At 45.2% G+C, this 72,089-nt stretch overlaps 1 protein-coding gene across 2 annotated transcripts; it reads left to right on the forward strand.

Moving 5' to 3' along the window:
* The first annotated feature begins 15,969 nt into the window (after positions 1-15,969).
* Positions 15,970-59,435, forward strand: LOC143006866 (RALY RNA binding protein like). 2 transcript variants are annotated; one of them, XM_076158199.1, is made up of 8 exons: positions 15,970-16,225; positions 48,272-48,347; positions 49,522-49,569; positions 50,134-50,309; positions 55,284-55,397; positions 56,159-56,328; positions 57,879-57,920; positions 59,165-59,435. In XM_076158199.1, exons 1-7 carry the CDS (start codon positions 15,970-15,972, stop codon positions 57,909-57,911), a joined length of 873 nt encoding a protein of 290 aa, XP_076014314.1. In that variant the 3' UTR covers positions 57,912-57,920; positions 59,165-59,435. The 2 variants fall into 2 exon arrangements, with proteins under 2 accessions (XP_076014314.1, XP_076014316.1); XM_076158201.1 differs by lacking the exon at positions 15,970-16,225 and adding an exon at positions 35,318-35,609 and having other exon boundaries at positions 55,281-55,397.
* Positions 59,436-72,089: the final 12,654 nt, after the last annotated feature.

The following is a 72,089-nucleotide window of genomic DNA, read 5'->3' on the forward strand; positions in this document are numbered from 1 at the left end:
TCAAAGAGAATTCTTTACAGCGGCAGCCAGAGATTTGTGTCGACTCTACGCACTGACTGCATAGTAAACACGACCCAGCGGCACAAACAAGCGCACTTCAGCACTCATATTGATTACCAGAAGAGGGATAAAGAGTGTGACATCTGGAGACGCTGCTGGGGTGCGATGAACAAACCTCCCTTTGGACATTCAGAATCACTTTAAATCCATAGAAGCTACAGAACAGTCGTATCTGTAAAATGTGTGTGAAATGCAAATCTGATATCAAACCATGAGGGGAGGAGGGGGAGAGAGGTTTCTTTATTTTCTTCACGTCGTATGAAAGTGACATTCAATTTCAACCAAAGCATCTTTTATCATTTTATCATTCATCTGCCGTCTATTACAACCAAGTACACTTTCATAAATAAGCTCCCAAGTGAGTCATTAATGGTAGAGAAGAGAGGAGAAGACAAAGTTGTTCCATGTCTTCTGCATACTGAGTAGTGCTGCTGGCAGAGGGGTCCGCCATGAATACGCTCATTACCGGGTGGACTGGGGAGAGAGGGCGGAGTATTCGCACCGACGACGCTTCCTCAGTCACCTCGGTGCCAAAACAAAGACAGACGACTTCATTAAAGTCACGTTAGTGCCGCCCGAGGTTTGGATTTGAGCTCACGCTGCGGAGCTTTTCAACGTTTCGGAATATTCATGTTTGAACGGGGAAACGGGAAGACACAGGGAAAAGATGATGTGCGTTTCTGTGCTGTACCTTTATCTGACAGTGTGAAGTGTGTGTGTGTGTGTGTGTGTGTGTGACAGAGAGAAAGAGAGAGAGAGAGATTCCAGGGTTTGACATTTGAGGAGGAGGCAGGTCTTTAAAATTATGTGAGATGAGAACAGAAGAGAAGAGAAATTGGAAGAACATTCAAATTTAACCCTTAAGACTCAATAAAAATGGCCGATCAATTCCCCCCAAAATCTGCACAAACCAAGCGTTAAGTCAACATAAATCAGTAAAAACCATGGCAACTGCAAATATTTAGCATTTTTTGTTTCTCCAGCTTTCTACTTTGCAAACGTTCGTACACACCTGTAGGTTTCCGTCTTTCCGTGATGTTTCCCAGTCAGGAACGTTTACAAGCTGCCGCGTCCGATCTTAACCACAAGAAAGGGGGGGGATCTAAAGTGGAACGCAGTCAGTCACAGTCGCCGACACGCTGCTGTCACGAAGGATAAACCTGGAAACGTTCTGCAGGACGACGGTGCGTGATGACAAACTGACAGCCGCTGAACTCAAAGCGTCCGAGATACACATACACACCGGCTCCATTTTAATTAAATCATGTTTTCCTTCTTCATGCTTCCAGCTTCCTGTTTTTTGCTCGGGTCTTGTTGCTTTTGTTTGTTCTTTTCACGCGCAGCGGTGTAAAATGCAGCTTCTGGTGTGACGCGTCTTACGTTCCGCGCTCTGCTTTACTCAAAGAAACGACACGAGCTGAACGTCTGGAGCATCCAGCGGGTGGTTTGACAGCACCTACTGCTGTTATGAAGACGTTCCCCGACTCCTACAGCGCTCCTCCGCCTGTCTGAGATGAAAACACTCCATCTGTTCAACGCTGGAGTTGATTTTTGATGCCCAACGGTGCTGGGATATTGCTTTTCACCCCCCCAATACAAATACAAGCATTTACCTGGAAATTCGACGTCTTGCATATCTCTCGTCTTGGGTGTTAACGTACAGTGACTTCATTACCGTGACCCCTGTTGTGACTCCAGACCTGGACTAATAACTGGATTTGGGCATGCATGAATATTTGAGAAATTAACTAACTAACTATTGCCCAATGTGATGGAAAGTGAAGAGACTGGATTTGGATCTGGAATTGCCTTAAAATGGATTCAACTTTAGCCCAAATCGCCTCGATTTACATAATTCCATCAGAATCGAAACAGACGGAGGCTGCTGCAGGACGGGCAGAAGGTTCAGGCCGAGAACGGATGCATAACTAACATCTGGACGTACTGACCCGAGCCAGGCTGCCATCTTTATCTCCTCAAAGAACAGAGTCGTAATTTGTGAAGAAGGTCACACACACACACACTCTGGGGGTCGGGCGGCGTGAGGTACTGCAGGTGACTTGCATTGAGGTGATGCAGAGGAAAACATATCCGCCTGTACGTGCGAGCTCCTCAGAGAGACATGAGGCAGTAAACACTAAGCCGCCCGCAGCTCTGCCACACATATTACTGAGTCTGAGTGTGAAGGGAGCTCGGCCTTAATCCTCCTCAGCTCTGTGAGGCAAAGTGGGGAACCGGCGCGTGGCGCACAAATCACGTGACAATGTTTACACTTAATGTGGATCCAGAGCTAGGTGATGGACGGAAATTCGATTATACTTCTTCAAGATTACGTGAAACAAGACGTCAAGTGAGCTGACGGAATCCGCCCGGCTTATTATTGTGTAAAATGTATTAGTTAGAAAACAAATAAATAGGATTCATCCCAGTGTGAAAAAGCTGTTTATCTACGTATTTCAAAGTCCCGGCAGGCTAAACGCTCCGTCTGTCAGCCGGATCCACACAGCGCTTTGATCATGGTGTGACCTCGGAGCCCTCCTCCGTCCCACCCGCCTACAGGCTTTAACTCGCCCCCCTCCCTCCTCCCGCGGCACACGATCAGCATTAATAATGCATGTGTGAAAGCGACTGTATGAGGCCGAGGACGCGGAGTCACTCAGAGAAACAAACAAGCAGGAGACGGATGATAAAAGACAGACAGAAGAAGAAGAGGATCAAAGGTTATTCAGGCGACGCACATTTCACACACACACGCCAAGCTTTAATCTTTGAGGATATACGATTTTTCATATTTACAAATGTTCCCTCAAAGTCGTCACTTTAATCTGACGCGGAGGCCGAGGGAAGTGGAGATGGATTTCCTCCTCCGAACAGGAAGTCGTTATCACGCCAACAGATGACAGCTGAGAAACAAACAAACTCTTCTGTTTGTCTGTTTCTGTTTGAGGAAGTCGAGACGCCGCCGACGTCTCCAGAACCTTTACTGTTATGTTCTGACTTCATATACGTCACATCTGAGGCGTGGATTACATCATCGCGGGCAGGCTCTTACATCAGCCTGTAATTCAAGAGTTTATTTCATGTCGAAGGGTAAAAATCTCAGTTATTCTACGTGTCTGAGAATAGAATCATCTCCCTGTCACTGCCGGTGCTTCTATCTAACAGGATAATAAGTGTACGAGTGTATAAAGGCTTTAAACTAATCGCTTTGTTATAGATCAGTATAAAGCTGACATTTAGGTTGCCAGGTTGTGTAGTTTCATGGAGTGACTATTGAGTTGTTATTCTGAATCCTTATTCATAGTTATTCATAAAAGGAATCACTGAATATTGGATGCTTGGGTTGAAGTTTGATTTCCCCTTAATAATGAGACATTTTATTATTAGGATTGTTTTAAAAAAAGGGATTTTAACCCAAAAATATATATATTTTGGGAGTAAGTCGACTCCACATCGCTGTCAGTGCTTTATTTTCACAGCAGCAACTCTTTCCTTCTTCGTCTGATGTCTTATTTTGAAAATCTTCATACATATGGTAATAACGCGTTCCAAACTCCTGGTACTGCACCACGTTGCTATTTTCACTGTCTGCTTTCATAGATATAGTGTTTGTTTTTGTTTCTTTTGCTCATGCGGCGGATTCTCTCAAGCCGCTGTGGTTTTTATGCGTAAAAGCCATATGGTGCGTTTGTTTTAGTACACTAAGAGGAAAGAGGGCTGTTGAGGTGGTGAGACTCAGTAAACTCCACCAAAGGCGGCTGGTGCTGTCAAACTGTCAAAACTTCCACTTCCAGGATTGTGATCGGTCCGCTGTGTAAGCTCCTCCAACGCTTTCATGTTTGCAGTGTTTGTGTACAAATGTGTGTATGACTCACTCCGCATGGGTGTGTGTGTGCGTGTGTGTGTGCGTGAGGCTGCATTAACACTACAGGTCTCGATAAAGAATTGCATATTTCTGCATTCATACAGTATTGTACACGGCACATGGAGTTTGGATCTGAAACGAGGGTTCAGGTGCCAAGTTGGAGGTAAACACAATGCAGCAAGGAGACGTGATGCTTTCAAGGTCCACTATGACGTAAAGAAATGGTTTAAAACGTTGTGAAGCAAAGTAGAATAGCTTCTTCGTCCCACCAGTAGGAGGTGCCAGAGAGAGCCATTGATTGATATATTCCCTCCAGGATTCAATGAGGAGTTCAGCAAATTAAATGTAACTGTGTTTGAAAAAAAGACACCAACTGTTGCTTTAATTGAATTTTAAGGCAGAGAAGAAGGATTAGAGGCCTGATTTATTAAGTCTCGCTCTCTACAGGAGCTGTACGATTCCTCGCCCTGCAAACACAACAGGCGCGCATTATGTCTCTGCCTCGGTCCCTTGAGCTGAGCCTTTGTCCTTCTGTTTGTATTGAGACCGCTCTCCAAATGGATTGTTTGTGTCGCTCCGTATCGAGGAGCAGGAGAGGGATAGTTTGAATAGCGGGAAGCAATTTAGTTTGAACTGGAATAGCAACATAACTCTCAAGTCTTGTGAGTGTAGCTGAGGTATCACATTTACTTCAAAATCCTAATATATTCCTATTTTCATTGCAGAATAAAACCAAATGTCTGTGTTTGGTGTGTGTGTGTGTGTGTGTGTGTGTGTGTGTGTGTGTGTGTGTCTCTGTGTGTGTGTATGTGTCCATTTGCTTCCACCTCTATTCTTCATCCTCCTGGCTCTCCATAAATACAATCACATACACGATGTTGACATTTAGGTGTATATATTCACACATTAATGCGTAAAATAGTCGGTCGGGATGTAGGATGTGTCAAAAACAAACAAAGTGGCCAACCAAATAATAAATCTCTGGGCCTGAATCAGTGCACAACTCACAGCATCATAAAAGAAACACATGATTCAGGCTGTGTAATGGCAGTAAAACACAATATTTTACGTGTGTATTAGTGTGTGTTGCAGCTTGTGCACTCACTATATCACCAGTCTTTTGCCAAATGCCAGAGACTGTGATGTCTATTTTACTCGGGTATGTGTGTGTGTGTGTGTGTGTGTGTGTGTGTGTGTGTGTGTGTGTGTGTGTGTGAGTGCAGTCCATATGCTGCACGCTCATAGCCCTGATAAATGGAAATATGCCAGGGTAGAGAGGGGGGAGGGGGGGGAGAGAGAAGAAGGAGAAAAAAACGGGGCGCTCCACTTCACGAAGCATGATGACGGCTTCATCGCCCGGGGAGACCCTGCAGGCTCCCCCTGGGCTGCAAACTGGCAAACGCTTTAAAACGCCGTAACTCTGCCTCGCAATTACTGCTGTGGCTAAGTGAGCTATACGCCGCGTGCAGTTCTGGTTGGAAAAAGGCAAGGAATTAACTGCAATTACGTGCATGGGTGTGTGTGTGTGAGAGAGAGTGAGACGTATCGTGGACCCAATCTGTGTTTGCCTCGTCCCTGAATTATTAAGACATCAAGTAAAGACAATAGTTAGGGAGCAAACATTGAGACGGCTTTAATTGCGCTTTAGCTACACAGCAAATGCCGCGCAATTAGATCAAAACGAAGAGAGAGAGGGGGCGTGATAAAGCGTCTGTTTGCAGAGAGAGCGAGAGGGACATAGAGGGAGAGAAGGAGAGAGAGGGAGAGAGAGAGAGACGTTTTTAATGAAGACGCAGCAAGCAGCCCACCAATTAAATGAAGCTTTTGATCAAACAGTTGTCCCCCATCTGGGACATGCCACTTCATTTGTACGTCTCTGTCTTCTTCATGTGTGCGCGGACAGGCAGATATTCAGCATAAACCAAACATCTTCTTCATCTACGTATTAAAACTACTGGGGCTCGTTTTGGTCCCGCTGAGTTATTGAGATTCAGCTGGCAGCCTAACTATGGCCTTCACACATAGACTCACACGCACACACACACACACACACACACACACACACACACACACACAAACGCACACGTACACACACACACGGCTGTTTGGATATGCACATATTGAATGGAGGAAAAAATCAATCTGCTACTTGTGAACAGTGACGCCGAGCGAGTGGAGCTTTTGTTTTGAATTCATTCACGCCTGACAAACGACTTACACCTATTTGATTATACACATTCCTATATCCCTCACATCGACAAAGCTCAAATATGAGCTCGTCAGGTCACGGCGACGTAACAGACTACACTAACACACACAAACAAATGCATGCATGTACTTTATATACTTTTTACTCCATTATGTACTTCTGATTGTTGTAGTCAGTGGATAGTTTGCATATTTTGAACATTCAACACCCTTTGAATATGATAACTTTCTGCTGTCAATACTACTTACAACAACGGTGTATTCTTCTACTTTGTTATTAGTAAGTCCCTCTTAGTTGTGTATAACCGGTGAGCATTCACTTGTGTTTCACTTGTGTACTTGTGTTGGCGCTGCACTGTTATTGATGTCACTGTAGAGGCTCTAATCAAGCTCCCTTTGGCTTCTGCTCTCCAATTGTTTTGCATTTTTAATGTCCTCTATACGTATAAAACCTCATTAGAGCCTGGAATCCATTAGGTCCATACATTACATCAGCAGCCTGAGAACTATTAACATGGCTCGGTCGGAGTTCTTTCTTCTTCTATCGGTCAACGCTCTGCACTTCGTTAAAGCCCTTCCAGATATCGGCGTGAAATGGCGAAGAGATTCCCTGCGCTTTACAAGCCAAAGACCTCCAGGATCACCAGTAATTCCCTAATTTTCCCTCAATGTCCGACTTCAACCTCTAATAGCGATTTCATTTGACTGATTGGTTCCCGGACAGTTGTAATTACCCAAACTCTCCAGCCAGGGGCTTTGGGTTCTACACAGGAAGGGGACAGAGTTTGTCTCAATTACCTCTCTCTCTCTCTCTCTCTCTTTCATCTCCATGCCGCTGACGGGGGTGTTTGTACCTGCGACGTTCAGCGGTTCTATCTATTCCATCCTTGGCGCGACTTTGAAGATTTTCGTCGCTGAACCATGAAGAAAGCTTTTGAAGTTTTCTTGGTGTGTGTGTGTGTGTGTGTGTGGTGGTGGTGGGGGGGCGGGGGATGGGATGAGGGGGGGTGTGTGATTCTTTTAAAGTTTTGCAGTGCAGGGTTTTTCTTGTCAAGCGTCACTCTGATTTCCTGATAGGTAGATATTACCTTTGAGCTGCGAGATAAGCAACACGAGGCGAGAACAGTCACAGGTGTCACCGTAAAATGTTGGAGATTTGTATCTTCAAAAAAATCCATCCCAGGTCTTTCAAACGTATGTCTTGGATCCCTTAGAACAGAATTTTCAACAATCTAACTTCTATTTGGAGAGTCGGAAAAATCTGCCGCACATAGATTCTTTCCCATAAACCTCATTTTCCATACAGCCAATATTTCTCTATCAAGTTGATTCTTTTGCCAACTGATCTTCTGCAACTGTGTTTTCTTCTTCTGTTCTTTTGAAGCTCATCACTGCCTCCAACTGCTCCTATGTGGAATGTTTAGTAGACGTAACGCATGAGGAAGTGTGATGCGATTTGTCCCAAATCACATAGAACAGGAGCCAAATGTTGCTTGACAGCACCTCTAGTGGACAAAAATAGCACAAGGTGACCTCTAAAGTAAATTTTACACTTCTAGGTTGTTGAACATTGTTTTAGTTCTATGTCACTGCTAAAAATCGTGTTGTTTGGGATCATGTGTCTACTTTGGAGCAGCTCACCAGGGAAGAAGTTGATAATTTCCTGATCTCTGACACTCATAAATGCAGTACATACAGGGGTTCATAGATGTCACATTGTTTGTTTATCAATCAGCTCGTCCAGTCGCATCTGTGGATGTACAGCAGTGGGCAGATACTTCCATATTAGCCATTTCCCCGCTGATGTAACTCCATAGGAAATTACCGTAATGAATTCCCTGTGAGTTGATTGATATGGTTGCTTGCAGCGTGAGCGTATGGTCAGGGCAGCTGCACTTCACAGCTGCGTGTAAGTGTGAAAACAGCAGAGGGGAGAGCAGCACTTTGCTCTCCGTGCATCTGAGCCATCTTGGCTTTTCCTGCGACGCCACCAGCACAAATATGCTGGCGCGCACAAACGGCGTCTCATCACGGAACGGCGTCGGCCTCAGAGGCAGCCGCACTACGGGAAACTACGGGTCATGGCAAAGCTATAGACGGCAATATGCATTCAAAAACAAGAATGCAAAGAATTAGTAAATGATCTCAAAGTTATTCCATTACACAAATAGTATTCCTTTTACACATCGTAATTCCGCCGATTAAACCCATGAAATTTCAGGTCATTTTAATTCCACTGACTGGATGCCAAGGCTTTGAAGCAGAGAAATGCCTGTCATCCTCATCATAACACACACGGCTGAGCACAGCACAGTTCCCTGGGGTGCACATTAATAAGAAATATCCTTCTGCAAACTTAATTGTGGACAGCTTTGGAACGAGATCAAATGTCCCGTTCCCTATGCAGACAGACAATGGCGTAGGCTGCAGCGTCCAGAACATTCCATGTGCCTGCAGGAGCCACTTGTTGCATTTTGAAAAGTGCAGATTCATCCTCCCTAATGAAGAGCGGGGGACTTTGCTGTACTTCTCCTGCAGAGCAGATGTTAACCAATGCTAATTTGCTCCTATTAAAAAATTGTCCCGGCTGCAGCTGTAAGTCGAAGTGCTAATGATGACACATCCAAGTTTAATGAGTGAAGCGGAGCAATCAGCCGCCTAATACGTCTGACCCATGGCATCGGAGCGCTGCCCCTTGCGATGTTACGGCATCTTTCAACCCCTCAACTCTGATCCTTCTTGGCTTTCATATGGAATTTAACATAGCTTAATATCTAAATTATGGTTAAACTGCATTCGTTCATAAATGTTTTTAAGCTGACTTTATTATAGGGTGTATCAGTATATGTGGACTGAATTGATGACATATGTTAAAGGAATTTGACACCTTAAACACTACATGTTAAGTATTTTATATGTGTCCAAATCTACAGCATTGGCATTAATATAATAATATAATTTATATGCTTTACATTCTCGCAAGTGTTTTTCATAACTCAGGAAATATCGGAGCCAAACTTGCTCTGCAGTGCCCCTAGTGGCCAGAATCAGAAGTGTATGTATGTAAATGTGTAGAAGTGAACTGATGTATATTTTAATATCTCTTTCCAAATGGTAGTATGTTATTTATGAAGAGACGCATAGGAATAATATAATTTTGTCAGAGTTTGTACTTTCACTGTGCTGTTACAGAGAGAATCATACATTATACATTTCTATAGTGTCCACCAGCAGCCTATAGTGCCTGGAGGATGTTTGCTGTATTGATGCTTTTACTTAAGTGCAGGAATTCAACATCGTCTCACGACTGCTTCTGCGTCTTTACATTGATTTTACCCGGAGCTCTGGTTGATGCGTTCATAAACACTCTAATTGTATTTGCTAACTCGTGAACAGATGTTGTTTGCCTTTGCTGCTCATTCCGAGGAGATGAGAATATCCTGCTGCACTACGGAGAGAAAACCTGTGAAAAATCCTTCAGAGCTGCGTTCTAAAGTTGCAAAGAAGCTTTCAAAACAGTCTCACGAGTCAGTTTTATATCAAAACACCCCTCGGTGCTGCCTTTGTCTTCATAGTGCAGTTAGAGAACGATCTATTCTGTGTTTGACCTGCTTAGCTTCTGCTCAGTTCAGCCGCATACAACAATATAAAGAAATTAAACCTTGGCAGTTGAAGTGTTCCCCTGTCCATCACAGACAATAGCTTCACCCTTGACAGTAACGAATTCTTCCCCAGCACACAGTGGGTTTGTCCCAACTCGCCTCCCTCATTTCCACACTGCAGGTGAATCGGCGTCAAATGAGAAATGGCTCCATTTGCATCTTAGCTAATTGCATAATTGCTCCAGGCGTTCTAACGGGCAATGAATTTTCCTGGAAAGACAAAAAAAAAGAAGGAAGAAATGAGAAGGAGGGAAGAGAAATGTTATGGGAGCTGCACAGCACCGGCACTATTTCTAGTGAAATGAGCTTTGCTCCAGGTAAGAGGGGAAGGCCCCGCTGAGAAAGACTGCACAGAGGTGATGGGAGATGTATGAGGCACTCAGACTGCTGCAGTGTCGACTCATGACAAACACTCTCCACCGGGCGAATACAGCACTGCCAGAAACATAAACCACAAGCAAAACAGACAATGTTTTTCATACTATGAGGAAATGATGGAACCGAATATATGAAGGTGGTTGATTGATGGCCAAAGCAGAATGAGCAGCATTGTGCCTTTTTGCACTGAGCTGGATTACTTAGATACAGGCAAGGGTACAAATAGGCACCAAAAGGTACAAATCTCATCTCATAAAAGCTGTAAACACAGCTGTTGAAGTACTTCTATGACAAAATGTACAAAATGTGCTGTTATTGCCTCTGTTTTCCTCACTAGAATGCTCAGAATAATGGGCAAATGGCTGGAGTAAATGAGGCACCCTGGCTAAATCTGGCAGCACTGTCAAATATGAAGACTTCAGCGCTTCTAATTTTGGAATAAGTTCCTTGCCAAATACTGAGCTTGTGTCTGCTTGTGTGTGTGTTAGCCCTGTGATAGACCAGCTGGTCCGTGGTGTGTACAGCATCTCACCCGATGAGGGGCAGGGATCGACTCAAAGCCACTGAGTAAAGACAGGATATAACCAGTGAATCCTTGTTTTGATCTTTACCTGATTATGACAGTTCCTCACAGAGTCAAAACTGCTGGGAATTAACCCCTAACTTCTGCATTTGTGACATTTTTACCGCATTGTTTTGTTTTTAGTGTCGCATTCTCTTCAGCTAGCCTGTTTCCACGACCGTAGCTTTGCAGGGAGCGTGCGGTTGTCGTAGCAACGGACACAGTTAATGACTGGCTTGTGAAAACCGGAGTGTCTAACGAGGCAAAGATGTGAATTGGAGTTTAGTCCCCATCAGAAATAGCTCAAAGGGGAGGAGACATTGGACAGGTGGCTGGAACCGGAATGGGTTGCTAATGACGCTCTGTGTTTGCTGCATATGTAAGCAGTTCGGACGCCAGCCAATGTCAGTGTCAACGTCTTAACTTTGACGTCTTCATGGTGTGATTATTGATTTAAATCACACTAAACTCAACGGATCGCAGGAGACGAAACCGTGTTCAGAGAATTGAAAGAAAATCCACAAATAATGGCCAGATGGGACATTTACAGGTCAACACTATTTGTCTTCTGACTTTAAGTCTCTTTTAGATTTACAGCACCATAACTGCTCACCTCTGGCAAAATTAAAGTTGTTCCTCTTTCTTTTATTGCCCCTCTTTGCTGTGTCCACCTGCTTACTATTTTGGCTTAGGATGCCGGTTTTTATGAGTCGGGTCTAGGCGCTGTGTGAGACTGCAAAGAGAGTTCAACCTCGGAGGTCAGCAACCTGAATGGCGATGCGGAGAAATGAGATTTAGCTCTTCCTGACAAAAATAATCTCCAGCAGGCAGGAAGGGAAAGCGGAATTGCTTTTATTGCCATTGTCTGTTCGGTATTAAATCAAATTTCCCAGTCTTGATTATTTACCTTCAAAACAGACAGTCGCGCCGGCTGTTTTTAGAGCTGCAGCCTGACCGCTTTTCACAAATTCAAGGGTAGTTGCACAGCACAAACCTACAATACAAATGGAGGCATTGAATTACAAAAAAAAAGAGTGTTTCCCCCACCTCCCTCCTCCCTCCCCTCCTCCTCTGCTTTCACCAGCACAGAGCACTCTGACACATTTTAAGACAAGATATAAATGGAAGGAATCTATGAAGCAATTATTCCGGCTCTGCGGTACATGGCAGCGACGGTGTTGGAGGGAGGTGTATCAGGCTATACCTCTGTGTGTTCTGTCTCGCTGAGAAGCTTCCCCCCTCAGCCGCTCTCCACAGTCTGTCAAGCTGCCTTGGCAACAATCAGAGCGGAGTGGCTGAGGCGCCCAGAGAATGTACAGTGGTGAAGAGGTAGGAAATTACAAAAGAAAATCAATTCAATGAGTTGTTCCCCCCATTCCCTCACACACACATACATACATACACACACCTTCACCCCCCCAAAATATGTCTATAAATCAGGCAGGTGGCCTCTTCACACCCAAACAACAACCTTTTAAGAGGCTGTCGCAGCGAGGCACAAAGCGTCACACAGCCCGCTGAAAGCCTGTTGTGCGGCCGCTGCTTTTAAATCTTTCCCGAGGTAAATTTCTTTCAGCCGTCCAGCACCAAAGTGCAGAAACGCTGTCAACAAAGGAGCCGGCGTGTCGAGCAGATGAATGTTAGACCGGCCTGGCGTAAGATGCGCGGCCACGGCTGCCAATGCATAAGTTAGTGTCAGCGTCAGTGTTGCTTGTGGAGGAGAGAAACCTACACGTGTCACCGAAAGACTTCTGTCCTTCGGATTCTATTGCTATTGGGCTCACATAATACATCTGAACACGCCACAGATTGAGGAATTACTTCACAATTTAACATTATTGTCCCACTGAAGATGTTATTTTCCTCTCTTTGCTCCCATTCAGCCCATAATTGTAACAACAAACTCTTAGCATTTATAGGATTTGTTCCCTTCTGGTATGTAGGTGATGTGATTGGATACGGACTGCCCCGCCTTCCTGTCAGAATATGGGTGGGGAAAATAAATGACACATGCTACTCAGTGTGCATAGCGATAACATCAATCAATAGCGGGTCTGACTGCTTTTTGGCAAAAAGCTACAACTGCTCACTTGCTTAAGAGAGTACGCGTGTGACCTTAAACGCATCATTTCGTCATTTTAATGAGACTGAGAGAGAGAATAATCATAATGGGATCAATATGTACACGTACAACAAAAGTGTGTCTTTCCAAGCAAACATCCATTTTTAGAAACATGTTCTGACAGACTGACTGCTGAGTGAAAGTGAAAATGAAGACTTATCTATATTTATATATTTATTCCCTGCCAGCTTGTCCTCCCCGCGTCTCGCCGCCGGCATTTTGGAGAGCAAAACTCTCTCCCGTGTCGTTTCCATAACGAATCTATAGTCACCCAAAAAACAAACTGTTATTTTGCTAGTTCTTCTCCCACCGGGCGCGCCCATCAATGCTATGCCTGCGTTCCCCCACGTTCCTCCCCACGATGCTCTCACCTGATAGGACGAGGACGCTTAATGGAGGCTGTAAATAAACTAAACAGCAAGGTCAGCGGGAAAATCAGCGGCGGAATAAATTAGTCTCCTGCTTCAAAGCAAACAACAGAGGAGACAAGATGAAATATAACAGTAAGGCGAGGAAGGGCTCGGTGACCGTTACCCACTCCTGATTTATTTGACCGGAGAGGCAATCTAATACTCCCCCGCTGATTTGTCATGTTCTCTGCGCCCTGTCCACTACCATCAATATGGGTGGGTGTCAGATTGTGAGCTTAAACCGCGGCGAGGTGGTCACCGCGGACCTCATTTGAGTCGGCGTGCATCTACGTGTGTGTCCGTCTTTCTCTGTGTGTGTGTGTGCCTGTGCCATATTTATGTTCAGCGTCTGCCTCTGATAAATGTCAGGGCCACTTGAGCGATGGCGAGCAGCAGTTTGTTCCCCGCGCGTATTCGCCCACGCCCCGCAAACAACAACTACAACGACGCGGCTGTAAACAAGGGAGCCTGCGGGGCCGCGGAGAAACGTCACGCCGCTCGCCCGTGGGTGTGTCGCGCGCCGCTGTCGGAATAGCGAAGAACCATTTGGGCTGTTAGGTGATGCAACGTTAAATGAAACATGTGCTACGGAGTGAGATAATGTGTGTTCATCCATGAGCGAGCAGATGAATGTGGAGCGTGATCTCAGTCTCAGGTGTAATGGATCCCCCACGGTGACGCACGCCGATTTCCTGGATGACTGGGCAGTTTCCCTCTTCATCTACATACAGAGCAGGTGACCTTTAGAGGCCATTTCCTCGCCACTCAATCATGAATGAGACACTTTCGCCGTATTTCTTTGACCCTAATCTCTATAAATATCCAGAACAAACCAATTACAAGTGATCACAACGCCATAAAAACGACATAATCTAGGCGTGACAGCGACGGCCGCCGCCGCGTTTGGATTGAGTCCCCTTCTAGCGGGAAGTCAATCTGGATGAAGGAGAACTAAGCAGCCTGTGAGGAAATGTGTGTGATAGTGTGTGTTTGTTAGATACTCCACAACATCAGCGTTACCTTGGTTACTAATCCTATTTACTGAGGATTGGATCCATATTCAGGTTCTTCGTCTTGGAGCTGCATAGTTGTTATCGCCATGTGTCAGGGACAGAGACAAAGAGGAGGCAAATATTGATGTTCGCTGTTCTTCTTTACGGTGTTAAATGCACTGGAGTGTTATCCATTTTAGAATACAAACTACAAACTAACCCTGGCTTTCTGTACGCATGGAAACATTGAATTACTGTATGTGTTTGAACAAAGTGCAGTATGAAAACACAAGAGTTTTCCTTGATAGAGTAAGACATTGATTTGTCTCGCTAAGAGTCAGGAAATATAAATCTCCACAGGTCAAAGCTTGTGTTGTTCTATTCAGACGTCTCCTCCTCAATCCTGCAGCCCATCGTGTTCCACAGCAGATAAGATTCAGATTATGAAAAGGCAAATCAAAGCTTAGGCTGATATCCTAAGCACACAAACCGGTGAAGCAGCCTACGTACACGCTCTGATCAGCCGGAGTGACACACAAAAGCAGTCGGCATGCGACAAAATGCGTATTGAGATAGCAGAGATTTTCCACTGACAGCTGCTGCCTTTGGTTTCTCGCAAAAAACCGGAGCAAAGTGCTGAGACGCACACATATTTTAGCTCCTTTCAACTTCTCCCACTCAGTCAGCCCGCGGTAGCATTTCAAGCGTGCCAAATAGTGGCTGAGGTAAGCATACGGATGCGCCGGCCACTGACCTTGGTAGATCCGCTAAACAATCAGCCTTAATGCATCAATAAAAAGCCATCTGCAGTGCAAAACAGCAAAGCAAAACAATCTGCCATAGAGTGGAATTTTCTTCAAAGTTAACATAAAATCCAGGCAGAAGCAGACAAACAATGACCTCAGAATGAGTTCACATCACGGATTTAAGTGTTTTTTTCACTTATATAAGCAATGAAAATGTATGAAATGTTAATCCAGTGCACAAACTCTGGAAAATAGTAATTAAAGGGAGATTCTCACACATTGCTCATTTTTGTGATCTGATCTTTAATTGAATTTTGCTTTTATTTGCTACATAAAATGCTGCACTGCCAACAGGAAACAATCAATAATTGAATGCGACATACATTATTGGAACCAAGATTCTTTCCTAGACTTTTGAGGTTAAAATTGAATTTATGTCAAAATTATTTTTCCAATTCATATTGTTGGGTTTCTTCAACTTTTATTTAGAATCAACTATTTCAGGGTTTTTTTTTTATATTTATGGTTTATATTTGTTAAGTATTTGTCTTGTTTAAGATTTAGAGTTGATTTAAGTTAAGGCAAAATTCATCAAAAACACCTGTCTAAAAATGAATTTGGTAGATTAATTACTTTTGACTCTACAGCATGAATACATCAGTCTATCATTTTGGCCCTTAAATAATCAGGTCACATCATGAAGTCTTGTAACTTAAGCCCCTCCCCCTCCCCTACACAGGTACACAGGTGACTTCAATGAACTGTCACAGGTGAAAGGACTGATTTGATTTAGTTCAGCCTTTATTTTGAAATCACATATAATACATGGGCTTATGGTGCCTATCCAGGAGTCACAGTCAGGTACTAACCCTGTCTTCTCTTCAGGGCCGGAATAAGCTGCATTTGGCCTCTAAAGCTCCTGTCCCTCCCTCTGTCTGTGTCCCAGGAGGGCAACCGGAGGAGAATGACTGGTAAAACCCAGACCAGCAACGTGACCAACAAGAATGACCCGCGGTCCCTCAACTCCAGAGTCTTTATCGGCAACCTCAACACAGCCATCGTCAAGAAGACCGACATAGAGGTCATCTTCGCCAAGTACGGCAAGATCGTGGGCTGCTCCGTCCACAAGGGTTACGCCTTCGTACAGTACCTGAACGAGAGGAACGCCCGGGCGGCTGTGGCGGGAGAAAACGCTCGCGTCATTGCCGGACAGCCTCTCGGTGAGTGATCTTCCTTTTCCGAAGAATTAGTTGTAGAAGTACTTGCAGAATTCACACACCAGCTGCAGGAACTTTCCTACTTGAATGTTGAGTTAAATCCCATTGTTTGCCTGAGGAATGGATTGTCTCTCTTAGGAGACACGTAACGCCTCAGGTTTCCTCGGCTCTTAATCGCTCCAGTGTCTCTGTTTGTTGTCATAATGTTTTGGAGAAAATCCCCCACTGACTGCATTAACTCCTTAATTCCACCGCTGAAAAGTTTGATTTTTAACATTCATCAGGGAGCAATTTGCAAAAGTATCTCAAAGTCTGTACGACTCTCGATGTTCCAGCAGCATGAGGTGCAGCTGTGATGTCTTTCTGCCCCACTCATGCTGTGCAAGCTTGATTTCTGCAGCCGTTCAGTGTGAAATGTTGTCGCCTTCGCTGTGGAGAACGAACTAAATGTGATTCATGAGGTTTCCTTTTTCTGGACCATTTCAGGAAATATCACGACATCATCAGCGTAAAGGGGGAGTGGGGGGAGCTGGTTGGGGGAGGAAGGAGAGCGTTTGTGTGTTTGTGCAGGGTCCGACTTCACCTGCAGCAATTTGCCTTTGCCTGTGACCTTTTCAGAGGGAGTGTAGGAGCGCTGGTGTGAATGGTACGTCGTTGCGTTGCTGCTGAGCCTTGAGATGAATTGTAAAGATGCAGCAGAGTGCCTTCACACACACACACACGCACACACACCTTCTGTTTCCTGCTGCTCGGTATACACAACAGACCTTGATTGAGAACAGACTTAGAAACTCATAACTGTGTGCAGTCGTCGAGGGTTCTTTTCTATCGTTTAACTTAGTAGAGAGAGAATATGCAAAGAACTTTTGTCAGGTTTGCAACTATAGAGATGCATCCTTTAAGGGAAACTCATGTCCTTCCTGCCCAAGAGACATAATGGCCTGTTTTTCGCTCAGTGTGTTCAATGACACAATAGCAACAGAGAGCTGAAATGGATTCCAATGTTTTCTATTCATCAACAGCATCAGAAACCAAAGTGGGGAAGTGATTTCAACAGATTAATCAATTTAAGAGTGATATAAGAGTCAAGTTCTGCAATTAAGTTCAGATTTGGATCGCAGATTATGGTCAACAATCATTACGACGCCTCACTCAGACCATCTGTGACCCTTTAATCTGGAACATGTAGTTCATCAGTTCTGTCTCCGGGGCTTTTGCATTGATCTGTGTTTTGCATTTGTTTGAAGTTGGAAAAACGTGGAGAAAAAAAGTGTTTCTATGATCGCTAGAGGTGGATCTTGTGGCGAGTCGATAAGGCGGCAATCGGCAAACCTGTAATGGAAGCAGACTTTTGCGAATAAGTGGTTATGTAGGGCAGCCAAGCAAAGATGTGTGTGTGTGTCTGAAGAAGGGGAGCTGTGATTATCAAATCCCTGAGGAGCTGTTAGATGGTGGAAAGGCTGCCCGTGTTGACTTATGATCTTAATATCCCGGAATGAGAAAAGGAATCCTGTTTGCCAAATTTATTCGTATTTAACGCAAACGCTGCCGGTTCACATTTGATCTTCGTGGTCTTTCTGCCTACGAGTTGCAGCAAAACCTGGATGAAGAAAAAGGACCTCTGGCATCTCATAATATTAGAAAATCCTTGTGGGGCCTGGTGGTCAAAGGGTGTCGGTGCATCATTAGTGCAAATCTAAGCGTGTTTTTTTCGAGTTTGGCCGGTTGCAGAGGCTGAGCGGCCCTGAATGCGGTGTCATCATGGTGGACGGTTAAGCAGGAATGAGTTTGGTCCTCGGGCAGAAAGGCGCCAGACGAGAGCTGATCTCTTTTACCCGCCCTCGCACGCCTCCACTCCATTATGCAGCATCCTCGGGGCTGCTCCTGGTCTGGTTTTGCGGTCACAGTTGGCGGTGACGGAGAGGAAATGTTTCTATATATATATATATATATATATATATATATATAAGATAACGAATCCAGTCAGGTAAACACACTCAGTTTCAAGGGCACGACGCAGTGGAAATAATATCCCCCACTAGACTGTTAACTCTGTTTTTTAATGAGCTTGAGCTGAGAGCATCATCGCTTATGTTTGGAGTGAAGAAGGAGGACGCAAAGACCAGCGACACGGGGACAATTTTAAGACTGTCCTGTCTCCTCTGCATCAACAGGACAGGTTATCAGTGTGCCTTTTTTTTTCCAGACGGCGTTTATCAGCCTGGTAGCATCAAACCGACCGTCTCGACCTCTTCTGAAATCCATCTATCTGCTGAGAGGCCTGAGTGGTATGGTGGAGTGATGTTTGGGGGGCGGGGGGGGGTGGGGGGGTTGCTGAGTACGACCGCAGCACCGTCGGACAGAAAGTGATCGTATATAAGTGAGAGCCGAGATGGAAACTGGACCGCAAATACGATTATAATGCTTTTTAGATTGAGCGACCGTTGATGCGTCTGCGTTCGTTTTACTTTCACCTCCTGAAACTTGTTAGGATGAATTAGAAACTCCGGGAAACGCCCTGTGAGGACCCGGGCACCTGTCCATGGTGCATCCTGCTGGGACAGGGAGAAGGATAAGAACATATATATATATATAGAGGATGGATGAGTGCTTATGGATCAGTGATACGCTGATTTGTTTTGCCTTTTCATTTCTTCTTCATTGTAACTTCTGAATGAGGGCTGTGTTTCAGTTTGTTTACCCTTATAGCCGCACACCAGTGGATGATTGTAGTGGATGAATGCTTTGTTACATTACATTACATTACGATCATTTGGCAGACGCTTTTATCCAAAGCGACTTACATTACATTACCACCCTTCGCAGAGGGGGGAGCAATTTAGGGTTCGGTGCCTTGCTCAGGGGCACCTCGGCAGGGACTCGAACTGGCAACCCTCCGGTTCCCAAGCGGAAGCTCTACCCACTGAGCTACTGCCTCCCTCCTTGTTAATGACTGAAATGGAACATGCCTCACTTTTTTGTTATGCTTCCTTATGTTTATAGTATAATGTAGCAGGGAGATCACATCTGTAGAAATGAGTCAGACAAATCCATACGTTCCGCTTCTGTAAGTACTTCGACTCGCCCACGCGCCTCGTTAAAGACATCATGGCCAACATCTGCTCCATCCCAGCCAATCAGAACGGAGTAAACCCGTAAAAAGCACAACTTAAAGGGACAGTACCTAAAATAGCTTGTTCTGACTCTGTGTGCACAGTGGTGCTGCAACAAGGGAGAGGAGAAGTAGATAAATATGTATTTTGCTAAAAGACTCAGTTGACCTATAGTGAATTAATAAATGATTTGTTAAATATCAATAAAGTAATAAATAATTCTAACAACTTCGACTTCCCCCTCAACCTTTCAGATTAAAACATTGCTTAAAGTAAAACGTTTTAGTTCTTGGTAGTCAAAGGTCATAATGTGGACCTTTCTGTGTGGCTGTTACTCTGGCGTGGCGATGAGAAGAAAAGCATTAACGCCGAGCGAGGATGAACTCTTCCTCGTTTTCGCAAATGTGTTTCTGCTCTGGGAGCTCTCCATTAGTTAGTTATTGAATCCTTTGCATATTTTAATAAGCACATAAACAGAAAAACACGTCAGTTATTAAAACCCTGACCTCCTCCAGTTAGAGGCAACAGCATCGCCGTGCGCTCTGCCGTATCCGCCGCAATAACACCAGTGATTTATTTACAAGTTCACTGCAAATCATTCCACTCTCTGCTCTTCACGCGTCACGTGTGATTGCTTGTTTTTGGTCGAGGAGGCATCATCGCAAATATTTTCATTACTCCGGAGCTCATTTCACGCCGACCCCTTCCACGAGGCAATCGCTCTCTCGTTGTTATCAGTCAAACCACAGGTCGCGTAGTGGGCGTATGGCTGGGAGATGCATCCTTAATTGACTATTAGGAGCGGCCTCAATCTCATCCTCCAGAGCTGATGTTTTCAATATCACCACGGCGATGAAATGAATCGGGCACGTGATGATTTAGAGATGAGGGATGACCCCTTAGGATCTGCCTTCCTGCTTCAAAAACCTCTCATTAAGCTGTTATTACCTGCAGGCTGATTGCACTTCCAATGTTGACATCTGTAACTCGAAAGATTCTGTGCTGCGCTGCGTTCAAATCTGTCCGTATTTTACACCGCCCACACAACAGAGGAGAGGAAAACGTTACGGACAGACGGATCAAACTTCACGCCGCTCATAACCGCCGGCGACGAACAGTCTGCGGTGACGTGTCAAAGATCATCAACCGTCTCCGAAGAGGCTGTCAGTCAGGCAGTCAGTCAGCGGGTGCGTTTGTGCACATGGATGAAACACGGCTGATGAACGAATGCACAAACTCTGTAATAGCACAGCTGGCACACACACACACACACACACACACACAACACAGATGCTTTCCTGCCTAGTCTGCTGAGTGAAAAATGGATGCTCCATTACCCTATCAAATATGAATAAGAGTGCGTAAGATCACATCTAGGCTTGTGAGCACAGCGGTGTGCTACTAAATAGCAGAACATTCAATGCAATTCTGCACAGACTGAGTGCTGCATCTTTACGCCATTCAGCGATATGAGCATAAAGACATTTTTGCTGAAAGCACTTCACATTATGAGGGCGCTGAGGTTTCAATAGGGGACATAATGAATTTGGTCTTTTTGTGTCTCGTTGTTGCTTGTGGATGTGGAGGATGCAAGGTCACTTGAATCTCCAAAGTGTGCTCATGTTGTCGCTCTTTGAGAGGAAAGCTAATAGTTCTATCACAAGGAAAGGTTTCATAAATACTCACAATAACAGATCAGATAATAAGTCATAAATTAAAGCATAAATCAATAGACTTAACTAACAAGTATATATTTGTATGTACATGAGAGCAAAAATAACAGTTTAAGGACTTGTATCATTATCAAAAATACTATTCTTTTAAACTTGTGATAAGAACAGTTTGAACTATATTTTTGATAATTGTTGGAAGAACTTCACCATTTGATTTAAAGGGTTACAGGCAAAGGCAACAGATTATGTTTTTTTAATTATTTCTCTGTAAGCAATTTGTCACTGCAATCAATGTCATTCCATCCATCTCAGTGAGTCTTTGATGTCTATAGGTGACCCTGAAAGCAGCACTCAGTCAGTCAGGGTGGAGAGAGGACACGTTGCATCTGAGGTCGTCTTCTCCTCGTCTTGGCATCAGTGCACATTAGGCGGTAAATGTTTGCATCTCGCTCGTGTTTGTGTGTGTGTGTGTGTGTGTGTGTTTCCCTTCCCCGCGGCTAAAAGCTGTCTGAGGGAATCCCGCACCCCCGCAGCCCCGCCCAACCCCCCCGCACCCCTGATGAGGTGACATGATGATTACTGGCATCCATGATACTTAAATGCATCTGCGCCATCTCCAGCCTCACCCACAGAGATCGATCTGCTGAGTGTCTGTGTGGTCTCACCCTTCACTGAGCTCAGTGTGCTGCCATGGAGACAAAGAGTGACAGACTTCACGCCCTCAGCCGTCCCAGCATGCACCGAGCCTCCAGATCGTGCCTGTGCTGAATCTAAACCACATATACATTTACTATGGAGGATATTGCAGCCAGAGTAAAAGTTTTGAAACATACTTCGCAGACTTTGGGGACATTTTTTTCTGTCCCGAGCAGCTAGCAGGAACATAATTGCTGCACGCTGGCCTAGTTTCTCCATGCTGTACATCTCACACACCCTTGGGTGCCATTGAAGTTACTGTAAACTTTGAGCTCAAATGTGCAACGGCGTAGAAGAAATCATATTACTCTCACAAAAATATTACCCCCAATTCCTCATGTGTCTGACTGAGAACTTATCATGCATACTTTATTAAACTACAAAACACTGCAGTTGAAGATAAATGCATGTTATGGCACAGACAGGCAGTATATCAGGAGTGTTTACATGCTGTTTGTTGTGACGAAATGACTGCAAATGCTCTCTAATGAAGCTCATTGCTCCTTTAGGTTATTCCACAACATATTTAATACATTTATAATTCTTCTGTAGCACTACCATGATTGTATTGGAATTTGTTTTGCTGTCCAAAGACCCCAAAATCATTGTTGCCTCACAGTTTCTAGAACCAAACCTGAACCACAAACGTATTTGCCCTGAATACATTGTGATGTGTAACACTTTTGCCTCTCTGTCAACACGGTGCTTCTGCTGTGTCCTGATGCGACACAGCGCTGCCGTGTGTCTGCCTGCAGGCGCGAGCTGTGCAATTGGCAGGTGGCGACTGAAGCGCTGATGGAAAGGACAACCAAAGAATAAAATCATTCATAGTTTTGAGAGAGAGGGAGACAGAGAGAGGCGGCTTATGAAGGCACAAGGCCCTGTGCTGAGAGAGAGAGAGAGAGAGAGAGAGAGAGAGAGAGAGAGAGAGAGAGAGAGAGAGAGAGAGAGAGAGAGAGAGAGAGAGAGAGAGAGAGAGAGAGAGAGAGAGAGAGAGAGAGAGAGAGAGAGAGAGAGAGAGAGAGAGAGAGAGAGAGAGAGAGAGAGAGAGAGAGAGAGAGAGAGAGAGAGAGAGAGAGAGAGAGAGAGAGAGAGACCATCTCTGGAGATCCGCCTGGTAGCAAACACACCTGATAATCTCCCGTCTGGTGTGTCGCGTCTGAGCCGCCGACCCTCCCAGCACAGATCTGCATTCCACCTGGAAGTTTCATGGTGAAGGTCCATCACATTACAATATTAATGACCACAGTGAAGGATAATGCGTGATGGATCACCAATCATACTGCCTCCAACTGGCATTGGCAAGAGTTAGGCACATAAATAACAAAGTGATTTAGATGCAAAATCCATCCTAAGCGGATTACAAAGGCAGCGGCACTGCAATCAATCGTCGTTTTGGGCCAACATGATGCATAGCAAACAGCACAGGACTCAGAAACTCACATATACCGGGAAGGAGAAGATTGGAGGCGAGACAGATGGAGAACAAGCAGGCAGGAGTGCTCAGAAGTGGGCTCATATTGCATTTAAGACATTGTTGACACAGTGGAATAACATTTCTAAGTTGTTATCCTGTGTCCCTGTGGCTATTGTGCTGCTGTATATGAGTACATCATTGGTATAAAAGTCATATCTACACATCCAAACCTCTGTCGTCTCTTACGGGAAGGGATTGTTATTGACTCATTTGGCACTCGAGGGAAATTTGTACAATTTGAAGCCAAACCGTTGTGATGTGGGTTTCTCAAACTGCGGCACACGCACAACGAGTGGTACTTGAAAAGTTACGACAGAGGCCCCTGTATTCATAAGGAATTCACTTTATGTAAAATAACCATTTCAAAATCAAATCTCAGCTGATTTTATTTGTTTATATTCCAGCAAGATAGAGGATTATTCAATAGAATATTTATTGTTTTCCCAAGACAACAGAATCATTTTCTCAAGATGAAGACACTGAGGCGATAAGACGAGCAGACGAGCATCAGTGAAGTTGAAGGAAAGTATTGATCATCGCATCGCATTTTTTGTTCAATCAAGGCCCGATGGGAGCCGAGCCGAGCCTGTTGTGCCTCAGCGCAGAGAATGCCGGCGTCAGTGAATGCGTCATCTAAGAGCAAGTAGACGCTTTCAGGAGGAGAAAACAATAAAAGGAGAAAAATACCGCATGTCCTTTTCAAGGAGACCAACTGTGGAGCGAGGCGCATTGTTTCTCATCTATATTAAGACTCGAGAGTAATGTCACGACGCGGTTGTTCTGGACTTATACGCAAGACGCTCAGAGTCGCAGAGGGAGGAATATACGCCGGGGACTGTCCCGCTAAAAATGAAGGGAAATGACTAACTGAAGCAGAAATAAAGACCAGACATGCCGAGGGAAAATTGGTACACAGGTAAGCAAGTAAATTGGAACAAGAAAATTGCGACAATCTCTGAGAAAATAACTCCTTGAATGCACCGAACATCACAGGCCGATGATGAATAACACGGCGAGTTAGTGACCGAGGGGATTTTCCTCTGATGTCTGTCCAACCCAATCTTCTCACCTGGCTGCCGTTCCTCTAATTCCCTCCGTCGCGTCCATCATTAGTATTCGCTGGTGGGCTTTATTTGCATGGATAATTCCAGCGATGTCTGCGATAACCGAACAGCTCAGTGGGTTTCTTCTGAGGATGGAGAGGGGGCGGGGGGGGGGAAAGGTTCAAAGGCACTCTGGGAGGCCCTCGCTGGCGCCCGCCGCGTGCAACTGGATGAGGCCGATCCGTTCCTGATCCAGCGCTCTGAGCTTTGCCAAGGCAAACCCCCATAAGCGCCCCTTTGTGTCTTTCATGTGGGTCCCTGCGAGTTTGAGACTGTTCAGTGTGTGTGAGCACGAGCGTGTGTTTGCACATGGGGATCTGTGGGATTGTTATGTCAATACATCATCTATTGCTCTTTCTTCCTCCCTCTGCGTGCGCCTGGCGTTGCCCCTCTTCTTCCTCTCCGTACCTCCCCGTGTCCTTGCGGGTGATTAGAATGCACCCCAGTTGTCTGTCTCGTTGCTCATTAATCACGCTGTGAGAGACTGGATGCTGAATCCACAGTCGGCCCGACCCGGCGTGCCACTAGAGCATTTGTAGCGTTAGGCGTAGGCGTGCGCGGCCTCGCTGTCGTACAGTAACGTGAAGAATGTACTCATCAGAACACATCCTGTACTGCTGGACGTGTTTCACTGTGCGCGCTGGGGGGGCGCGCTGGGGGGGACGTAGGGAATTGGCGGACCCTGGGCACAGACATGTACTGGGCCCTTTGCTCTGGAATCATGAATGCTCAAGGTCAAATCTGTGATCCAGAGGTGAACAAAATGCTTAAAGGTAGAACTAAAGATCCTTCTGAGTCATTTTGGTGCTATTATCTCCTACTATACAACAAAGGGTAGAGGTTAGAATGGGATAATGACTTTTCTCTATCATACCCGAGCAGATTTGTAGATTTATAGATATCGGGGCAGCAGGCAAACAGCTTCTTTACCTCCGTAGTAAAGTTCAGTCTTCTGGTTGTACGCACACAAAGCCACCCAGGTAATCACAGAGATGCATTTCCCCCCGGCTGCCAGGCTCTCCTTCAGCCTCTCTCTATATCATATGTTCTGACAAAGCTTCGGTGGGCCACGAGCCACAGTGTGGACAAAGTGAGATGGAAGACTGTGCGGGCTTTGGCAGGAAAGCCGGCCGCTAATTCTGTGATTAGAAACCCGGGTTCAGGAGGCAGAGAAACACCGAGCGGCGAGCTCAGGGCTGACTGAGCTGGACCGGGGACCAAGCTGTGTGTGTGTGGCGGTGTGTGTGTGTGTGTGTGTGTGTGTGAACATATGGGGGAATGGATGACTGGTTATGTGTGTGTGGGGGTGGGTGTGTTTGTAGCGGGTGGGGGGATACATGTGCTCCTAAATCAGAATACAACTTGTTCTAGTGTGTCTGCGTCCTTTAGCTGTAGGCGTCTGCGGTTGTGATTAATTACCTGTATCCTCATTAATACGACATGTAAGTATTTCATCTTTACGCGATGCAAACATGGCGCCCAGCAACAGTTTAGCGAGGAAAACAATGGATCCCTGCTCCCTCTGCGTCGGCGTAACGCCTCAAATGAGAAATGTCACGGTAATATCCAGTAAACAGTCATGAGTCAATCAAGCTTGCAGTCATCAGACGGTGAGAGAGGAAAACAGAGGCTCTTATTGTTCTTCAGAACGGGGGAGTGAGAGTGCGTGTGTGTGTGTGTGTATCATCCATTGATATTTCCTTCAAACTATGTCTGGGAACAACAATATCAAATCTCGTCGCCTCTTTGTTTCACCGGGTTCCGCGTTCCAGCCTTTGTTTTCTTTCCCCCTAGACGTCTTTTTCGCTGACATTGTCTCTTCCCTTTTGTTTGCTTTTGCTTTTACTCCCCCATTAACGTTTTGCAAATTCCAGTTTGCCCGCTCTGCACTCGGGGTCTGCCTGTCGGCCGGCGGAGTCTGGGAGCTCCGTCCAAAACATTGCCGCCTAATTTCCCCGCTGGTGCGTCGAGCCGGGTTGTAAAATAAAGAAATAAATAGCAAGAAAAATGCGGCTTAATTAAAACAGTTGTTGTTAGGGAGGTGAAATGTTGAAGATAATTAGATGTAACTCTAAAAAACGCAGTCATAGATGGAAACCAGCGTGTGTATAGTCTCACCATGTTTATGCATCTTTTACTAATCCGAGGCCCTAATTTGTCTCTGGAGCCCGTACGTACTCTAAATTACGACAGCATGAACGCACCATAGATATGCAGGCGGGCAGGCGGGCAGGCGGGCAGGCGTTGCTCGCTTCCCTCACAGCTCGTGCTCACAACTTATCAGTCGACCCTCACTGTACTGCAAAACGAGCGCGTTGAGTGAGGCGGCTTGTTTTCACCACGATAAGCATCTGTGTTGTAATGAGTTTATTTGCAGGATTAATGACGCCCTAAGCGGGTCCTGAGTGATAACCAGTCAATATGTGTGTGTGTGGCGGTTGGGTGTGTGTGTGTGTGTGTTCCTGACTGAGTATTATTGTACATGTTTATGCCAGGCATGTACCCGTGCTCGCCCAGAGGCCCACTGCAGCGTGACCTTTACACAAACAGACCTGCATGCAGACCCCCAGAATGGAAAACCTGCCCTTTTACACTCCATGATAATTGATCCAGCCAGTCGTGTCTGTCTGCTAATTCGCCGGCGTAATTGTCAATACGCACCTCGGGCTGCGCGACAAGAGAGAGACCCCGGGGCGGGAAAAAAGGTGACGTATCGTGCGAGTAATGGTTCGTGACTTTGCGATCACGCGTGCAGTGAGAATTGCTGCGCCCCCGCCTCCGAGGGTTCCTTGTGGTCCCGTTGGTCTCGTGCTCGCAGGCGCTCAGCGGCTCGACCCCGGCTGACTCGCCCACTTAGCGGCTGAATTAAGAATCACTTTGACAGACTCGCCGGGGAGTTGAGCCCCGGAATGAAGATGGACAGAATAAACAACACCGGCCCAGAACCTCATCCTTCCGGCAAACTGCTTTTACCTTCGCTCCCTCGTCGCCTTCTTTGCCTTTTCTTCACACACACACACACACACAGAGAGAGAAACCCTTTCTGTGTTAGGGCATCAACACTTCAATGTCAGACACGTTATTGTTCACATACTTGCCTTTGTAAGTAGGTACGTCCACTAGGGGGAAGAGACGGACGGAAGGATGCAAAATCACAATGCTGGAGGACGGAACTTTTTCAATTCTGATCGTCTACAAAACACAAAAAAACAGCAAAAATAATGGCAGTAAAACACACTCCAGTATCAGTACAGTAATAGTAATACATGTGTAGAAAGATTGCTGTAAATCGAGGACCTTTCATTCTTTGAGGCTCTGACGAAGGACACTGAGATCTTCTTCATCCAGCTCAGACAAAGGACAATAATTACTCTTGAGAAATAGTAGCTAGAGAATTGTGTTTTTTACTTTGCAGCACTTCAGTTTTCTCCCTCATTCTCTCATCCTCTTATTCACAAGGTTTCCTCACATAATTACTCTGCAGGTCTGAGAGGCGGTGAATCATTGCATATTGTTGTTAGCGTTGAATGCAGACTCAGACTCAGAAGGACGCCGTCCGGCCTTGGTTTCCTCTGCCGCCTGATAAAGGTCAGGGGAGAACGTGATGGTTAACGATGTTACGTTTATTGCAAGAGGAACAGTTTGCATAAGGAATAGCTGACGGTGAACTGTGCAACTCGGTTTGGGGGGGGGATGCGCCATCTGCCATCGCGAGGTTCTTCAGGCTCAGCTTCAGGCTTTAAGCAGAAGCAACGTGACCACCGGAGCGGCAGAGACCTCCAGCCTGACCTGCATATGTCGGGTCTGAGTGTGAATCACAAGAGATGGAAACGTGTCCGAGCAGATGGTTCAAGACCAAGACCAGGATAGATGTAGTTTGGTGGAAACATCGAAATGGCCCATAGGTGTGAGCGTGAGTGTGAGTGTGAGTGTGTGTGTGTGTGTGTGTGTGTGTGTGTGTGTGTGTGTGTGTGCGTGTGCAATTGCCCCTCTGACAGGCTGGTGATCAGATCAAACAGTAGCCTTCACATTTCCATGACTCCACAGAGGGGGCTGTGTGTGTGTGTGTGTGTGTGTGTGAACGCATCCACACACTCTGTAGTTGTGATGGCAACCTCGCTTGATATCTCCTTCCTAGGAAGACTTACCCCAAAGCGATTGCATTTGACTATTTAGGGATCGGAATTCTTTCATTTTCTTCTGGGATTCAATTCGATTTGATTATTTTGACTGACACTGAATCCAACACAACTTCATTGATCTCACAAAAAGGGGGATGGAAACTTACTTTTAGTGGATCAAAAAGAAAATGAAGCAGCATCTTTGAAGGAGGATTTGTTCAATGTTTCTCCCAAAAAATCTATTATTATCGATGAGCACACATCATAGAATTCCCGCCTTATAAATGTTTTCAGCCCTACATACATTCATACATAATCAAAACTCGTCTTCATCACCAAGCAGGAAACCTCTCTGAGATCCAATAGGGAGTAATAATAATACTACTATTAATACAAATTTTGGCCCTGAACTTGTGATCCAAGCCTCCATCATGCACATGCAACATGGTCACGCTGAGTGAAACAGGAAGTGCAGGCTGAGGTTTCTGGGTATTCTATGTGGGCCATCGCAGCTGATGAGTTGGGTCGCACAGTGCTCGAGTAGTAAAGTGTGTCACGCTTTCTCTCTTTCGTCCACCTGTGTGACAGAATTATTAATGAGCTGTGTCTGTATTTATGCAGCTGATCTAACAGGGGCGAGATGGCGCCGCCTGCGTCGCCCCGCACACACACGCTCAGTCCTCCTGACAGCTGAGAGATCTGAGCCTCGGCCAAGACGAGCGAATTCATCATCAAACCGTAATTTGGTTTGAAGTGATGAGTCAAGACACAGTCAGGTCCCACCTACTCATACATGAGGCCGATGAGCATGATGACATCAGGGGGAGACGTGTCAGCTCAAGGCTGCAAGTCCCTCTGTGGTCATCTGGCGCCACACTGTGGTAGAAAGGGCTAATTACAACTATCAATATGCTTCCATGTACAGGTTTCATACATTTATAGATACTAAGAGTCCTGGAAACTTCATATATTTGCAGTAATATTCATCTCATCACTTCATCACATTTCCTACCTTATTATGTTTGATTTGTTTTATTGATTTTGCTGTTTAGTTGATTTCTTCTCTCTATAATTTAGTCAATTGCTGCCAATAAAGCTCTTGACTTGATCATCATCATCATCATCGTCATCATCAACTTTACTGTACACTGTAAAAGATGTGATGTCACTGATGTTGAGTGTTTTCAGATTTGATTTTCCTGTATAAAAATGTAACTCATCAGCATGTGAACACAAATTGATAGCAGCTTTTGCTCAATTATTAAAACAAACTTTCTTCTTCTCATTACTTTACTACCACATCACATCTTACTATCACATTTACAAACCCTCCCCTGCAGCACAAATCATTTTTTATTGCTCTCAGAATGCTTTAAATAGCCTCCATTTAAATTTTATTTTATTGTTTCATTATTCATTCAAGGTCAACTACCTAAAACAGTTTAGAGGTCAAGCAGCAAATATAGACTGAATACTCACTATGAATATTTCATAATAGAGGGTTTGCAGCTCCTTTATTTAGGCTCTAAGCATGCAGCATATTGAACTACACAGAATCTTGGGACAAATTCCAAACTACCTCTCCTGATTTGTCTCTCTGGGTGTTGAAGGACATCCAGTCTCCTCCTCATCTATAAAAAGGAGACATCTTTGGAGTGACTTTGTCCCCCACCGGCCTCTTTAAGAACAGAGGGACACAGAGGGACACAGGGGGACAAAAGTAATGCGATCCTGCTCAGATCAGACAGCTAAATGCGGACGAGGAAAGGACGCAAGGTGCCACACCGACGCGGCCAAACGTTTTAAATCAAGTTTACTGAAACCATAAACCCTGCAGGGCTCACAATGTCCCTGATGGGTTTATGGTCTATTTTTATTTGTTTCTATCACATTTTATTCATAGTTGCTAAATGAATCATTTCTATGACACACACTGGTCCATTCAGTACTTTTCCACTTTATGAAATTGTCAATACTGTCATTTTACCTGTTGTTACTGTTTGTAGTTTATTGTTTATGAGTGGAAATGAGTTCTTGGTTGTAGAGCTGATGCGGATTCGGAATGTTTCTGTAGCTTTTTATGCATTTTGGCCGTGAAATGAAAGGCTAAAGCAGGTTTTACAGATAGTGTACAGTGTTGAATCATGAGTACTGGCAGAGGTTGTGTCTTCAGACGTGAGTTCTGTGTTGTGTAGCTGTGTTGTCATCCCTGAATTCTGTTTACTTAAAGCTACAGCCCGTCACTTTTGTAGAAGGCTCAAATCAGCTTTATGTGCTCAAATGTATGGACTTTGAGCTGTGTGTGTGTGTGTGTGTGTGTGTGTGTGTGTGTGTGTGTGTGTGTGTGTGTGTGTGTGTGTGTGCGTGTGCGTGCGTGTGTGCGTGTGTGTGTGTGTGTGTTTTCTTGGGTCGCGTCCTTCTCCCTCCTGAATGTCGCCGAGAGACGCAGATTTATTTCACTTCCTGGCCTTGAATTTCCCAGAAAGCTTTGCGTTTTCCCAGGGTCCACTGCCACACAGCCCCAAACAATAACTTACTCTGTGACATGATGCAATAAAGAAAAGAAATAACTGAAAGGGTTTTTATGTTGATGTCCATCACACAAGTTGATTTGAGTGCCTGCTTCACTGGGAGTAAACAAACAGACACATTAAGAGTTACAGCTGTTTTATGGCACACACAGGTCAGAGTGTTTCTTCTTCTTTGTCTTTGTCATCTTCCTCGTCATCCTCCAGTTGCCGCATTCCAACAGGAGAAATCACAGCCTTGTTAATCTGAGATGGGTGGAATTAAGAATGAAGCCAAATGCATCGCCCCTCGCTTCCTCTCTCCACGAGTGACAGTCGAGTCATTTGTGGCTCCATTACATCCAGCAGACATTCTGGTGTGTGTGTGTGTGTGGGTGTGTGTAACCCCTGCTGCCCTGTGTGGTTTTGTATTATCTCTGCAGACTGAGTGAGCGGCGTTGGAACTGATAGCGTCTGGGCTGAATTAGATTTGGCAGCCTTTAATGCCTGTGTGAATGGCAATTGTGAGCAGTTCACCGTTTGAATACTTCTTAATGTGAAGCTTTGCACTCTGCTGCCCCAGACAGATGGAGAGAGAGAGAGAGAGAGAGAGAGAGAGAGAGAGAGAGAGAGAGAGAGAGAGAGAGAGAGAGAGAGAGAGAGAGAGAGAGAGAGAGAGAGAGAGAGAGAGAGAGAGAGAGAGAGAGAGAGAGAGAGAGAGAGAGAGAGAGAGAGAGAGAGAGAGAGAGTTTAGGGCCCAAAATAAACACATAAATGGGGCATGAATTCATAAACATATGCGTGAATTAAATGAATGTTCATTCATTAAAGTATGATTGATCATAGACTTACTGGCTTCATGAAGTAACCCCCTAATCTCAATCATCCCCAACAAATAATGTCTGATTGCTAAACCCGTGAAATATTTTTTAATTACGCTTGTTTGTATTCATTCAAGCAATGAATCTGCAGAAATTCAAGTTAAGGACCAGAAACTGGGCTATGAGGCTTTTCTTTGATCTCATTGTATGGATTTAAGGCCCCTGTTACATAGGAAGTCCGACTCTTAAGTGCTTTGTGGAGCCTCTGAGGAGAACTGTGTCCTCATTCATAGCTGGACTCGGTTGTAATGGGGTCAAATGGCTGGTTGAGCTTTGGCCCCCCAACAAAAGACAGAATGAAGGATGTGTTCATCACGCCTGGTCTCTCTTTCCCTCCTACCTAAGAGGGAGAAAGAGAAACTGAGCGCTGCAATAGCGCATAAACACATTAGGGTGCTGTCGTGCCGCGTTCTCTCCAGTAGAGGGAGACATTTCAATCAGATACCTGATTGCACATAAACCAAAGGGATGTTGCTGAAATATTGTGCGTGCGTGCGTGCGTGCGTGTGTGTGTTTGTGTGTTTGTGCGCGTGTGCGTGTGCGTTTGTGGTCCTTGAAAGCAAAATCATAATTGAATAATGAAAAATGTGACAAAAACACAAACTGGAGCAAAAAACATTGCATGATCTCATCTAGGATATCATTATGATACAGAGTGAGAATATTCCCAAGTTTAAGTGAGATGAATGATGCCTACGCCTCTTTGCTAGTATCAATCTATTTGGTGGTTTGTGAAGGAATGAATCAGACATCAATCTTCATCTCTGAAGTACTCATTGTGTCAAAAAGTATTAAAGAAAAGCACTTGAAATTAAATTATTTCATAATTTAAGGAATTAATTTATGGGTGAGGACAGAAGCTATCTACTTTCCTGTCCCTTCCATTTGCTTAGTTCTTCAGTGCCACTCAGTGGACAGTCTGGGTTATGCTCTCTATTTTTTTTGTTCATACCCATCATTTATATTTTAGCACCATCTAAAAAAATAAGATTGAATCTTCCTTGGTTTTTTTGTTGCAGAGTGCTGTCACAGATTGCTAAGCAGAGCAGGTACGTTTGCAATTACCGGGCGCCAAAAGCGATGCCTGTCTAATGAGCTAAGGGAGGCTGTAAGTCAGCGACCAATGAGATTTGGTGGCTCTAGCAGATTTGTATCCATCATGTTGGAAGTCTTCCCCCCGGGCTTCTGCTGCATCGCTCATCTCGGCTATAAATGGGGGTCATTTGTGAGCAGGCAGTGTGTTTCTAAAGCACTTTACAAGAAGGCAACGCGTGTACATCTTCTGGGTGCCATCTGACAGCCCTCCATATCTTTAAACAGATGATGATGTGCTTAGTGCTTTGGAGACGGAATCTGCTTTGGAAACTGCACATCCCAGTTATATTTAAGTATTTCTGATTTTTTTTTGTAACTATTGAGCAATCATCTGAGTGCAATCACGCCTTTCATGTGCTATAAAATAGAACTTGGAATAACTTAAGTCCCCTCTAATGCTCTTTTTCCACCTTTCATAAATGTCAAATCTAAAATGTATTCAAATGTAAATGTGTGTATCTTGTGGATCACTTCCATGTTGTTGAGTTGTACCTTCTAACTGTTAATATTTACTAACGAGCCGTGTGTCAAGTGCGTTTTGTTACTAAGAATATAAGTCACTAATTAAGGCGTATTAGAATTGTGAATATGAACATTAATATCATTTCTTCATTCCATGTAATGGTTTCCTGTTATGTTGGTGTAATTACACACTTTGAACAGTAGGTGTCGCCACAATACCGTTTCTATCAAAATAGAAACGCTCGTCGCTGTTTCACATCAAAGCAAATGACAATATTTGTTTTTTTATGCATTTTCTCATCGAGCCAATGGTTTAATGAAACTGAAGGAAATAACAATTAACCAGCTTTCACATTTACATTAAAATTTACAATTTTAATATACATTTTAAAGGATTTCATCTAATCACATAATCTTCTATGTTCTGATGATGACATCATTGAGTGAGTCGCAGGTTCTGGATATATATCACTACACGTGTTGTTATTACTACCTGAACCAGGATAACATAATATAGTGGAATGAAACGCACAAAATCAACATCCAGGCCTCTTCCTTATCCTCGTCTCCGTAGCAACACAATCCTCCTTTGCAAGTGAGATGAGATGCACCTTTTTTTCCGGCATGCCCAGAGGTTGTTGAGAGGAATTTGGTGTTTTTCTATTCCAATATCAGGCCAAATGCAGAGTGTGTGAGAGGGTGTTTACATGCAAAGCTAGTGTGAGTGTGTGTGTGTGTGTGTGCTGCATCCTGCCTGCATGCTTAATCCAGAGTCTAGTTGCACAAAAATAAGGGATAAACTACACCTACTAATAATATGATATACAGTTGCATAAGAGCAGTGACGTATCTTTAAAACAAATCAATTGAATCAAGAACCTTATAAGAGTATTTGCGGTTGAAACGTTCATGTTCTTGATTGTAAATGTGACTGAAGATGCTGACAGCAGTTTGCAGGTCTGTGCACTCGAGCTGCATAACTGATTACACTGAGTGACACATTTGCTGACTTGAGACATAATAAAGGGAACTTTGCCAAGCGACTTTGACTTTCACACCACTTGTGACTTCACTTGAACTTGCTTTCCTTAATTCATAAAGACTTGCAACCTTCCACAACTCAAAGATAACGGAAATTATACAATAAACGCATTTTTTGGTTTTCCAGTCTTATCTATGTGTATTCTCATCACTTAATACTTTGGTATAGAGTCCATTTTGATGTGTTAGGACTTGTGATTTCCCTGTATTGACTTTACTTGTGACTCATACAACAAGGACGTTGTTCCACCTCTGCAAATTTTCATTACTAAGTGCTTGAAATGATCTCACTCCACTGGCATATTCTCACAGCTGAAGGAAATCAGACACTTGGGGACTGGATAACAGACAAAACAGACAGAGGCTTGAAAATAAGCAAAAGTAAATGAATCTTGTTTGCTCACAGCAGATGTTTGCCACATAAATTTTGCAACCGTCTCATCCTCTCCAGACTTGTTTGCTGTCGGCTCCTGCTAAAAATAAACTCAAACGCCTTATAAAGACATATCAGGAGTAGTGATGCTAGTTGCTGAGCTTTATTCCATTATCTGTATAGGTAATAACGCTTGGATAAGATAAGTAAAATGAAACAGACCGAATTAATCTGGAGAGTCAAGGACAGACAAAATGGCCAGAGAATAATTCCTCTAAAATGGTCAAATGGTTGAAATAAGCAAAGGAAATAACACTTGCAGGTCGAGACAATAAAATTCAGTAACAAATAAATAAATCCTAATGTCTTCTCCATTATCTTCCAAATGATGTCTTCTTCTTCGTCTGTTTTTGTATTTTCATTTTTTTTTACGTTTAATTTAATATATGCTGATTTCTATCCCTGCTGACTCGTGATTGGCTGCTGCCGTGTCTCGGCTGCACCGCGCGCACCCCCCCTCCCCTCACCCCTCCCCTCCTGAGGCTGATGGTATGATCCGGCTCCACACGCGCGTCTCCTCCGTCCGTGCAAGCTGCTGCTTCTTCTTCTTCTTCTTCTTCTTCTATTCTTCTGCTTCTGCTTCTTCCTCTACTGCTTCTTCCTCCTCTTCCTCGGCTCGCCAGGCAGCATAAAGTACAGCGCCGTCTCTGAGGCCCGAAAGCCCGAAAGCCCCGAAGCCGAAGCTCCGCGTTCTCTCTGTCGCATCTCACCGGGGGCCTGAAAGTGCGCAAAGCTGGACCCGTACATGATGACCATGTACAAAGGGAAGCGTCGCAACCATCGATGTAAGTTTACGATACAAGCTGGCGACGGTGGCCGCGCTCCTCGGTTTGCTCTTTGAAATTTACGCGATTAACTCACCGAATTGGCGTAAAATGCTGTTTTTACGTAGGCGCAGTTTCGGGTTGTCGTGTCAAAGTTAAAGCTGAAAGCCACCGTTGTCTGCTTCAGTACATTTAGCATCTATTGTCCCTGTAATACTGTTGTGTTTTTTTTTAGATATATTGAATTTTTTTGGAAAGGTTTTTTATTTGCTGAGGAAGTTAACCACTTGCCTGCTGGTTGTTTTGCATCATGCTTTTATTTTGAAAAGCCTGTTTTGCACCTGCTGTTCAGTGGGTTATTTCACTGAATCGCAGGTGACTGAATACTTCACACTAACCTGACCAAACGAGATGGAACGCGTCTTTTATCATGCAATTAAAGTTAAATAGCAATGTAAATGTAATCTGAATACATTTAATGGATTTTTTATTTATTCTTACCTAATAATAATCAAGGGATCACTGCACAAAAAGCATTAAAAACCCTTAATTAATTGAGAAAACCTACATAAAATGAACTGTCCATTATAGAAACTAGAACATTATTTTCATTTTATTTTAAATGCCATTAATGTTGATGTTTGTACACACTAGTAACCAAATTTATCATGTAATTGCTGCACAAAACTACATTAACAACTAAATCCATATCCTTTATAGTAACTCTCTTTTGTTAGTAACTAAGATATTTTAATTATTTATGCGTTACCATTTCATATTTCCATTATATCCTTTTTGTTTTACATGCATTGTGCCACATTTTTGTACAGATTCCACAGATGCATCGTGGCTTATTATGCTATCTTTGGACAACCTGAACTCTCTGCTATAATTAAAACAAGACCGTGTGGGTTTGAAAGACGTTCAGCTGCAAAATACGCAGCGACCTGGAGAAGATGGACACACTCCTGTAATGGAGTGTAAGATGTTTTCAAAGACATCATCAGGAGCGCAGGAGCATCATTTATTGTTTTATACACGGGGGGGTGAAGGCAGGGTTACGTTTCAGAAAAGCCATTAAATTGAGATACAAATTCAATGACTCCCAGGTTTAATTAGCAATTAGCTGCTGGATGTGTCCAAAATGTCCCCCATCACCCAGCGAGGAAATGGAAGAACACATCCCAGTATTCTTCTCCCTCATTCTGACCGATGAGACGTCTGTAGCTTTGGTTTTGGAAGCTGGCTTACCCTTCGTCCAAATGCACTGAGAATGAAATGATACATTGTTTCTGAAAGCGCACACTGCATGTGGCTACAAATAGATCAGACTGCATCGGTGTTCTGGGGTGCACAGCTTGTACGTTGCGTAGGTGAGCTGGAAAGAAACTCAAATTTGGTGGTAGAGCTCAGAAGAATGTGGAGAGAGAGAGAGAGAGAGAGAGAGAGAAACCAAGAGCTCTTTAAAATGGCAGAAAAGGCAATAAATGCAGATGTAAAGAAGATGTCTCAAGGTTGTTCGCTGCTTTTATGAAGGTATTAGGCTGAAGATTACAGATTTACAGATACAAGCAGGCGTCTTTTACTGGGAGAACAAGCACCAATATAAGGTTTTTATTAAAAGCTCTGTGTGGAATCAGAGAACTATAAATATACAGCAGGTGATGTGCTTTTGCTTTGCACACCCTTGTTTGTGTGCCCGTGCGTGTGTGTGCGTGTGTGTGTGCGTGGATGCAGCTTGTGCAGTGAGTCATTGCAGCTCTCCGCCTCACTCAGCAGATCAGTGGGTGCACTTTTCTCTAACAATGTCCAGTTGTAAATGAGGGTTTACATCAGGTCACCGCTAACAAGCCCTTAACTCAAAGAGGAAGAGGAGCAGCTTCGCCTCGGGCAGCGGCGGCGGCGGCGGCGGCGGCGGCGGCAGCCACACAAGGAGCTGAAGGGCTGATCACGTTACCTTTTCCTGTTATTGTGCTCGTTTGTGCACGAGCGATGGCTGATGGTTCACTTGAAGCAGATTCAGAAGTGTTGTTGTGCCTCTTGTTGTTTGTGTTTGGGTGCGTTTGTTCTAAGGTAAACTCCTCTCGGCTTCCAGAGGATCCCTGCCTGCCTGATCAGCAGCAGCAACACGTTATGGAAAGCAATATTTTGTGGTCACGTTATGCAGAATCAAGCGGACGCTGGATGGAATGAATTAGGTTCCAGCGTCACATGCGGCGCCACGGCTCCTCTGATTGGTCGGTGGAGAAGCTGTTTTTCTGCTCCAGATTGGAACATTTTTATAGTCTCTCCTTTTGAAAATGGGAAATTTGTGCCGGAGTGGCTGAAACCTGTGGTAACTAACGTGCAGCAACAGCAGCAGCGGCGTGAAAAATGCGACAAAATCACTGGACTCAGTTAGAAATATGGAGTTTCTATTTGTGAAATTAAAGAAATGTTGACAGGATTGAAAGGAGCGTCTCTAAATGTCCATAACACAACAATTAGAAATATTTTCTGGTGAATGTACCAAACTGAACATTGCTGTCTCTCCACTTGGCTCTTCATCAGCAGGTGAAAGAGCTGGTGTGTGTGTGCGTGTGTGTGTGCAGGTTTGTGCGGTTGCCTGTTGTGATTAATGACATTAGGAGAGGAGACGCTCTCTCTCTTTCATGTGCGCCTGAGCGAAAGCGTTTGAATCAAAGCCCATAAATATTTAAGATTTTGTAGCTTTGGATCAATTGCACCATCAGGGATCGTGTGTGTGTGTGTGTGTGTGTGTGTGTATACAGTATATGGCTGTGTGCTCGCTCACCTTTCGGGTAGGAACGCTTTGAAGCCTTGGACGGTGTAACGGAAAATGATCATAGAACTTCCTCGACTCACACACTTCTTAGACTTCCTCCGCAGCGCTCCAGATGTCTGGGCCAGCGCCGTTGTTGTTTTAGTTGCAATTTGTGTCATGACTGTGGGGCTGCAGTGCATGACAAATGAATGTCTCTCACTGCGCTGCAGATGCCGGTCTGTGTGTGTGTATGCGTGTGTGTCTGCTGACGGTGTGTGTGTGGCGGAGAGAGGAGGGAGGCATAGGAAGACGGCTGTTACGTCGTCTGTCAGACCTCCTCCATGTATCTTAAACCATGTGTCAAGGGCAGTTATGCGTGTGTGTCTGTGCGTGTCTGCGTGTGTGTTTCTGACATTCTGACTAGACTTCCTCTCAGCTCGGCTCCATTTTGCCCAAACTTTCACTTTGCATGTCCGTGGGAATGAATACAAATCATGTGCAGCACAATCCTTGCCGGAGCTGCTGGAGCTGCCTGCGATGCTGCTCTTGAATAAATCACTCGTGATTACAGGCGATGTTCTTCTCCAAACGCGAAGCTCGAAGAGTCGGCCCGGATCAAACTGGCCAAAAATGCGCCCAGAACCCACCTACAGAGTACAACCTGCATTAAATGGATTTGCCAGATTTCCATTTTCGCTTTTTCTTTTTTACGTGTGTATTTTTGAAACCTGCTGCTGCATTTATGTGCCAAAAAAACAACAACAACATTGATCCATTGATCTACTTGCCGCAGCACCACTGTGCACACTGAACCACAACAAGCAATTTTAGCCCCTTTTCTCTTTAAGGCTGCCAAGCATAGCGTGTCATCTTTAAGGACATTCCAGCTCCTCGACAAGAAGTTCTAAGTTTTAGTTTGATGCAATATGTTCACCATTGTCAAGCGTCCTCCTGTGACCTTTGACCCTAAAATGGTTGCCGATTCATTGATCATGTCGCCGCTTAACGTGAGGTAGAATGCAGGGCGTTGGGAGGGCTTTGTAGCGTGACACAGCTCTCTTTGGGTCTCCAGTAGATACATTGAGCTTTTCCTCTACATCTCTGTCGCTGTAGAAACGGCACAAGCTTCCAGAAAGATCCTTTGGTTTAAAGGGTTAAGTGAAGCCAAACACCACCAAAAATGCTCCAACGTACAAAAAAACAATGTCAGTTGTTTCATTTCCTGGCTGAATCGCGTTCCTCCAGAGATTGCAACGCTTCTCTCTCATTCTGTGTCTGAACATTTGAACTGCGTCTGGGTGTTTGTGCGCGTTCGCTCCCGGTTGTTGCCAGGCAGATACGGAAGCGTCCTTGGAGTTTGCGGTGGCTTTGGATGTTTGCCAAACGGAGGGAAAAAAAGCAGTGTGTGCCCGGAACAGAAACGGCAAAACACCGTCTCTTCTGTCCTGGAAATGCGATTGTATCCGTCAGACGAGGAACTAATGAGTCTTCGCCGTTCGGTGATGAAATAAGGCGACACCGTTGTCACAGGATGTCGCTCCTCCAGAGTCCTGGTCTCCCTCCTCAACAGCTCGGCTCACATGTACAGGAGCAGTCGGGACTGTTGCCAGGAGAAGCAATAATCAGCGTGACACACATACAAGCACGGAGTGACACACACACACAAATACACGGACGCACACCCCTGCTGTGACAACAAAGCACCAATGCACAAGCGGAAAATTACACGTTATTATCAGAAATCTATTGTGCGACTTCTTTTTCTGGGGGGGGGAGGGAAACACGGCGGAATTTCACATTTCCGCTCGGATAGGGAAGACGAGGAATATTGGGAGAAACGGGCTTTGGTGAATGGCAAGAACTGATATTGGACCTAATGTGCCGAGTCGACTGACGCGACCGCGGCGGCGTAGCTGTCTGCAGAATGCTGAAATGAATGTCTGTCAAACGTCAACGGCGAGGAAACGCAAATAATTCGAGAATCCGTGACACCTCGCACTCGCTCGCCCGCTAGTTCACCCCGTCGCGTCCGCCCTCGCATCACGTTCCCCCTGCATATAAACGAGGCGATACAGACTAATTCCTCTCCGATCGTTCACTTTATTTCCCTGCTTAACATGAAATATAGACGTCTTAGTGGGATTTCTGATAGATTGTGAGGTCGTAGGTTCAACCCCTCAGCCCACCACAGGGGATATTAATAGAGCCACGCCGAGCGGAGGGGAAAGTCGGCATCGATAAGCTCGTTATCCACGCTTGCGGTGATTATGACAGAGCGTCGGGAGGGAAACGTCGCCAACGAGTTTCCTCAACCGCACGGATCGCCGGCTCTGTTGACACGCGAGAGAGCGGCTGGTTGGGTCTGTTCCCGGGTTACAGCAGAGGGACGCGATCACAAAGCTGATGGTGTTTGGCGGGCGCCCGAGGGGGCCCCGGGATTATGAACCCATCCCCTCTGGACTCTGGGCCGCCCGGCCTCAGGGACCCGGCGAGGCAGAGCGGCAGAGTCAATGTCACACCCCAGCGTTTACACAGCGAGTGTGTTAACCATACAGAATCAAACTCCTGTTTACGGATCTCTCCTCTTTATCCAGCGGTGAACGCATGGATTTGTGCGCTTTGTGTTATTTCCTCTCATTCCCACGACGACGTAAAGCAAACAGAGGCTTTACTTAGTCGTCTACTGCCGGAACAGGTTAGTGTAGTTATGTGATTGAACACACAGGAAGTGCAAGAGATCGATGCGTGTATTAACATTAGCACCTTCAAACTACAATTACACCGCAATTAAAGCCATACATTGATTTGTTTCCGGCCTGATGTATACGGGCTTATTGCCACCGAAACGGGAACAAATGGAAATGCGCTTTAAGTAACAAGCCTTTACGTCGATTGACTCAGACACGTCCACATCTCCACCCAATTACGCCTTAATCCTTTTAATTCCTCATATACGTTCAGCTTAATCACATCTCTGCCCTAATTACAGTAAGATCAAACACTTGGACTGTCGGGTGAGTGTGCGTGTGTTTGTGTGTGTGTGTGTATCGTGGGTGGTGGATGCTGACAGCTCCGGCCCGAAGCCAGTTAACGCTCCAGCGCCAAAGAAATCCAACCGTTTTCACTCAATGAGCACACCAGTCGATCAAAAATGGATTCTTTACATCCGCGGTTTCCAATCCTTGTATAAAATAAGAAGACGAAGTGTCATTCGACGTTTAAACAGGAGTTGCGACGTCCGACAAGACGCCGTAGGAACTAGGAAGTCACAGGGGTGTTTTAACCGACCCGGCTTTGCAAGAGGCTAAAACTGTGTCTTTGATGGGGGCGGCGTTTGGTGACCCTCATTTGAACGCTCCACAGGCGGCGAGGAGCCAGAAGTGTCGGTTTCTTCAAAGGCAAAGTGAGTGAAATTGTGACGTCTCGACTCGGGGCGAGGAGCACGGAGGCCTTTTGTGCCGGAGAAAGCCTGTCAGCGCGACGGCGAGGAGAACATTGTGCGGGGGAAAGTTTGATTGTAACTCAAGACTGGCAATCTTGAGGAAATCTGTCGGGTTGCTTTCGCCGTCGCACAGCCTCTTATCGCGCGGCGGGAAAAAAAAGCGTATCCGCAGCGTTATGATGTCCGCCGCAGCTGCTGTGTCACGCTGGCAGCTGGTGATGTATGTTTTGGACTATTAGATGCAACGGCTCCTTCATCTCAGACCTCCTGCCTTCATCATCATCGCTCCTCTGGCTCGGCGTCTCAGGGAGAGAGGGGAGGGGGGGGGACGGGGGCTCGTCGGGGGTATCAAAGGGGACGGGGGTATCAAAGGCAAACCGAACCTGAACGCAGCCCATAGATGAATTTCACACCTGTGCACCACGTGAACCTGTCGCCCCCCCCCCAGCCCCGCCCGCTTGTTTCACCTCCCTCGCTCCGCTCACGTGTCGCCCACCCGGGAGCCATTTGCATAATTTGTTTCTTTGTTCAATTAATTAAGACATCGGGGAGACGGCCCGGGCATTTCCCCGCTCAGGTCGAGGAGATGATGGGCAGCTCCCTCTGCGTCCATCCCTCCCTTTCCTTCTTTTTATCTCCTTTCTCTCTGTAATGTTTACCTCGTCAAATTGACAGTCGGGTGATGGAGGGGAGAACGAGCGAGCGAAGGGAGAAAGTGACAAACGCACTGTAGAGCCATCATCCAGGCTCCGGGGGGAATTCACTCCTCTGTCTTTTCCGGGGAGGGGAAAAGAAGGTATTTCTCATCCCGGCTAAGGTCCTGGCTGATGGCGTCTGAGAGGGGATTTAATGTAATCAATCAGCCGGGGCGGCGCGCTGCAGGCCTGAGATACGAGCGGAAAGGCGGCGTCAAAGCTCTCTCCGTCCTAATCTGGAGGAGAAAAGGTTTTGTGAGATCGATCTGTGAGAGCCGGACGGGTTTATATTTGATGATATGAGACTCCATGATGCTTATGTCATGATTACTCTCCCTGCTCACAAATGTTACTTGATAGCATACTGATTACACCCCGACCGATGGATTTGGGATGGTAAATAATTAATCAACCGATCAAGGAGTTGATTGACAGATAATTGGTGTTTTTGTTTGGTTTCTATCGACCCTATTAAATGTTTACACAGTGATGTCGTCAATTTGTTGGCATATATACGTTTCAAATGAGCCAAATTAGATAAGATAAAACATTTTTTAAATCTATATAAAACCCCTGAAGGAAATTATATTTAAGAAACTATATAAAAAACCTGGTAAAAATAAACATTTAGTCTGTAAACCTTTTAGTTTATGTGCAGTAAGACGTCAAATCCAGGGGAAGATGAATTCAAACTCATCGGTTCCTTACAAAAATCCGGTTATAATTGTTGATATCGTGTCTAATCAGTATGATTCAGTGCAGTACATCCTGTAGCAGCCCGTCAACCTTCGACTGATCGTCTCTGTATGTGAGCTCAGACACATTAGAAGTGATAGCTGGTGGTGTGTTACATGTCAATTATCACGTCTGTGCTGAGTCGCTGGTGTCCAAAGAGGTTATTGTGACGCCCACCGCACACAGCTGTGTTCGGGTGTCTCTCCCTCTCTCTCTGCCTTTCTATTTCTCTGTCTCTCCCTCTGCCTCTCTCTCTCTCTCTGCCTTTCTATGTCTCTCTTGCCCTCTCTCTCTCTCGCCCTCTCTCTCTCTCTCTGCCTCTCTCTCTGCCTTTCTAATTCTCTGTCTCTCTCTCTCTTTACCTCTCTCTCTGTCAGCTCTGTCTCTCTTTACCTCTCTCTGTCTCCCTCTCTGTCTCTCTCTCTCTGTGTCTCTCTGTCTCTCTCTGCCTCTTTCTGTCGCTTTCTCTCTCTCTCTCTCTCTCTCTCTCTCTCTCTCTCTCTCTCTCCCTCTCTGTCTCTCTCTCTCTGTGTCTCTCTGTCTCTCTCTGCCTCTTTCTGTCGCTTTCTCTCTCTCTCTCTCTCTCTCTCTCTCTCTCTGTCTCTCCAGCAGCAGAGGCAGTTTGATGTGGAAATCAGCTCCCCTTGCGCTTTTAGACACAGCTGATGTCATTTCTTATGGATTTTTGTGTCAAGAGCATCAGGTGAATTTCTGCTCTGACAATGAGATGAACTAAAATAGTGTTGTGCTTGTGTGTGTTAATGAGTAACATCTATTACAATGCCTCTTCGACGTCTCTGTCTAACAACAGCTAATTAAGACCGTGAACCTCATTCAGCTCGTTTCATCTCTGTATTATGAAGCAGTGACTCACTTCATTACTTCAACCCTTTCGCTCTTTGGAGTGCGCCGGTCGTTCGTGAACGTCCTCCAACTGTTGAGGTGCTGGGTGCTCAACAAACATCACAAATGCGTCTGAAGTAGAATGTGGCGCGAGACTTTTGGAGCGGCGGGAGTTCAGGTGCTTCACCGTCTCCCACGACCGGTACCTTTTGAGAGGCACGCTTTGAAGCCCTGCAAATGCTGAAGGATTTCAAGAAGATGGCTGCGCTGGATCTCGCAAAAAAGGGATTATCAGTGAGGCATCATCCCTTCTGCTTCCACACTTCTGTCTTCCACACTAATACCGAGACGCTTGTTTCTCCACTGAGATGCAATCTGTCCACCTGACCGTGTCTCTGACCTTGCGACAACCCGTGCTAGCTGTCGGCTTTCCTCTGATGCCTCCCTGCTGTCTGTCCCGGCTGCAGGAGGACCAGGATTCACAGGTTGGAGCCCTTCATGGAGTCTTAGGGCTTCTTTCCCGTGTGCGACTCTCAGGAGACCCCCCCTCTGCTCGTGTTTGTCTGTCCTGTTGATTTTGCACATCAGTACCTTCCCTCCCCGTCCCCGTGAGACCGTGCAATATGCCGCCATATGGCTCGGTTTATCGCCGTGATTTATTCAAAGCCCTGACTTCTATTGCTTCAGCGTTATTCATCCCTCGCTAATGAAAAGAGGGGGGGGAATAAGACGTGCAAAGACTTGGCTGCGGCACAGGTGTCAACCGGAGAGGCCCAACAGGTGACGCGCGGCGGCGAAAAACGTCTCGTAATGAGCTTCCTCCCGCGCCGAGACACACAAGAAGAAATACGGGGTGCGGGAGAGAGTGACGGATGGAGAGGCAGGGTGAGTTATCGCCGCCGCCATCGAGGGGAGGCCGGGGAGGGAAAATGAAGACGGGAGAAAGAGACGGTGAGGGATGGGGCGAGGCGACGAGCAGGGCAGGAAGCACGAGTCTGAGGGAGACAGAGGTGTGAGGGAGCAAATGAGACTAATAAAACACAGCGTCAGGCTCCTTCGGGGTGTCGCAGATTCATGTTTTCCTGACAGAGGAACGCGGCTCGGCCTTGGGCGATTACTCACGCTGTCTGCCTCTGTCTTTCTCCTGCCGCAACACCGGTCAGTAATTGCGTCGTGTTAATTATTCATACTTCATACTAGATGCGCGTTTGTATCTCCGTCTCTGGCAGAAGAACAAATACAAACGCGTAGCGCTTTAACGCCGCCCATAAATAATTTCACGAGTGCAAGAATTTTAACTCACGCGGCTGCAAGGTCGAGGAGCTTTTGATTTATCCGCCGCCAGGACTCGGAAGTGCAACGACTGCAGGACAAAGAACTGCATTCCACCTCAAGTTGACTGAGCCACGCAGGAAACTACACATTACAAATCTAATCTAGTCATTTAGAATTACTCCATTTATCACCTAGATACTCGTACAAACAGGAATCTGTGGAAAAGCAAGAATACCCCTCGTCCTCAGGATTAGATGTTTCTAGTTCTGTACAGGGAATCAGTGTAGGTTGGTTGAAACAGAGCAAAAACAACATCTGGACAGTAAAGGTTTCCAAGGAGATGTGAGATTTGCGCATGAAATCGTTAACACAAATCACAGAGGACGAGCCAGTTTGCTTCTCTGATCAAACCTCTCTGTACCCGCTGTGTCGGTGTTGCTGTCGTCTATTTTTGTCTACTTGTTAAACTGAGCCAATGCGCTTCCATGTGACAGACACGGCACACTTATTTACAGCGCAAAGTTCCAGCTTCCTCGCTAGCTTCTGCCGTCTGTCACTACCCATTTAGCTACTAGGTGCTAGCCTAGCACACGCACCCTCCACCGGCTGAGCTACAGGCGACGCCATCTGTGTCTGTGCCATCAAAGAGGGCAGATGAGGCCAGTAAATAGCGGTTAAGTGTCTCCACTCTCTGCCTTTTCTTAACTTCTAAGACTCAATTCAGGTTCAAGTCGTTCGCACCCATGCTGGTTGGCTAGTCGTAGCTTTCCAAATCGCAGCTATCGGGTACGACGAGAAGACGGGAGCCTTGTCATCAGATGAAGGTCAGAAAGGATTGTTAGCGTCACAATCTTAATTTTTACCAACATGGCATCACGCTGCAACACAAGTGGTTGGCGTGAGTGTAGAAGAAACATATAGCATAGCAGCACTGGAGCTACATGGACGCTAACAAACGCTAAAATTGCTAAACCAGCCACAGTCTAAGCATAGTAAAAATGATCTGTGAGAGCCACCGTATAGTAACGACGTCTGTCAACACACTGGGATTTTCAAATAGCTTAGCAACATGAAGACACATCAGCTTCTGTATCCCTGCTGCATTTGTTGGATTGTTATAGGCTAATTAAATATAAAGTTGTTATACCAAATCCAAAATCAGCATCTCTGTCGATCCCAGCATGCTTTTGTCACAAACGTACACACATAGAGGAGTGCGTTGGGCCCTGCAGCGCTGCTTATAAAGTCAGTGTTTTAGCAGGTCTAAGTAGGCGGCATACAAACAGCCCAGGGTCTGATCCTGTTTCGGAAGAAGAGCAGCCTTGGGGAGAAGGAGGCGAGAGTTTGCCAGGAGCTTATTTTCACCCTGATGCAATCCCACTCCCGGGGATAGAGGGGTGAGGGGTGGAGCTGATCTTAGGCGGCATTGGTGGGAAGCTTGAGCAGACCAATGAATTATTTAAGAAAGCGTATACGGCTGTGTGGCGCACGGAAAGCGCACACTAAGGGAAATTAGTCAGAGATTCGTGTTAAATAATTCATGATTTATGGTGACACGATCGAGAAATTCTGTTAAATTGTACTTTTTACTTCACTTAATTTGTCAGTTCTGAATTACTTTGCACATCCCGGAGGATTTCACTTGGCGTATTTCTCGATTCTTGTCTGGGTTGAGCTACAAAGCCACAGTCGCAGAGCTCAGGGACGATGGAGTTCACTTAGAAACGGTGTCAAAAAAGGCTCAGTAATAAATGGCAAATGAAGAAATTTTGTTAAAAGAGCAGAGCGAGATCACGTTTAGCGTCGGGCGAACAGATGAACAGGCTAATGAGGCGGAGGCTCACGATCCAAGTCTAGATTGGAGTCTGAATGATGCGACGGGAGATGGCGCCCTCGCTTGTGACAGCATCTTCCTCCACCTTTGGCTAGACTCCACCTAACACGTTCAGGTCTTGTGGAGTCTCTGCGTCAGAGATCGGTTTGCCCTCTGTCTCCCTTTTGTCAAATTCATCTTTATTTGAAAATATTTGTTTGGCCAAACTCCACCCCCACTCTCCATAAGGGACGAAAACGCAGCTCGGTATCACATATCGCCTCGCCAAACATCTCCACCCGGGAGGTTCTGCACCGTCGTCTCCGCCTCCACAAAACAATAATACCAAGACCTTGCAACACCCTTGGCGATGCACAGAAAGCATTGTGGGTAAACGCTGCACAACTGACTGGCTGGGACACAAACTCTCACACACACACACACACACCTGATGGTCGCATCAGAATGAAACGTTATAAATCAAACGCTCCACGAACACACGCTGCTTTTGTTTTTCTATGCTTATTCATTCCCATTGTTTTCATGTTTTCAAAGAGTCGCCCTCCCTGTGAAATGAGGAATTTGATGTTTTTTTGGTTTTGTAATCTTTCCTGCACACACTCGCAAGGTCTCCCTTTCTGGACACAGCACAATGGCTTTCACACACACACACAGACACAGCACGGTATCGGGATGCGCAGCACAGCTCTGCCATACTTTCAGTCTTGGAAATCGTCAGCAGACACGCGTTGGGGTTTGCAAAAAAAATGTCCTTCAACTGATCTCATAGTAAATCTGTGTCTGAGGAGCTCAAGTACAAATAGCTGCACGATAACGGTTGCTAACGGTTACCTGAGCTGTCAGAGTACGGCGCGATGAATCTCATATCTCATATCTGGAGCACACACACATGAAATGAGGTTACAGTGCAGTGTGATCCTGACTGAAAGCTGTCACGCCTCCTCACACTGCGGGGTCACGATCATCAGGGAATATGTTAATGAGCGAATTAAGTCGCACCTTCTTCTACACGATGAGGTTAATGGCTGCTCGGTGTATTTGAGGGATGACTGACAGGTGATTTGTGTCTGTGTCTGTGCGTGTGTGTTTTTGCAGACATAAACATGGCAGGTGAGCCCAAGCCGTACAGGCCCAAGGCCGGATCCAAACGGCCGCTATCAGCTGTGTACAGGTAAGACGCCGTCTCCTTACAACATCAATATTAAACAGACTTCCAGCTCACTCTCAAGTAAACACGTTTAGAATCCTCGCGTTCGCAGTCTGTTTTCCTGCTGTCATCTGAACCTGGAATATGTATTTCTTTGTTTTGTTGTTTTGTGGGGTTTCATAACACATTTCAGAGCTCGGGTGTGTTCAGATGGAGCCTGCAAACCTCAGAGGAGTAAGCTTCATTAGGCATGACCCTGATTTCTCCTGCTGGCCACATACACACATACATCAACGCAGTGTGTGTTTACTCCAGTTTAATGTGACAGAAGGCCAAACATATTTTTCTGTATTCACCCAGAAGTTTACACTCCCCCACATCTCTTGTCTACATTCTGGACGCATCGCACGAGCGCACACCTTTTATTTTTTTCATTTATTAGTTTGCGCATTGTGTCATTATAAGAAACTCATTTGCATTTTATAGCTGCAGCTGAAAGCAGCAAAGATGTAATATGGTAATTATGGAACAAGAACACGAGAGGCAAAACCAACACAGCACTCAGAATTGAAACAGTCATACATTAATCCTAATTAAAATTCATGTGTGAAGAGCGATGTTTCAAAATGGCTTCTTCTTTCTTCCTCTCTCACTCTATTCGCTCTCTGAATCTAAATGAGTCGCCGCCCTGAACATCAGCCCGACATTGATTCTTTTATTCTTCTGGGTTTAAGAGGAGATTTTTCTCATTCTGCCCTCGCGATTCCCCCCCAACCCCCGTCTGAAAGTTTGCCTCTGTGGGTTTGTCCTCTTCGTGTGGCAGCGAGGTTCAGACTTTGTAGCTTTAGGCACAATCTGGAGCGTCCTTGGTTGGATCTGCGACCTGTGGACAGATCTGTACGGCTTCTTCACGTTAAATATCGGCCTGTGTTTACACCCTGAGAGCAGTTTTTAATAATTTATGCTCACATATATTTAACACAATAGCACTACAGTGAAATATTGAACAAATACAAAAATAAAATAAACGTAATTTACTATTGTGTGTGTTGCGATTTTCTTTATTTATTTAATTTGATTCATTTTCATGGTTGGATGTGCTAAGATTCAATATGATACTATATGTACGCAATGATATGATACAGTAAAATACAATCAATGGTGGTGACATCTCTATCTCTCTCTCTCTCTCCTATAGCGGTTATGAATTTGATTATGAATACTACAGGGATGATTTCTATAGCAGGTACGTATCGCCGCTGTTACTTTTTCACATTTGGGCTCTGTTAAGTGTTCATGTGAGAGCATTTCGCTCCAGATTCCCTCCCTCTGCATGTAATTCATTAACCGTCCACCAGGGGCACAGTCACAGACGTTGTGACGGGAAATGTCTCGGTTGGACGCGTGACTACGGCGAACGCGCTCTTAAGCCGGCCCTCATTTATTCGCCGCTGATCAGAGCGCCTATCAGCCGAGACATTTCCTAAATGTCAAACTTGTCGAGAGCGGCGACAGAAGTGGACGGTGGCTAAGGATCCGTCTGACGCTGACACCTCCGTTTGACATTTAGCGCTCCCGTCTCTCCACACTCTTCACAGTTTTGGACGTGTGAAAGAGGAATATTGTGCTGTCTGACCGATAACATCTGACTTCTGTTTAGTGTGTGTACCATTAGAGAGAGATAGTAAACCTTGAAATAGCAGATCATAGCTTCTAGAATTGGGTTTGGGTGAAATAGATGGTCGGGGCTGCATGGGAGACAAATATAGCAAAGATAAAGTGTAATATCACAGATTTCTCTCCTCTCCAGGCTTTTTGACTACCACGGCCGAGTGGCCCCCCCACCCAGAGCTGTGATCCCCCTCAAACGCTCCAGGGTGCTCGCCCCGTCCTCTCGGCGTGGCAAGACCTCCTTCCCCATCAAAACGTCCTCCTCTTCCTCCTCCTCATCCTCCAGACCTCCCACGTCCTCCTCCGGGCTCAAAGGTATATACACCAAGGTGCCGTTTTCTCTCTCTCTCCCTCTCTGTTTACGCCGGAGAGAGTTTGCATGTTTTTCGAGAGCCGGCGCGTAATTGCCCTTAATTGGATTCTGTCCCTTTTTTTTCAAACAAAAGGCTTCATGCCAATCTCTTACTGTGGCTTTGTGAGGGTGAAGAGACCAAAAGTTACTCCAGTTACTCCGGCAGCGCGGAACGGGCCCACGCAAAGTCACAACCGCAAATGTAATCCCGGGCTTTCCACGTGACGGCTCGTCCCAACACCCAGGATTCATCTGGATCGGCCTTTCATTCGGCCGCCTGATTAAGCGGCTACGGGAATAAATCCGCCTCCTAAATGTAATTAAGGGGAGATTGGGTGGCCCGTCTTTCTCTCTCTCCCTCCCTCTCTCTCTTGCTCTCTCTGTGTAATTGGTTACAGTGTGTTTGTCTCATTGTCGTTGCCGTTATCGGCACAAACAGTCTGCCGAGGTCTGTCAGGTTGCAGCGGTTTCATAGCGAAGGAGGGTTGAGTGAAAAAAAAGCCCATTTCCTTCCTGTTTTTTCTGGGCCGGTGGCTGATTCTCTCCTCAGTTTAAGCGATGCTGCTGCCGTATGTTTGGGAGACTAATTTGCTGCTGCCAGCGGCCTGAAAACACACTGTTTGTATCGAATGTGCCCCAGATAGATTGGATCGCTAAATAAGGTTATCTTGTCCCGGCAATAGGCTGGGCAGCTTGAGCCTTTTGTGATCTCCAAACGCCATCCGCCAGAGAGGAGCGGCTGTCAGAGCAAAGGGATCATGAAGATGGATAGACTGGTGTTTTTCCTCACACTCACTACTCTTCGTTTCTGTTTTCAGTGCCAAAGACTTTGGCTCCTGCCCTTTTCTGTCAATTAGACAAAGTCTGCGAATGTCAAAAGAAACTTTTCAGTCGTGCTGGCTGCCATTTCTGTCAAGTCACTGCGTTATCTGCAACGTTTAAGGCAAATCGTCACTATTTTTAGCACTTTATTCCCCCTAAAGATCTTTTGTTTAACACTACAGTGAACCTAAGCAGCAGCAGCCAGTTACCCCAGCTAGCTAGCTTGTTACCTGACCTTAGCTAGCTGGTCGCAGCTACATTAGCTTTGCCGCACTGAAGCTGAAAACGAACGACAGCTGAATTGGTTAACATGTCATTAGTTTAAGTGCAATCAATGGACTGTAAAATCAGCTTGAAGAAGCCTCCTGGATTAAGCAGGAAACGTGTCCCAGCTTATTTGCCGGTCTAATGAATGCACTTAAACCTCACAGACAGATAATTACCCGAATGACTTACTTTAGAGTTACAATTTCGACAATTAGCTTTATCGTAGCTCCTCTTTTGTTTCTCCACAGGGGGCAGCAGCTGCTTAAGTCACTTGATATATAGAGCCGGGACTGATTTACACTTAGCTTAGTAAATAGGATCTAGAAATGAAAAGGACAACTCAGATAATTTTTACGGTAATAGAAAGTGATGAGAAAAGCACAGAGATCCACTTTAGTTTAAAATTGATGAGTAATAATCTCAATACATTTAGTATATAATTCCATTTAGTCAAGGTCATTCAGATTTGAAGAAGTACCTTAGGAGTGGATCACTTTGAGACAATTTTCGCCCAGATTTAATGTTCCAATGCACCTCGCAAATTGGTTATCACCCAGATTGTCTTGTAGTGAGAACAACTCAAAATGTTTCACAAACCCAATGTGAGAAAAGGAGAGAAGACAACATCAAACTGCTGATTTACTGACAAAAGTCAACATTTGTTAGTCCTAATAAACTTCTTGGTCCATCAGAGTCAAAGGCTTGCATGTGAAATCAAACTAGCAGCGTTGCAAGTTGTTGCAAACTAGGAATAAAGTCAGCAACCAAGGTTTGTTAAGAAATACTGAAGAACAGAGCTGCAACTGGTTTGCAATCAAGCTTATTGAGGTCAGCTGTGCTCATTGCAGAGTCGGTAGATGAGAGCAGATTGAACAAAAACACATCAAAACAGCAAAGCATCAGATCATTGTTTTATATTCCACCATATAAAAGTTTCAACACATATGAATTATTGTTACATTCTCCTTTTATTTGATTTAACAAGGTACAATGAAGTCGCCCTCACTAATTATCCAATGGCGTTTCAGCTCCGGCCCACTTAAACATGGGGGCCATCAGAGTTGCAGACAAAGGACACACACACTCTCTCAAGACAACTGTGTGTCTTTGATTAGAATCTTTGTTTTTTGTCAGATCTGCTTCAAAGAAACAGCAGCTTCTTATATCGGAACTGTACAGAAACGAGCCCTTGAACATTTCTAACGCGTGAAGACAGAAATGTGAAAAAGGCAGAATATCATGTCAAATCTTCAAACGTTTCATCTGTTTTATTCATTTTCGGATCAAGATCAAGAAGATCAAGAACTTTGTAAAATAATCAGAATTTATTTATAAATTCTTTGTAGACATTTTCTCTGTCTAAGATTCATAACATTTTAACATTTGTGGAAAATCACAAGAAATCCCCCAAAATGTCAAACTTTTTTTTTTTGCCATATTTTTATTTTTACTAACCCTAACAATTTTCTATGCAATAAGTGACAACTTATTATTTGGGCTCTAATATTCTATGGGTGTCACGGTGCCAAATCTGTCAGCGGTAATCTTCATCGCCTCACTAATCCAGAGATCTTCGCCATCGTCTCTGGCTCATCATGAGGCCCTAAAATTAGATCCATTACTCATTCCCCTCTAAATCTCTCCTCACGCTTATTAAATAACAATGCCGATTCCTCTTCCTTCGCTTTATCCCGAGATGGCCCGTTGATGAAGCGATGTCGGATTAGGACGCTGGTCCTCTCTGTGCCGTTTGTGTGACGAGCCAAAAAAAAAAAAGGCCTGCAGCCACAGATAAATTAGATACGACTCCACACTTTCTTATCATCAAAGGGACGACTAGTAAGCCGCCTTTGTGTGTGTGTGCGGTTTTGGCAATCAGGGCTGTTCAGTGTTTCCCACTATGGAGATGAAGTCTGAATTCCCTTTTTACACTTTTTTCCGCATGATTCCTTCTTCCTCTGTGGTTTCAGAGTTGATGGTTCTGTCACAAAACTATTATCTGCATTATCAGCTCTAGTGTAGCTTTATATGCCAAATTTCCTCTCCGTAGTCATTCCGTTCTGTTTTAAAGAGGACAAATGACACGTATTCCCTCATTCTATAGCAGTGAATGTGTTGAACGTAGTCAAAGTGTCAGAACTTGAGGCTCATGCCAACATACTGTGGAAACACACCCAGCAAGACCAAACTCCAGGTCCCATACTGCCTCGAGCTGGTCCTTACTTACCCAGCATGTAATATGTGATCACACAAACCCGCAAAGCACCAGCAAGTGTTTGCCCAGCAGTCTGTTACCAACTCAGGATTAGATGCCATTAGATGTAAATGAAGTCATCACAATCTACCCATAAATGGAAGTAATGTACTGACAAATGACTTTTGAGCATCTTCAGACTCATCTTAGACGCTGAGGCTTTACGCTCTGGTTGAATTCATACGAGCATGCAGAGCTGAGACGTTGCTCTGCTTTGCTTTGTGCTGCGTGGGCGTAAATGTACATTAAAGGACCTAATCGGCATGCAGACACAAAACCAGCAGGCGCGGATTTGAGTTTCTTTGAGGCTTCACGGCCTTTGATTGTGCACAGGAGCTGGTGGGTTTGTTTACCGTACGCCCGTCCCTCCCCTCTGAAGCCCTGACACAATCTGATAGCTGTCAAAGACAATTTTATGTTTTCGTCTCAACTTCTGTCTGGCTTTTTTTCCCCCCCTCCTCCTCCTCTCACAAGATGACGCACATCAACTTGCCGAGGGTTAAGAAATACGATTATTCTACGACGACTTTATGGTTTTTAATTCTTTAATCTGCAGAGTTTAAGCTGCAAAAGAGCCCAACCTCATGTCATCATCTGTCAGATGGACCAGCTTGAATTAATAGTGACTAATGGTGATGAAGCGTGACGTGTTTTTGACTGAGAAAGCAGCAAAAAGCACAGCAATTCTTCAAAAGGAAGTAAACAGAAACAGAGGGGTGCAAACGGTGGCTTGTGTTCATCAAACGGTGCCGTTCGGGGATGATCAGGCAAAGTTGCAGGGAATTATGAAATTTGGAAATCTAATCAAAACACATTTAGTGTTTCTCAGGGTCTGCCGTGTTCAGCCGGTATCATCTTTTAATTTGAACAAAAATATTCCAAATTCTCATCCAAGAATGTGCAAAAATTACTATTGAGGCTTTTCAAATACGGAACAGAACTTTCCTCATGAGGCCTGAGATGTTCTGAGACATGTTAAACACAGGAAACGTGTTTACATAGAATGTTTTATAGATGAAGTTTCACAATTCCTCTAAGCACGACGTTGAATTTGAGTTATTTTCTTGTGTTGAGTTCTCGCCAACCTCTTGTACATATAAACCGTTTTGAATATAAACTCCAAAAAGCATTATCCCGAGATTAAGTTGTTGTTTTTCTTACAGATTAGCGACGCAGGGCTTTTCATCTGGCAGTATAAATGTTCCCAATGTTTCCATGAATATGAAATGGACACAGAGAGATGACATACTGTACATAGAGCTACATGAGCAGAACGCAGGCGGCATTGCACAGCATGCTGGGTATACGCCATGCACTAATCTTCAAATTGAAAGCAGCAGGTCTACAGATTCTGCAGGGTAGCGTTCCAGTTTGCCAGATTGAGATGTGCTTCCCGGAGGAAAATATGAGTCAGTGATGAAGCCAAAACCAAGCAGCATTAACATATGACAGCATGCCGTCTGTGATAAACTGTGGATGAAACAGCATCGTATTAATGAATCTTCTCCGGGTAAAATGAAATCAGGAGGAATTAGACGCAAGTTGAGAAAAGCAACTTAGAGCGAAAGTCGATCTGTTTTATGTGTCTCAGCAGTGAAGACGGACCAGCTTCAGACCATCAAACGGGAGCTCACCCAGATCAAGATGAAGATCGACTCTTTGCTGGGACGCCTGGAGAAGATTGAGAAGCAGCAGAGAGCCGAGTGCGGTGAGGAGCCGGGGGAGGGGGAGAGGCGGGGGGAGGGGGGAGATGCAGAGCGACCCAGAAAAGAAATGGGGGAAAAGACAGCGAATGTTCCCCCCACTGCGAGAGGGAAATTAAGCCCAGGCACCGGCCATCAGTCTTGGTGACACAGAGGGAGATAAGAGAGGCAGGTGTTCTGTCATAACAGCAGACAGGTGTCAGGCTGGGTCTATACGAGGGCCCTGCACAGTACAGGTCCACTTCACAGAGCCGCTCAGCAGGAAGGTCATACAGATACGGGAGCGCCTCCGTAATGCAGAACGTCAGCCGCATTTGCAGTGGACGATTTACTCAACGCAATTTATTTTGTGCAAGCAAAAAACTACAATGTCAAATAATCACATTTAGGGTGCCTGGTGATTTAAACTTCAATCTTCCAGGGCGGAAAATGTTCTGTGTGTTAGCAGTGAGACTCTAAACCAGACTCGATAAAAGTGACGTAGGCAGATTTTCGTACTCTCATTCGACCCTTGCTGCAGCCCCTCTGTGCACACTTAGTGTAAACCAACTGTCTTGGGTACTTGAATCCCTTTATGGGTGTGTCGGGAAGTATTTTTAAATATTTTGCGCTACAAAAATGAGGAAAGGCAACAAAATCTTAAAGTGTCCCTTTTATAATGTAATGGTTTGGGTTTATGATGTCGCTGATGTAGTCTACTTTGAACCCAAGCGAGGGTTGCGATCTCACTGAATGTCCTTTCCTCCGCCCCTGGTTTCCCCCCTAGAGGCTCAGAGAAAGTACGAGGACAACTGCGACTCCCTGCACGAGGAGTCCGTGTCGGAGGCGGCGGAGAACTCTGGGGAAGAGGCCGGGGAGGGGGCGCTGGACGTGGAGGCGGGAGAGATGACTGACGGTGGCGAGGACGACTACGACGAGGAGGGCAGCCACCATCTGGTAAGGGAGGAAGGGTTGACGGAGGCTGACAGAGGGAGAGAGAGGGGTGAGGGAGGGAAAGAAAGAAAGAGAGAGAGACAGAAAGGCACTTTGGGAGATCTCAAGTGGGCAGCCGGGCTCGGCCTTCTGAAAGTTAATTTTCCGGAATTATTCATGGCCGCAGATCTGAGCGAGAGCGAGGTTTCACATGAGTGAGCGGTGAGGGCGCCCGGACTGACAGTTTCTCCCTGTTGACTCTGGCTCAAACAGTGGAAGCGAGAGACACACACACACACACACACTCTCACACACACAGAGACAGAAGGAGAGAGACAGACGGACCGAGGGACAGACGGATAGAGAGGGAGAGAGCCCTGTAATTAAAAGCCAAGTGCTCCCCACACACACACACACACACACACACACACAAACACACACTTGCCGGGTTTCCATCGACTTTCTCCTCTCACATTTTTGAAGTGTGAAGGGGCAGAGGATGATTGACGGGCAAATAAAAAAACATCTGAAATTTGAAGGAGCTCCTGAATTTGTAGCTTTTTTTTGCGCGTCTGCAATTCATCATTCTACACAATTTATGTTCATTTATTCAACAAGTAAACTCTTTTTTTTTTTTAAATCCATATAGCCGAGGGTTTACCGGGGCCGCGTTCCGCCTCTCAAAAGTACAAAACGGCTCCGGCATTCCGAGTCGCGACCCAAATCGGGAAGTCGTCCAAGCCAAACCCCGCCGAGTGAAACACGAAATGTGACCCAGTCGCCAAGTTGACAGATTGCCCCGGTTGGCTTTGCACAGATGGAGCAGCTGGCTTCACCGCCACATATACTCACTCCTATATGTGGCAAAAAAAACTTTAACTTCATTTAAAACCACATCCAAAACGTGGAACATTTCATTTAATCCAAAGGGGAAATAAGCTCCGACCCTGACATGTGATGGACGCCTGCCTCACTCCGGTTCCCTCCACTCATAAAAACTCACTACATTTGAACAGATACCTTCTCCTTCTACTATCTCCTCTATTTTGTAGCTGACATATTGAAAAAATTAGAAGGTCAATGTTCCATTTACACTCAAACAAAATCTAATTACTGGATTCTTTACACAGTTTCTGGTCAAATCCGTGAACCTCAAATGCCACGAAATAATGTCTCAGTTTAATACATGTCACTCGCACGCTGGAGGCTTCTGACACTCACCGGGCTGCATATTATTCAGTATTTAAAAGAGTATTTAATGTTACTTTAGTATAAATGAGTCGGTGCAGACTTCTCTCCATCCGTGTTTGTGCTCCCTGTTTGAAAATAGAAGATTTGCCTCCTCGCTTATTTTTCCACACACACATTGTGGAGATTGATGTGGTTCCCTGAAGGTCATATTGATCAGAGGCGGCGATAGCGCACCTAAGGCTCCTCTGCAAGGTTGCATGGCCGCTCTTGTTAAGCGCACATCAGCCGCGACCTTTAGAAATGATTAAACGCCGGGGCTGCTAGCTGTGTGTAAAAGACTTTATCACGTCTGTAACTTCATCTCCCGTGTTCTCGTTTGGCAGGTAGAGAACCACGTATCAGACATCGACAACTGAGCGGTCAAGGTAAGAGCTTTGATCTCCGTCGTCGCTTGTAGCCGTGCTACAAGCGACGACGTCGTTCTTGCTGACAGATTGCTGAACTTCCCCCGCCCGGCTTACAGTCGTTCCTCATTAAAAAAAGGCCGCAGATTCGTTTCTCATTAAAGCCGCGGCCGCCGAACCGCTTCCCGAGCGTCTGGAAACATCCGTTCATCATCCCCAAAGTCGTGCGCTCCGTGACATTTGGGACGACCGGCTCCACCGAAGGGCAGCTAATGCCGAGTTTGACGAAGGGAGCAATAATGGCGCCGCAACGGCCCAGAGCTGCCCATAAACAACATCCATCTAATTGAATTGTTTGGGAGGGGGTACAAATGGCAAAAGCCTAAGGTAAAGTGTTTCCTGCCTCTCGCCTCTCAGGGTGTGTGGGTAATGATGCGGGCACATCATCAGTGGGGCTCGATGCCGGCCAGGCTCTGCTTAGCGGGGTGCTTAGCGGTGTTTACGACTCACACACACACACTGCCCAAGTAACACACTCCCGAATTCAGATCTGTCACACTCCTCTGTGCCTCTGGATGAGCACAATGGATTAGCAGCTCTCGCAAAAATAACCCTCAGAGAAGAGCAGACGTGCCGGGTTTGGGTTTCACCGGACCGCAAGTTTCCTTACAATCGACGAAACGATGCGGTTTGACAATCAAAACGCCAATTGATGTATCGATGATCAAACTGGGCTTTAGGTAGGCGGAGCTCTTGATGAACCTTGATGAACCTCATTAGATCTGAACCCGTCCTGCGGAAAAGATACAGTTCCTCTCTGGTTCTAGTTCAATCAATTCATGAATCTATCTGACCGCGGTTGGTTCAGAACTAGATCAGATCACGTTCACACTGCACATGATCCAATCCGGAATTTATTAGGACCCAGAACTAGACCTAGGTCCCAATTCCCTGCACGTATAAAGGGACACCGCTGCATTTGCTTTCCACACGTCTGTCATGTTCAGACTCTTACCTGAAACCCCCACTGGAGACCATGCGGGATATTTGAATTTTCCGCTTGCTTTGCCGAGGTAAAGCTCGCTAAGTCCACGTCCGTAGAGATTAGCACACCCGCAGTATTTCCTTGCCGCCGTTCAAAACAAAATAACTGCTTGAACTTCATCTCATCCCGCTCACACACATCTTCATAAACATCTCCCATGTTGAGAGGAGGACACACGCTCCCATCATGTGTTTCATCCCGTTTCTCCTTGTGGCTTCAGGGCGAGGAAGCAGAAAAGCAACGGCATCGGAATTCATCATCACTGGACGGATCAACACTCATTCTGGACTGAAAGTCGTGTTCAGGAGCTGCTGAATCACACTCAGACGCCCCGACTCCGCAGCACAGACTGAATCTATTTCAACGCTTTGAGCATCGACAATTTCATATATCATTCCCGAAAAATATAACCTATGTGAAGGAAAAATATAACTGATGTGAAGGAAATAAAGGTTTTGGTTGAGATTCATGGCGTGCGTCACTTTGAAAGGAAGGAGCTTTGATGTTGTCTATCAGTTTTAACAACAAATAGTTTCTTTAAGAGTGCGACGGGATATCAGTGGCGGCCGATTCAGATTGCACTCATACATAAACCAATAGCTGCGAGCAAAACTTTTACCCAGCTTATCCATTTATCACACCAGTCCCCCACGAAGCTGTTCCGCCGCACACTCCGGCGCCTGCCAAACTGCACAAGCAGAAAGGGCTTCCTGTGGTCGCGAGCCAGCGCTGTCCCGGGCCTCCTGCCAGGGAGCGTTGCCCTCGCGTCTCAGCGCGCTCAGCTCACGCATCCCAACATGCTCCGCCGCCGCTGCCCGGGAGCCAACGCCCTCTCTGCTTCTGTCTTCCTGTCTCCCTCTGCGATCGTGCATAAATTCCACTTTGTTCTTCGGCGAAAGGAGAGCGAGGTGAAGCTGGAGGGTGCGGCGTGTTAAAGGGGAACTTTAGAAGCTCGGGAGCCTTTCAGTCCGAGTGTAGAAACTCTTGCTGTTTTCAGTTTTCTTACATTTTGGAGGAAATTCAAATTCACCTCTAGGTCGCCTCATTCACTGTCAATCTTTCTCTTCTCAGAGCAGAAAAGACTTTTTAAAATTGCACTTTTTATTGAAAACTAAAATGAATAAGCCTTTTAGTTTGTTGACTTAAAGCTGCATCAGACAAAGCTCGTATGAAATCCGACTCCTCTTCATAAGTCAATAAAGTCGCTCTCGGATATTGACTCCTACCGCAGAAACGCCACCGGCTTAATACTTTAGAGTGGAGAACGTCGCGTCACCTCTGTGCTAGTCGTAGGTGCCGACATGCAAATTTTCCTAATGCAGCTTTAACGAACAACTCCAACCGACTGAGTGAGAAAGAAATTGCTCCAAAGTGAATTACGCCACTTGAGTGATTGGATGTCAACGTGTTCCACAGTGAATTAGTCACATAACTCTTGCTGGGCTTTTCTGTTTGGCCCCAGTGTGTCACAAGTGGAGTGAAGTGACTCAGGGGTGCAACAACACCAAGGCAGAAGTCAAACACTCTCTCACACACACACACACACACACCCGGACCGCCTCGCAGCTCATTCCAAACGCGTCTTGGTGAATGATGATGACGACGTGGAATATTTAGCACTATTTTTGTATTCAGAAACACGTTTTGAGGAAATGGCTTTGCTACATGTTTATCTTTTCTGCTGGTAGCCTGTTATTAACTGAAAAAGTGCGGTGATGTGTCGAATATTTTGCAACAACAAAGAAAAGGACAAATTAAAAAAAAAAACCTCACTGCTTTTAACTGTCGTAGTTTAACTGGGTCACTCAACAGCAACGTATTCTTTCATTTAAATGTAAATAACCCCCTTACCTCATTCTTTCAACCCCCCTGTAGATGAGAAAGTCGCTTCTTTTAATTCCGTTGAAATCAATGTTGAAGTTATATAAAAAAGACAGTTTGTTGGGTTTTGTTGCGGGCGATCCCAAACATTTTTGACTGGAATTGTTGGGATTCGTCGTTCGGCGGCTTGTGTGTGTGTGTGTGTTAAACTGACAACTGTTGTATAGAAAAATGTACATTTTTTTGTAAAGATATTTTTATCAAAGGCATGTTTACTGTATCTTTGTATTTTCATTTTGATGTACAAAGCGATATATTCCAACTGTTGTAAGCTTCTTGTCATTGTAGATACTCTTTGTGTTATCAGTCAATAAAAAATGTCTGTGTCATATTAACCAGTCAAACCAGTCTGTAAGTACTCAATCTGTATGTCAAACACTTGACTTACATCGCCGTAAAGCCCAGAAACTAACCAGACACGTCTTGTTGATGATAATGCTAGTATGCTAGCTTTGGGTTATCATAAAGGATTATCACTTAAAATTCATGTCTGCACTCATGCGTTTCATATCTGATTATGCAGCAGGATGTCAACACGACACACGAGGCGTAAAGGACCGCAGTGTTGGAATACATACGTCAAATTAGTGTCCGTCAACAGAAAACACGCAACTTTAACTGCTTGTGTTTTGATTATGTCTGCCTCAATGTTGGATTTTGTTAACAAGTGTTTACGTGTGTGTCCAGTTAAAGAGAATGTATCCCAAAAAGAAGGCGTAATGCATCAAAAGCTGTGATGTAAGTGTTACGTGTGTGTCTTTAGACGGGTCAGTGCGTCTTAAGCGTGAGAGACAGCGTGACGTTCAAGAACCGACGGTGGATCGGTTCCGTTTCCTCTCCCGTCAGCTGGATTTCGCACAGACGCTCCATGATGTAAAGATCTTTTTCCATCCTTTTGGCTCGGACGCAGACGAGCTTAAGCCTCAGCACAAAACTTAACAGCCGCCAGAAACACACACCCTCACACACTGTTTTTTTTGTAGTGGGCCCGAGCTGTGATGAAGGACGTCGTGTGAGAGCTGTAAATGCTGGAGAATTTATGATATGAGCGTAAAAACAAACAAACAGCCAAGCCAATGAGTATAAAACACATTTGACCACAGCTCGGAGGCTCTCTGCTGCCATTTCAAAGTCGGCTTTAAAACCTGGACATTTTTTGATTTGGGGGGGAAAGTGGTGGAGTCGGCAGGTTGTTGTGATTTGCTCCAGGTTCAGACGAACGTAATGATCATGAGGAGAAACCAGAGCGAATCCTTAGTCGTCCAATTGAAACCTGTGATCCTACATCGCAGTGTGAGACCACGGGTAGCCGATTGACTGACGGGCCTCAAACGTGCCACAACAAGCACTGGACTTGTGCGATCGGCGTAATTGGCGCAGTTTGCCGTCTCCTTTGAGTTAATTCAGTCTTTAGTAAATGACCTCGTCTCGGCTCTGCAGGATTTCACTGCTCATTTTTCCCCTTCCTCGTTAGACTCCGGCGTTAACGCCCTTGAAAAGGTGGCGTGGCGCGGCATCCGTCAGAGGCTCCGTCAGGCATAGGGGAGAGCTTGGCAGGAGCAGATGGCTCCATTTTAAAGCCCTTCATTTACCCACAGTAAAAGGTGATGCAGGCGAGGTTAATGAGGGCCAGCGTCGGTGCCACACACAATTAGCCTCCTGCACACTCATACACTGGTGACTGCTGTGACTGCACACAGCTGGTCCCGTTTAACCTATATCTGAGAGAACGCCTCACCCGTAATAACGCAATACAGTCCAGTCACGGTGCGCAGAAAAGGTAGAGGAAGACGCCTTCAAAGTGAAAATGATTGACACATTTTAAAGCTTGTACTCAGCCACGACAGCTGACTGCATGACTGATATAGTGCAGCTTTAAATGCAACGCAGGGGGACAGATTAACATGTTTCCATTTTGCCCACAGATGTACAAAAACAACACATCGATCTACACGCAAATTAAAGATCCCATTTTAATCTGATGCCATCCGAAAGCCTATTTATTTAAATGTCACGTAAACATCAGAATTAGATCTGCATTAATCTGCATTAGTGCGTGGGAGAAGATGATGTGATTGTACAGTAATTGGATTTACTGATTGGGAGTGTGTAAACTGTTATCTGTAGGAATCTCCACACCTGCCGTGCAGCCAGGATGGGGTTAAGCACATGCTTGGTAGAATTAGCTTGTTCCCAACTAGGTGTGTTACATGCTGACATCAACATGCTGCAGGTGGAAATGACAAACTCCCCAAAATGAAGCTTGGAGGGAATGCTATGTCAACTTATCTTACAACTATACAGCAATATACACTGAAATACACTGAGCCCAGGTGGGAAAAACGAAGATGGGTGTGTTTTAGTGCATCCGACACAAACTCCTACAGGATAAAAAAGGGAAAAGAACATAAAGAACAATCTGTAACCTTCATGTCACTTGTCCGTGTCCGGTTCGCCTCCTTATCAGCGTAAATGCGCATTCTATATTCTTTCATTTCAACAACTCTATTATTTAGTCTCCGCCACACCCGTCAGCTCCAGACGTCTGTACAGCATGTGACAGCTCCATTTCATTCATTTCAGCTTGTTTATCTGGGAAAATAAATGACTCTCAAACAAGCTTGTTAGTATTATATGCATGTATTTGCATATTTAAATAATCCCCGACAACAGCAAAGGGAAAAAGGCAAGATTACTGACAGAGAGGATAAACATTTGGAAACCGGGATGGAATCTAAATGCACTAACACGCAGCGTTCCACATCCTCCATTATACTTTTAATTTTCATCTATTTCCCGCAGTTTATTACCCCAGGAAGCAGCAATTGAAAAGTATATCGCTTAACAAAGTAGGAAAAAGCCCTAATACAGTATCCCGGCTCATATCTGAAGTGCGACGTGTATTTGCTGTATTGCAAATATTCATTTCCCACAGCTCACTGCACAAATCTTCATTAACATTTATATTATATTAGCTCAGGGGTGCGCGATGGGCACATTTTCTCAGCCTGATTTGGAAAATATTTAAATGAATCTGCCAATAATGTGCGAGCGGGTGTTGGGATGCAAAAGCGTCCTGATTCTTCATCTCTGCGGAGGTTTTAATGGCATCGGCGGCGGCGGCGGCGAAGATGGATGAGGTGCTGTAAAGTCATTAAGTTCAGATGGAGGGTATCGTGTTAACATCAACTCCCGGGGATCATCTCGGCCTTCTTTGAAAGGACTCAGTGTGAATCGTCCACTATCAAACCTCATCTTCAGTTTGTAGTTGATTCATCTCCAGGCCGACTGAGCCACGCCGCCTGATTACGAGGCTAAGCGATCGGAACAAGTCTGAACCGGCCTGCCGACTTGAGCAAACGTTTGCAGTGCGATCATGTATCCGTGTGAAATGAAAGCATCTTTGGAAAATTGCTTTTACTGCAATTGAGGCGTTTTATGCGTATTATTGGATGATATTGCATTGATTTAGCAACGAGGAGGAACAATCGCTAAGGCTTATCCTGAGCGTGTGGGAGTCATCAGGGTGCTCAGATGACACCCATCACGGGGGTCATTCACAGATTGAGGTCACGGCGATGCGTGCGAGGGAGACGAGGGAGAAACAGAGAGCCGGGGCTGTTTGTGAAGCGTAAATCTGGAAATGATGAAAATATGAAAACAGCATGAGACGGCTTTACAGCTTCAGCGGGAACACGTGTGAAATTAAAATCAAAAGACGAAGATTAAAAGATGACATATTATTGATCCCGGTGCAGAAAGTGGAACAGCAAGGGGGAGAAAATGGAGTCAAATCAGAGGCGTGGAATGTAAATAGAGTGGTTAATGGACTGTGTGTATGCACTGTAGCACTTACCTAAGTGCTTCACCCTGACTGTGTACCTGGGGTTTAATGTCTTGCTCAAGGACACTCAGGAATGCCTCTGATAATGGACGCCCCACTCCTAACTACTGTGGCCTACAATGGGTTGAAAGATGGCAAGAAAAGAATTCGAAAACCATTTTTATTTATTAAATATTGCAATATTCCTGACATCAATTAATGATTGGTGACGCATCATCGCATATCAGCAGGTGCAATTTAGCCCAGATCCAGATATTGATTTCCATCAGCCGGGTTTGAACGCGTGCTTGGAATGAAATCAGTTATGATGTCACACATACATGAACAAAAACAGCATCTGAAGTGGCATTAGGGCGTATTTTCAGCCCCGAAAACTGCAGTAGTAGGAGTTTAGATGCAGAATATAAAGGAGGAGTTCAAATCAAAGGCAAGCTGCCAGTAGAAAAAGTCAAAGGAGGATGGAGGGATCATCTCCTCAGTCGAACATCTGACTCAGAAAACCAGGAGGGAGTAATCCTCATTCCCTATGCAGCTGTGTGGGATGCGTTATCCTGTCGGTTCTGCACTAAATGTTCTGAATCGATAAAACCGTTTAATCCAAAAGGAAAGTTCTCAGTCACATTCCGCACTTCGTAACCTTGGCAGCCTGTTGTGTATGTGAAATGAGACGGGTCTGAGAGAGAGAGAGGGAGAGAGGGAGAGGGAGGGAGGGAGAGACGGACAGGTGGACAGGAAGAGATAGAGGGAAGCAGCGTGGTATTTCTATACGCCTCAAGGTGTCACTCCATAATTGAAACCCTGCCTTTGTATGGTGACAAGGCCGAGGGGGCTGGAGGGCAGCCTGCGGATGACAGCGTGAGCACCTGCAGGGCCCAGAGCCACGGCTTTTTCCACCGATAACACTGTATATGAGCAGTATCGCTGGCTGATAACTCCACGGAGACAGGCTCCTAATGGAAACAAGCCATTATGCATCTCAATGGGAAAATGATAACATAGTAGAGAGAATTGTCACATTATAATTACAAACGGTGAATAGGCAGAAAAGAAAACCCTTCAGGATTCGCGACTGGATCGGCTCCTGCACCAATTACGCTCTCGAGAGGCTCAGTGTCCATTCAGCACAGCCACAAATTATTGTCATTTCAGTCCCCGGCTGTCATAATTATTTTTCACACGGTGACAAAAATTCTACAATAAGGTGAGGAAGGTGATGTGTTGGTGAATAGGAGAGGAATGACAGCGGATTCAACACTTCATCATAATGTGTTTGTATAGAGAAACTATTCAGTCAAAATGAGGGTAAACTCAAAAGAAGTCAACAGGTACATCTACTCTAAGGTTTGCACGTTAAATGGCTTTATAAATGGTTTCAAATGGTTGTTGCCAAAAGCTTATTTACTTTTGGGTTGCCAGGTTGTAAAGGTTAGCTACACTATAACATTGGGGAAATTCAGTTTGGATCTAGCGGAATGACACACGACACACTTTGCAAAAGTCACTTTAGGTCCACATATACACACAAATAAAACTTCCCATCTTCATCATCTTCATCTTCTTCAAACCTCACTAGTCACAAACAAGCGAAACGGCGTCCAACAGCGAAACGAAAACAATCGTTACATTTCTACCTTTTTACTAATTACACGTCAAAGGGTTTCTCTCTGTATAATGAAAGCTGTGTTTACAACCTGGCAACCCCCCCGGAAAAAAAAGGTATTTCTTCTAAATTGCTCATTACTGATCTAAAGAGTCATTAATTGAGTCGTTAGTTCAAATCTATAAACCCTTCATAAAGTCTGTTTTATTGGAGAATGGAACCTCTTTTTGTTGTCTCCACACACACACACACACACACACACACACACACAGCACTAGAAGCCGTGCTGCAGATCACAGAGGAGTAATGGTGTCTAGATTACAATATGCCTCCTCTCTTATCTGCTCCGCCCGGGTGTGCGTTCATTTACTGGCAGATGAATGATTTGCTCTTTTACTGTACTTGTCATGAATCTTCATCATACTTCTTCTCTGGGCTTTTGTCAGGCCGAGAAGAGGAGACTAAAATGAATTTTCCTTGATCCATTCTTGCCTCATTCCAAGGCCAAATTGGCTATTGATCTCTTTCTCTTTGTCTATTAATGGACAGCCTTGCATGCCAAGATCGGTCAGCGGCGTGACGGCCGCCCATATCTCAGCGCTGATTGATTCTGTGAAAGCCGCGGCTGGCTGAGCCAAACTCGGGGTGATGGGCGAGGGGATGGGGGATGATTGTCTGAGGTTGCTGCCAGCCTAACGGTCGATGCACATGATCAGTGGAGCAGTAATCCACACAGGCTGAGCTTTTCTCTTTTTTTTTCTTTTTTAACCCCATTTCTTTGGCACCGGCATCATCAACTGCCACTGTGTTTCTTCCGTCAGCTGAAAAAGGAAATGGATGCAGAGAGGAAGGTTACGCCGTTCATTCATGTTTTGCAGGGGACTCGGGGCAATCAATACTGGCAGAGTGGGATGATGGAGCGATGATGAGGCAGTGCAAGGACTTGACTGTGGGATTGTGTAAAGCAGGGGGAAGAAAAGGAACCCCCTCTTCCTCCCCTCTTCCTCCCCCCAGAGAGAGAGAAGCAGCAGGAGACACTGTGATTACTCTTTCTCCTCCACCAGAGTTTGTAACAATGCCTTTCTGGCTTTGAATGAGGATTGATTGATTTCCCAAAAAAAACGCTCCTGAACTTGAAGCAAGGTTCTTTCTTTTTTTTTCAGCTCTAACAAACAAATGAAACATTGAGAGAGGAAACCATCTCCTGTATCGCCACGGGAGACGACAATCTCAGCAGAACTGGAGCGTTGAACCCTGATTAATAAGACAAAACATATGTATGATTGATGTTTGTTAATTTTTCACACAGAGAAGCATTGCATTAGGCTTCGCTCAATAAAAGATATTCAACAGCAAAAACAAGTTAGAAACCCCCGCAGCTGATTCCAACATAAGATTGCACCTTTTTAACAGGTAAATTAGTGTTTTGACACACAGATTCAGCCCTGTAACACTTGGTCACAGTGTAGATTTGAATATTTTCAATGATTCAATGCTTTCAGTGCTAAAATTGCTGATTTATTCTGTCAAACTTGTACTTGGTTTGACAAAACTCTGGACAGAACATCTTCAAATCTAACATAACAATATCTGTATCTCACCTTTCTGGAAAATGCTGCTTTTTAGGTGAGAAGGCTCCAAATTCAATGAAATATCAAAACAAAGACTGGAGCTTTGCACATAAGAAAACATCTGAAAAAGTGAGTTTGCAATGGAAAACACAGGAAAAACACAAACCTGTCTATTTGTCCAAGAAAATTACCTTTTAAACGAGAAAAACAAAATGTAACCTTTATGTAAGCAAAAGCACTAAGCTGACCTGAGAGGCTGTGTTGTGTTCGGCATGTTAATATGAAGCCATCACCGTCTCATTCCTGCTCATGCTTGCTAATGGAACCTCGCCTAATTCAGCTTCTCACCATTTTCTAAGCGGGCTGCAACGTCCGCCGCTTCACAAATAAAAGCCGCCCAAACAAATGCACTCATCGTGTCTCCACACAGTAAGTGAGGAAGCGGTGTAAAGTGGACAGATGGAGTCTGGTTTGGAAAAAAAACACTCGGCTGGGCAAAAACAACAAAAGAGGAAGTTGTGACTATGAAACATTTTAATCAGTCACCTGGTGGCTCATTCCTGTCATTGGTTTAATTAAAGAACTCGATGGCTGCAGATTTATTATCAAAACGCAGCAGTAAATGTCATGTTTAGTTGTTTTAGCCTTGGCGGTAAAAACAGGAGAGGTAAATCTTTGGGTTGTCAATAAGACTCAATCAGTACTCGACTCCTCTGATCAACCTCTTCACCAGGGGTTTGATCTCCTTCCTTCAGGCGTTACGGAACGCCGACAGCCACACGGATGCCTCTCTCGCTCCTCTGCCAGCTCTAAACTCCCCTCATGGCGGTTTGCCTGTGTCTCGCTTCATATTCTACATCTTTCTTTACCTTTCCATTCCAGCAGCTCCGTGTTCTAAAGGGGGCAGAGAGATGAATACGGGATGGGTTCTAATCCCATCCAAGAGACGAGAGTTCATCCGCATATATTTGTCCACTTACCGCACATTTAGTCCCCCGGTCAAACACAGCACGCCAACTCCACACACACTGACACTGCACACACATATCTCTCTTCATATCTGCTGATCCACACAAACGTTAGCTTAATCGCTCTCTTGTTGGAGGTTTTACAGCGAGTCTAAGAGATAAGTTGTGTCGCTCACGAGAGGCACATCTGGTCATTTCTAAAATGTCAAACCAAAGGCTGCGACCTTTGAAAAGGTCACGCATAACAGGGAACGTCTTTAGAAAAAAAAAATCTGACGCCTTCGTGGCTGATTGGCAGGCGTCGGATTTGTTTGACTCTTCCTCCTAATGACGACGTTCACGCCTGTAAATCCCGATTTAAGACGAGGGTGGCTGCTGATTTCATCTTCTCTTGTCACCAAACAGCTGGAGGAGTTTATGAGAAGGTGACGGAGCGATCTGAGGAGTCCACGGCTCAGTGAGGATGTGCAGGAACGCTGCTGCGCCTTAATGACTTTCTTAATTAAGGGATGTGGTGAAATCAATCCGGGTGCGGTTCCGATGCGGAGGACGGGTGTGTGTGTGTGTGTGTGTTTTTTAATGAGGTGGGATTAAGCAGCCGTGGTTAAATTCACTGATTTCTGCAGGTCAAACACTCACATTAGCCTCTGGGGTCCAAAGCAAACATACCTGTAATCACTGTGGACCCTCGCTGGGGGGTCGATTGGGGTTTGGTTTCCACTTCGGTGCTGCGACGTAATGTTTGTACAAGCAGCTGGTGAAAAATCAATGAAGCTGATTTGCTTCTCGAACGCCACGTCCACTTTTTAAGCAACACAAATGGAAGGAGCGTATACTGTAGGGACATAATGTGTGTTATGTCAGGTACTCCTGCTTGAATTGATGCTTGAGTACAAAGATAGCATTCAGAGTGTTTCTGGCTGGACAAAGTATCTTAAACTACACCCTTTATTTATTTATTATCTCTCACAATAATCTAGAAGGAGCTGTAGACGCAGGTGAAAGTTGTTTCCGATTGATTTTTTAAATCCTTCCTCCGTCATGAGGGGGCGGCAGATCGGGGAGATTTGTAAATCTTCCGCTGTGGGAAAAACTCCTGTTCCTCCGTATTTGTTCTTATCGTCTCCTCTCGTTGATCTTATCCCCGTTGATGCCTTTTATCGATCGGAGACTTCCACCAATCCGTCTCCCCCGCCCTCCCCTCCCCTCCGCCACCATTTTGTCCTAGCTGTTTTGTTTTTTTTTATACCTGCGTTCGTTCACTTTGGTTTCCCTCCATCTTACACGGAACACCGCTCCTGTTGAAATCCATGTCCTGGCTTCACCTCTGAGCTCGTCACCTCCCTGGGGTGAGGTTGAGTCCTGCTGTCGGCACCTTCTGTGCTAGGCTGCCGGTTGAAAACTTCCCTTTTCTTTCTTAGATGTACAAAGTATATACGACAAAAGACAACGTGCCAAACCTCCTCTGACAAATCTGTCCCTGGGAAAGCTGTAAAGGCTTCCATTCAACCTTTTTACATTGATTTCCATTCAGACTGAGTTAAAATCTGCAAGGAATAAGTAACTACGAGTTAAATCTCATGATACAGGGATTTAATAGTAATCTGTGTTTCAAGCCTTGTTGAAAGACAGAATATGAGTTTAAACCACAAACTCATATTAGTTCATACCTTCACCAAGGCTGATAATGCCCATTTTCCTAACTAATCTGAAGATCGCTCCTCTCTATTGAACCACCTGAGCTCTTTATTCCGGTAGAGGATCACCCGATTGCTTCAGTTGACATAAGAAACAAATGGTTTTAAAAATCTGGATCCAGACCAAACTTGGACTTCTCATTTGAACAGATGAAATAAAAGGAAAACTGGCTCATCTCCAAATGCTAACAGGTCCTTTTTTATAAAATCCCTGTATCTACCGCCTGGATTCAGATCAGCTCTTAATGGATTTGGAATGACGCAACCTTCCACAAAAATTTCATCAAAACCTGTGGAGGACTTTGGAGTTTTAAAAAAAGATCATATTTTCATTAGTTGATGTGTAAAGCATGCAGAATATGGGAATACTGCATAACAGGAAGCATTCCCATGTGTTATTCATGTAGAAATCACGGAGTTTCAATATTTAATGAAGCTTGATGCTGTCTAGATGCAGTCATTAGGTGTTTGTTACCGGGAGAAGAGGATAAATAAAGTAAGATATAAGGTAAACAAGCACTCAAAAACTAAACTGCCACAAAGAGCCCAGAGGCAGAACAGAGGAGAAAGAAGTCTGTGATGGTGTTTGGGAAAAACATTTGCACATTAAAGTCTTTTTTTTTTTTTAAATCTATTCCCTCATTTCATTCCACATTGTTTCAGGGTATGGGAGTGAAAGTGCAGCAGCAGATTACCCACAATGCCTCCTTGCCCCCAGGCTGTGGTTCAGCCTGTGCCGCATTACCGACACTTCACACTCGCTTTCCCTGCGGCGATGCCCCCCCTCCCACCCCCTTTTCCCCCTTTCCCACCTCCCCAGCCCCCCTCCCCCTCTCCCCTGACCTCCTCACCCCGGCCAGGACAGCCCAATCTCACGCTTATCTTCTACCTGGGCCTCACCTGCTTGACAGCCACTTCACGTCCGCTGTCCTCCCCTCCCTGACGGCGCCCCTGAGCCAAACGCTGGACACGTTCCAGACTCTCTCCGTCGTTCCACACGGAGCCAATTCTGTTTATGTGCTGTTAAAATGCGGAAAATGCTCAACTGGGAGAAACCGACGATGCTTATGGATGAGGAGCGTCCAGAAGTCCCTAAGTAGATACAGTATTTGTTACATACGTGCAGCTAGAGTTTAAGGAGGGTTGATTGATAAGTTATGAGCCTTGCAGTTGCGATCTCCAACTCCAATAAGTGCATTTTGTTAATATTTTGGAGACAAATGGATGCAGGATATGCAAGGCAGCCATCATGTCCTAACCATCATTACTGCCATCATTGATATCACATACACACAGCTTCGGCCTAATAGCAGCTCTGTCTATCCCCCATAAGTCCCTGCTCCCTTTAACCATCCAAGATATTTGTATTTTCAGTATTTTGGGCATTAATGCAGAGATCTGTCTTGAATGTAAGGACACATTTTGGATAACATTGTTGACAATCGTGTTTGCAGTGTGTGTTTCTGTCCAAGCGCTGCCGTCTGTAGTCCATGAAAAGTTCAATTTGACTCTTTTCTTAATCTAAATCAGAGAAACATCTGGGAAATCTGGACCCCGGCTAATTAAACGGCCCACAAAAGACTA

The sequence above is a fragment of the Genypterus blacodes genome, unplaced genomic scaffold, assembly GCF_046128005.1.
Source record: "Genypterus blacodes isolate CSIRO-AG114 ecotype Tasmania unplaced genomic scaffold, CSIRO-AGI_Gbla_v1 ptg000076l_1, whole genome shotgun sequence".
Classification (NCBI taxonomy): Eukaryota; Metazoa; Chordata; class Actinopteri; order Ophidiiformes; family Ophidiidae; genus Genypterus; species Genypterus blacodes.

Coding starts and splice junctions, on each gene's coding strand:
- LOC143006866 (XM_076158199.1), top strand. CDS start 15,970: ATGACTGGTAAAACCCAGACCAGCAACGTGACCAACAAGAATGACCCG. Junction 49,570..50,133: donor AGGGATGATTTCTATAGCAG/GTACGTATCGCC, acceptor TCTCCTCTCCAG/GCTTTTTGACTACCACGGCC. Junction 50,310..55,283: donor GTCCTCCTCCGGGCTCAAAG/GTATATACACCA, acceptor GTGTCTCAGCAG/TGAAGACGGACCAGCTTCAG.